Consider the following 61343-nt stretch of genomic DNA (forward strand, 5'->3'; position numbering starts at 1 on the left):
CTGAGGCTGAGTAGATCTTTGAAATGGTTTTTGCAGGCCAACTATTAGTAAATACTTCTGTGTTAACTAGTTACAATTCACACAAAATATGAAAAATCATTGGCTGTAGGCCACATGAGAGCTGAATTCAGTTGTGAATTGTGTTTGCCTTCTGGATCATAGCTTGACTACCGTGATCTACATAGTAGAAAATGTTCAAGCAGAGGATGCCATATTATTCAGCTGTAAGGGTTCATGTAGTAATGATGAAAGCTGAACTGAGCAAATAAATGGACATTCACCATTTAACGGTAGTGTTTCTGTTAGCAAACACTGCTACTGCTGAATGTTCTTATGAACTGTAAATTTTCCTCTTGGTTTTTTGGAGCCACAACTCAAGACAAAAGACTCAGTTTGTTTGGGTTTTTTTTTCCTAACAAGTTGAAATACCCTTTTTTCCTCCTGCCTCATTGAGACAAACTGTACAGCAATGCAACTGCAACAGAAGTATGTTTGCCCTCTTGCCTTGGGTGTATTGCGCATTCACTGCCTAAGAACACTTTCAAAGGTGACCTAATTCTGGGTGGGCTATGAACAAAAATGCCTATTTAGAAAAGGGAAAGAATACCCATGGACTCTTCAAGGCTTCTGTCTATCACCTCTATATTATGAAACTCTTGTATCTGATTCCCACATGTCATTATATGTATATAAACTTACATATTTTATATTTAAAATTGGATGTGTCTATTACCCTGTGGTTTTCTTTGTAGTGCATATGAAGTGTGAGACTTGCTACTGTTTGAACATGCCTCCTATATTTTTTAGATACATCTACTTGTTTTGATACTCTTCTTCAGGGTAAAAAATTCAAATTGGTCCAGCAAACACACAAACCTGGGGGAAAAGTCTAATCATTGGGTAGAATTTGACTGTCATCTTCCCAAGACATTAAGGAGAATAATTAGAATTAAGTTGAAGGAAGCAAAGAGAAAGAGAAGGCAGAAGATGTGTGACTTTTGAGCAGAGATTTCTTCCATAATGCTTTGTAAAACAAACAAAAGCAAAAATCTCTTCATGTGAAGTTAGTCATTTACGACTGACTTTGCAAATCTGAATGGTGTTTGATCAGCACAGTGGTCCAACCACAGAAGTAATCTAGGTACAACTTAATGTTACCTTCTTCTACTATTTCCTGAACAACACACATATTAGTATGGATTATTGTTTGAATGGGTCCATTGGAGAAAATCCATGATGAGATGTTGGTTCAGTTGATAGCAGTTACCATTTGATTTGAAGGTAAGACAGTAACTGCAGAGCACTGGTATGGGATTCAGTGCCCCTACCATCTTCCAGAGCACTTCTTATAAGAGGTTCATAGTTCCATGGCCAAACATAAGTGCATCATGATATTATGTCTACTTAAAGGCCTCCCACACTAATTTCGGCTTTTTAGAGTGTACTTCACTGTGTGTCTAAGCCAGTGTGTGGTCCTGCAGAGATTAAATGACAGTTATGTTCCATTAATATAATGGAACAGTGTTTTGTTTCATTAATATAATGTCCTTTGCCATGGGCAAAGGACACAGTTTTGGAATTTTCAAAATTAAAATGAAGGCAAGTATTACAAATAACCTTAAAACCTGCATTCACTGCATATCTTACCATCATGGAATAAAATGAATTCAAAAACGATAAAGTAGTAGGGTACATCAAGTATGACACTGGCAATGCATTCTTTATTTGGAATGGAGCCAGAGTCCAGGAAGTATAATATAACTAATTTACATAAAAATAATGGCAATAAAGCTTTTCCTGTCTTGCTTTAACTTTTAACAGGAATTCACTCATGTACTAGTAAATTGATTTTTATGAGGCCCACTGGAGTCTCTTATCTGCTGACTTCTATTAAGCCTGCTTAGCAGGAAGCAATAGTGGAACTTCAGTATAACCAGTTAGCTCTGTGCTGAATGCTGCCTTCACAACTGACATCTGTCATGTTGCAATGAAACTTCTTGAGAAACTGCGCAAGTGGTAAGAAATACGAGCTCTTTTGCAAGAATGTGGTTTACATTGCATTTGGGATCTCTGCACGGCCTGGGAAAAATTCAGTCATGATCCAGCTTTGGGCTAAAGCCTGCCATTGGAGTTGACTTGATATACACAGAGTTCTTTTCTACATTCTTCATCAATGGAAGCATATCCTCATCCTTTTCCAAAGGCCCTGTCAAGCAGATGTCTTTTGAATTGTGGCTAAAATATAATATCACACAATTTCCAAGTAGGAGCAGATATCCTGAGTTTCTGAACCCTCACAGAGAATTCTGCCAGTCATGCCTTTTGTTATATCAAGGATATCAAATTGAGGCACATGGACTGCAACTGTGGCCATGTGTTGGCATGTATCTACACAGAGGAAAGAGTAATGAGAGAAGAAGATAAGAGATTATACACCCATTCTATGTAGTACTTGTAGTTCATAACCAACATATGAAAAAAAATTGCTTTGAGTCAAGCAGTTTGGAAGTAGTCCTTGCTGTTCTGGCATAAAGTTCATTTTATTAGGTTTTTAAGGTGCAGCCTTATGCAGAGTACATGACAACAGCCTAATCCAGATGGAGAGCAATTATTAAGGGCTACACAAGGAGCAACTGTTGCATAGGTATAGTAACTTCAGAGTAAAGCTGCTTAAACATGAAGGCATTGCTGGGAGGGGTGAAGGAAAGGTGTAAAGAAGCATTTATGTGGAAAGAGCATGTCTCTCCTAGGCAGTCATTCAAGAAAAGGGTCCTGTGTACTGCTGGTAGGAAAGTGAGAGTGTCACGTTCAAATCAAATGTAAAAATATTAAGTGTGTAATGGCATTATAGCAGATGCAAATTCCACCCTATTAAGGCAATTTTTCTTTGAAGTGTCACTTCCTTTCATTGGCAGGAAGAGGGAGTCGGTAATGACTATATGTCCTGAATGATGTGTTAAACAATATGTATTCAGGTTATACTTGTAATACTATTGTGGGAAACTTGTGATCTCTACAGATATTTGATCATTCTGTGTTGCTATATACTCAGCAAATATTCTGCATTTTCAGATACTTGAGAGAAATTATAGAAAAATATTAACTAAAGGAAGACTGTAGGAAGCCAGAAATGCTAAAAGGGAAGTGTCTGCCTTTGGCCCAAACTTGAAAACTCTGAGGGAGCACAAAGGTGAGGCATGAAAATGAATATATAACAAAGGATCTATGTTTATGTGCATGTAGATATAAATACATATTTGTCTAGAATATGGGTTCGTGTATTTTGGTGAGCTTGCTATCCAAACATTAACGTTACCTTGGTTGAAGTAAGATGTATTTTGATCTAGGAAATAGATTAGGAAGCTGAACTGTTATATTTTGATTCTTTGAAATTTGATGTTGAAGTCATTGAAGTGTTTCAAACAATATGTAAATTAGCTTCTTATATGTCTTTATCCACTAAAGAAATGAAATAAATAGATTCCTGAGCTCTGATTTTCCTTCATGTATAAACAATGCTCTTGAAATGCTCAAAGACAGCAGATCAAATAAACTCCTCAGTGTTTCACTGCCATACTAATCTTTCTTGATATATGCTGAATCACATTAAAAATGAAGGCAGTGACTGAGGCTTTAAGTTTGAGAGCATTCCAGTACACATCCTTTGCCTCAGTATTCCTAAACCATTGTGCAAACCATCGTACCCAATGCCAAGCCAAATTCCCTGTTGAAATGTAACAAAGATTTTTTGTCATCCAGCCTTGATTGTATTGTGGAAAGACAAATGAAGACTGAAGAGTAAATTTTATATTAAATAGCAGCACTTGACAATGAATATTTGTTGCCCAGGAACCAGGAACTGTGGGCCTGACTTGCAGAACTGTTGCCTTAATTATCTCTTTTTCTGAAAAAGACCTAACACTTTTTGTCAGTGATCATATGATTTTTTTTTTCCAGCTGAGACTGTATAATCCTGCCTGCTTAACCCATGTATTACCAGTCCCTTAGGATTCTTCTAAGAAAGGAATGTTTTCTTTTCTACACGAGAGGAAAAAAAGTCTATCTTATGCAGCATATTGTCCATACAGCAATGAAGAAGTTACTCTATGACTCTGAGTGTGTGTATATAGTGGTTTTGTAAATCCCTTTGAGCCTAGTCTTGAGAAAGGCAGCTAATCCTGGTAAAAGGGTATTGCTTCATATGAAATTTTTGCAGGCCTGTGGAATCTATTCCTCCACCTCAGCTGCCCAGGCTGTTTGCATACTGGGGCTTTGGTTGCTGCTGTAGATAAACTGCGCAAATAAATGAAACTGGCTGTTATTTTACACCCACTAGTTCTGTGTATATGCTTGCAACCTCCTCCTCCCCCTGCTGCCCCCAACAGTATAATGTGACTATCTATTATGGAGACTGGTGTTTCTTTGAAGCAACGAAGATGCATCCTCAAATGCATTGTCTGTCTCCTCTACGGCTTTTAGTCCTGTGCGACCAAGTTATAATTCTTAAAGTACGAATCTTTTCCCATTGCGTTTGAGCCTACATCATCCTAATGTGTACTGCAGGTTTCATTCTCAGAAGAGCAAAAGTAACAATAAAGTAACTGATTCCCAATTTTTAATTTTCTATAGTTGTCTATGTGTAAATATTTTCCTCCTTAAAGAAATCCTGAAGGAAACTTGCATTAAAATGCTGTTGATTTTCTGTCCTTTAATTGTTGTGATTACAAAATACTTTCATGCCCATGAGCTGGAGGATTCTGATTAAGTTCCCACAGAATACAATTACTCACGCCTACTCCACCTTACTGCTGTGCTAGTAACAGTATCTTATTAATCATCATTACTATCCACCCAAGCCTTAGAAGCTACTATAATTTGTAACATGTCAGAAAAACTGTAAGAAGTACTTAGTGGTAACCTGAAGCCCCAGTCTTTTATATTTCATTAAATTTTCTTTGCTGTTGCAAAAAAAAAAAAAAATTCTACTACTAGCCCATTTGCAGTATGCAGTGGCAATAAAACAAACGATGGTTTTATATTCTGAACCAGAGGGAAAGGTAAAGGGGGAAATCTGAAACTACAGGAATGATTCATCAGTAAGAAGGTTTCTAATATGAGTGTTCAATGTGCTTTAGGCATTTTTAGGCAGCTTAAGTTTCAGCAGTGAGTTCTGTGCTTTAATTTTTTTATAGTACTGGATGTGTGTGTTTAAAAATTGTTTATATAATTATATTATGTTTTTTTTAAACCAACAAAAACAACAAACACAACAACTTCCTGAAATTCATCGACAGGACTGACAAATATTTTTGTATAATAATTTAAATTACAGATGGACTAGAAAAAGGAGGATGCAAGTGATCTAGCAATTATACCATGATGCTGCCTCAGAGCACTGAGAGGGTTGTTCACATATAATGAATGCTTATCCTACCTGCTGGAACTGCTAGTCAGCCTACCATTACTCTAATACAGCGTGTATATCAGCCCAGAGGGATTTGAGAGGAACCCACCAATTCATTTTCTTCTAGTCGCAAAGCAGCCACCAATGGAAGAGCTGGATTCAAACTGATGAAAGGGTATGAAATGTATTATCAGTATCCTGAGCATCAAATACTTTTGAAAAATCCATCTCATGGTAAATGCTTCCCCAAAGCCTTGTGTGAACTATTTAACAAAAGCACAAAGACAGGTGACATACACTGGCTTTGCCAGCCAGCCAAGATCTTAACCAGCTGTTTATGCTTTTTTGCCTCCAGTTCTCTCTCTGGAGAATAGGAAACTGCTTTTAAGGCTGTGCTGTGCAGGAAGTGCTAAGAACATTCGTAAAGGTGTGGCTTAGCTCCCTAGCAATTCCATGGTAACAGGGGCGTTGTAAACTAGCCTTAAGTAAAACAAACAGGCTTTGTGGAAATCAAAAGTTGAGAATGCAAGCTGTTCACATCTCTCTGATTAAAGCAGCTAATCTTTGATTGAATGTGGTAGGCTCCGCCTTGTTCCCCTACACCCAACAGGTTCACAAGGGTTGGATAGATTAAGTCTTGTGCTTTCCATAGGAATGCAAAGGAATGTTTTTTTAAGTTGTTTTTGCAAGATGTGTTGTGAGAAAAAGAGATTAAATTTACACAATATTTTATCACAAACATAATGTTAAATGAGAGGAAAAGCCCTATGTCATTTATTAAAAAATCTCATCGGCCTGTACAGAATGGCTCATTTTACACTGACAGGTACAGAGCTGATAACACTGAAAAAAATCTCCACCTTTGTTACTGAGTCCTTTTGCCTTGTCTTCCCCAAGGGAAATTATGTGTTCTTACCAGGAGTTGACCGGCACAAGTTCAGCTTTTACACAAGGCAAAGCAGATTGCTGGTGCTTTCATCTGGATAGCAAGAATTTAATTTATAGGCAGTGTTCCCTTCTCCAGGAATCTGCACAGCAAAAGCACACTTTTTTTTTCCTGTAGATACACCCTCAGACAGGGATTCCTGCATAGATAGAAAGTGATTCAGAGATCTGAAGAGACAAGAAGACCTGATCTTCACGGTCTTACAACTTATATCTATACAAAGTAGGTGTAAAATGCCACCCAACATGACTCATCTGTACCCGTGATAGCCAGCCTGGCTGCCTTTAGTGACAGCTTCAGGTGTGCAGTAGTAGCTGGCTATAGAAAAGCTTGATGTGCCCTAAAGCCATGGATTCGTGATACTACCAGGCAGCGGTACCCCACTTGTTTTCCCATTCCCGTGAGTCACTGCCTTGTTTTTGCCAGGATAACTGTTTGTGGGACCAAACTCAGAACCAAATGAGGGAATGAATACAGGTGTGGTGTTCTGTTTGGTTTTAACTGAATCAGATCCAGCTTTCTGAAACTGGATCAATATTTCAAAGCTGATTCACAGTGTAGCCCCAGAAACAGTAGTGCTGAAGAAGGGGAACCATGAACCAGGGGTGGGATGAGAATGAATAGCTGAGGCTGGATGAACAAGGTATGCCTGAAATTTATATTTATGTCAAACATTTCATAATGAAACCTACAGCTTAAGAGCACAGTTTGTCATATGTGGCAGACCCAACCAACACTGAACTATTCCCATTTTTTCAATGGGGGTATGTTTGTTTATAGTGCATACTAGGATTTAATCTAGCTGAAAAATAATGAAGGAGTAGATCGGACTCTGCCTCCCTGCTCACACAAAACAAAGCACTAGAGAATGGAAAGGAGTGGTTGAAAGATGGTAAGTTAAAGTTATGTCCTGGACATCTACTTCACCCAGAGCGTTATCAGTACATTCACTCTACTCACTGTGTAGCCACTCCCAGGATGTGCCAGGCAACTTTCTCTTGTGAATGCCTTAGGACTCTTTTCCTTTTCCTCGCCACCATATATTTCAGTGTAGAAAAGGCAAAATCTTAATGTATGTTAACTCTGTCACACTATGATTGAAATAATTACTTGGGAAAACCAAGGAATGACTGAACAGGAGGTGACATTTCCTGTCAGACAAGGGTGTGCCACGTTAGCAGAGGGCTGTGGAAAGGAGGTGTGGTAGTACTGGCACTTATAAAACAGCTATGTCATGGTACATTATCACAACTCCAATTTATTGAGAAGAGAAAGGGCAGAACTCATTGCACCTGCTTGCCATGTGCTTAGTTATTATCTGTGTTCATAAAGCAATTCTGTGGCTATTAAGTGATAAAATGCACTGAATTGCATCATATGGCATCTTAAATTTAAAATTTCTGCAGTAAGCCGAAGGGAAGAATCTAGGTAGAGCTGTCCTTTTTTTTTTTTTGCTATTTTTGTTTTTTACTTGAATACATTTACTGACTGTGCAATATGTTTCTTTGAGAATGTTTCTTCTCAGGAATTCGTACCACTCTCTAGTATCAGCCAGATATATCAATAAGGACACTACTTCTATCTTACTTCCACTGTATATTCCACAGCATATAAAATCCATCATCAAGCCAAAGAAAGAGGGATATTTGCTCGACCATGCTCAAAGGTTAAAGTGAAGACAGGATTTGTTGAATAGAAACAAGGCAATTTATTTGAGTGAGAATCTGATTACTCTACTGACATAACTGTAACTATATAATACAGTTCAGTGTAAACTAGAGTCTTCCATGCAGCAAATGCATCTAGAGCCGCTGTAGAAAAAAATGAGGTATCTTTGAAAAAACTGTAGTTGTCTTATCAAGTTGCAAATGGTAGAGCAGAAATTAAACACATCTAATCTTCCTAGAAATTGGCATATTAGTTCTGCTAGAGTCTGGTAGTAACGAGTCAGACAAGACTTTTTAAAGACCATATACTTGCAAGACAAAGACAGTAAGAACAAAAATACAAAAGTTGTATCAGAGGCCTGATTCTTTGGGGAAATTGTTCCATCCTTGTAATCGGATAGAATGGGACATGGAGCACATTTGAAATCCCCCTGTCAGATCCTAAGTATGTAATAATTGATGGTAGAGGTGAAGTGGAGCAAAATAAACATAATCAAGATGAAAGAACAGGAAATCATTGAATGATAGGTCTCCTATCATGTCTATTTTGGATGCACATAATTGCATTCATCAGTTTATTATACAAAATACTTCGATGAAATGTTTTTAAAACCTAAGTACTGCAACAGGTGGTTAAGTTTTGCTTAAGTTTTGCATCTATATTTTACTTCTCTTTATACTGTGGTGAGAAAAAGATGTGTATTAGCATATCTGTATGTGGAATAAGTTTAATTAAATTATAATGAAGAAACAGGTTAAATATCAGAGCACTTAAATCAAATGGGAATTGAATATTGTAGGAACACACCCTCATTTTTTATCAGGGTTTTTAAGTCAGATGAGAGCTTGTGGTACAATCTGAATAAAAAGCCAGAGTTTAGTAATCTCTGCCAAGATACTCTCATGAGGCCAGTATCAGCTAGTTGTCAGGAAAGCCTGAGAAAATGTAACTTGCATAAATTCATCATTAATTGTGTAATTCATACAGTTGTTTTTTATTGAGCAATTTGGACTTCCAGTATACAGTCTTTTGTAGTCACTTGATGATCAGTTCTTTCATCACTGCTGTACTGCAGAATTGATTATCAACTCTCAGTAAGTGGGAGTAGTGTATAGCACAAAGATCTTTTGTTGTAGATAGTGACATTTACATTTCTTGTGTTGTCTAATTGTTTTTTATGTTTGCATGCAACGTGACTGGAGTTGGATATCCAAAGTTCCAGATGGCTTTGGCTGTCTCATTTTGAAACATCAATGATTTTGTGTTTCAGTGAACTTCTGAGAACTTTCTAGATCTACAGTGTGAATGCATTTATTTGTGGGAATATGGTGGGCTGAATATCATCAATTCATTGAAGGAGTGAATACAGAAATTTTTTTGTAAAAACTAAAGGACTACAGATTTCCTGTCTTGCTATTCCTATGACTGGAAGTCACTGAGTTGGTCTGTTAAATATAAAGTATAAATTGGCCCAAACTAAATGCTTCACGTAGACATCAGGTCATTCTCGTTTTCTGTTATGAGGAGTTAACAACCTTGATTTTTTCACAAGAGGATATAAAGTTTATCCTGTTGAACTTTAAACGTGAAGTAAATTTAAATTTTATTGTTTATGAAGTTAATAAGATGATTCTATTTAATTGCATTTAAATAGTAGTGAATGAAAGCCAGCATTTTGGCTTTTAGCTATTGCAGGGAATTGTGTTATCAATTTATGTATTTACTGTCTTCGCTAAAGTGTGAGAATGGTAGTAGCAAGGATTGTGGTAGTGGGGATTTTTCCTTTATAGCTGATGTAACAAACAACTCATTATACTAAAACTCATCATTAAAAAGCAAATTTTTTACTGTTGGATATGCAGTCACACTGGCAGACTTATAAACTGCTATATGCTTTCAATGGACAAAGAGAGGATGGGTTAGTAATACAAGTGTTTTAATCTAAGGCTGAACATCAATTTGCTTAAAAACCTGCCAAAAATAATATTTTCCATTGAATTTCCATTTTGATATTATACCTGAGACTAGTAAAAAAGTGACCAATTGCAGTGAAAATTTATTTAGGCAGATTCTAGGGGCAATAAAGTTTCACATAAAGCGAATTTTCAATCACAGGTAAGGTAGATTGAAAGGTTCAGGAAGTACTTGCATATTCATCTCATTAGGTAACAGAAGTTATATCACATGGCTTGTCTAATTTACCACAGCTTAAAGATCCTGTCTCAACTAGTTGCAGTGAATTATTTAAAAATTTAGCAGTGAGATCAGATTGGCCACTAGGAGAAAGTTTCTCATCAGCAATGTAGTGCAGCACTGAAACAGGTCATCCATGGAGGTTCGGAATCTCTGCCCTTGGAGGTTTTCAAGACACGGCTAGACAAAGCATTGACTGGTTCGATTTAGCGTTGGCAGTAGTCCAGCTGTGGGCACAATGTTGGACAAGAGGACTTCCAGAGGTCCTGGCCAGCTAACACTTCATAGATTCTAATTCCAGAAAACTGTTTAGTAAACTGTTTGAAGGAAAGCATTATTTCCGATGAGAGAAAAAATCTGAATTCACTATGTGTTTGTTGTAAACTGTTAACTTTAATGTAAATCTGTAATAATGAAAGACATTACTATGCATGCATGTTTGGTCTGTCCATAAATTTGATAAAAATGTAAATGCTTAGATCTTCAAGAGCCTGTAATTGGTAACCTGTAATCTGGAGAAAGTTGGCTAAACAGCATACACCTATACTCCAGTGGGAGCTGAGCATATATAAAACCTTTGTAGGATTAAGAGACTGGATTGATTGTTGTCCCATAAAGGAGAGAAGCTATGTGAAATAATACGGAAAGTAATTTCATTTTTATTTATCTTGCCTAGTCACCAATTTTATGTTTTAATTTACCTTTGATTCAATAGAAATTAAATTCCAGCTGATACAGGATTGTAAGTGAAAGCTTTCAGTATAGCTTGACGGGGCTAGTACCTGCAGGGTAACAATCCATTGGAAACCACCTTTCTGAAGGGTGCCTATTGCCGAGCTTTTGTGAATATCCCAATGGAAATTATTTCAAGGTGTCTACACTGCATTGTAATCATGACAGACCTACCTGGCAGACCAAAAAATCATATCTCTCCAAACATCTGGACAGCAATCAAAGAACACTGTTAAGCAGTTATTCCCATGCCCTTTCCCACTCATTTACTGTTAAAGGATGCCAGAAAGCTCTTTACATATGGGTTTATGTTTCAGGAGTTACAGTAAGCTCCTCCTTCAGAAAATATTGCTACAGTTGCTTATAATCCCATCCAGGAGCCAAGGATTGAATGGGTATGAAATCTAAATGTCTTTTCACATTTACTTACAGATCACTTGCAGATCTTTTACTTCCCATGCCAGTTCAGTTTGGAGATGCTGAGGCACACAGAGAATTTACTACTATCCCTACTGTGCAGATAAACACCAAGGCTCCATACTGATTTAATTTAGCATCTCTGTTTCTCAGAACCACAGAATAATTTCTGCTAGAAGAGAGCTCTGGAGGTCATTTGGGCCAACCTCCCTGCCCCACCAGCATGGCCAATTTTGAAGTTAGACCCAACTTCAAAGTTAGTTCACTTTTCTCAGGGCATTTCAAACCATTGTACAATGTAAAACATCATCTAAATTGTATTCCTTTTAACTGATGAGTAAAATATTCATAAGGAAGACAAATACTTTCTCAATGTCATACAAGTTTGGAACAGAAGATTGACTTTTAGCTTCCATAAAAGGTAATTGGAGTATTGCTGTAGATCTGAATGTGGCCAGGATATTACTCCAGATTTCACGTCTCCAAGTTTCATACTCCTTTTATTAGGCTATAACTAAAGGACTTCAGTGATCAGGATTTTCAGTCCACGAGGGTTTTTAATAATAATGTACTAAAGGTAGAAGGGGGGGTGGTGTTTTCTATTTTTTTTGTCTTAGTCTTGATTCATGAAACTGTATAGTAAGTATAGGAAGAATGAAATTGTCACTACAGATTTGTCCATTGCAAGCACAGTGCATTTAATGACCTTCTTCAGCATTCTCATGTGATCTAACTGTAAAACCATTCTATTTTCCAGTTTTGTTTTTTTTGAGGAAAAAGAAATAACAATCACAATACTGAACTTGCGACAGTGAATGTCGGTCTTTAAAACTTTTATTCTCCACCTAGTTACATTTATGAGACATTGTCCTTGTATGGAGCCTACAAGCAAGAACCTCTATAAATATGACTGCCAGGATTAAAGCTAAAGGTGAGCAATAACTCTTTATTTCAGCAAGATCTTGGTTACAAATTAACTTTGCTAATGCTCAGTGTACAAGGGCTTGTCCCACATGTTGTTTCAGGAAGTGGGTCCTGTTGCTGTTCTGTGGAGACATGCAATGTCATTCCTTTAAATGTTTTAGATCAATAACATTGCAGAGACTGGTATAATTAAGGGTTGCATGCAGAGAGGTGGAAGGTTGTGGACAGAAGGTGAATGAGGTGAATGGGAAAACAGTTGCATAATCTGATACTTGAAAATGTCTGAAATCCCAGGAAGGCCAGTGTTTATTTAAATTTTTCCTTTAAACATTTTAGAATATGTTTGAAGTCCATTTAGCTTGAATAGTTTTGATAAGTTAGTAACAGTAGAATTATGTGAGTCAAGATAGTCTAAAAGAGGAGAAACCAGATGGGTTTTCTAGGAAGAGATACCACGTTTTATTAGACGAGCTAATATAATAATGAAAAGCATACAAGCTTTGGGCTCACTAGTGTTTGATACCATGCGCAGATTTCAAATAAGTTTTCAAGAGTCTGGCATTGATATGAGTAGGACTTCTTTAATTTGATGTGTTGCTGTAAGTGAATTATGATACTTTTTTCTTTCACATTAGATCCTAAAAGACAATTACATAGGTATTGGCATTCTCTGTGCCAATTCACTGCAGCCTGTGAGCAAGAATATATAATGTGTATCAACTTCTATAGGAATCTGCTAATTATAATCTCATTTTGTATGAAGTAGTTACATATTAGGCCTATGAAATGGCATCCTCATGAAGGCAGCTAGATTGTAGCAGACTGGTACTTTTTTTCTGTGAACGTAGCTACAGGTAAAATCTGTGTTTGCATTTATGTACAGACACTGCCTGCCCCCAAAAACCCCCATGCTATCTGTGTATTTGGGAGGGAAGGAATAGGTTGGGATAAGAGAAACAGTTCTCACACTTGAAGTCAGTGTATTTTTATGGTTCTTATTATGGACTTAAGGGATAAGAATCATCCCATACGCAATGAACAGGCTGTTATGCTGCTTCCTTACCACTATATCCAAAGGATATAACTAACTAAAAGGAGTATTAATGAGTTTTTATTCTACCAAGGACTTCTAGACATGTATTGACAGAGGAGAACGTAGCTGCTGCGTAAATTCAGCAATACCAGAAAATATACTGCTGAAAACATTTTTAATATATAAACATATATATATGTTACAGATTAAAGTTTTCATCTCCGTGTTGGGAGTGTTTGGGAATTTGCCCTTTCTGTAACAATGATGTATCTTCGGGACTGCTTTTCAGGCAGCTGCACATGTGAGCAGCAGAGACAACAGCTGAGAGGCATTTAACAACTATCTTGTAATGTTCAGTGAGATACACCTGTGCACTGCAAAGTTCTCTGCATGGCCTCTGCCAGGTAAATACTTGCAATACATGAATTCTAAGATAATTCACATGAGACAGTAGTACTTGAACTGTAGTTTACTTCCATTGAAATAAATGGAAATAGTCTTGGTGGTGGTGTTAGCGTGTGAATCGGTGTTTGCAGAAGCAGGTCCATAATAACTGTTATAATTAAGCAATTAGAAAATTAGCATGTTAAAAGAAGAAGAGAAAATGTGATGTTAATATTTAAACCCATCAGATATTCACAGTTAAATGTCCAGCTCTGCATTTTCCCGTGACAGACATCAGTAGCTAAATAGCAGCACCATTTTTCATTCAGTGAAAACTGTATTTCAACACAACACTAATACTGAAGTACAAACTCAAGATTTAATTAAGCAAAAGAAAAATTATGACTAGTCTAACTTGCAGCATTTGGCCTTTAAAAATAATTAGTAAGTCATCAGCGGTGGCAATAGGAAAAATAATAACATGGTCAAAACAATTTAGAGGCTTTTTGATTTTAATTTCATAAATTTGAGTTTTACGATATCTCCAAAAATTGTCCCAGCCCCCGATGTTACAAATATTACTGCTGCTTCCATCGAGCAGAAATGCTTAGAGGAGTATGTTTATAGTAACTAAACTAGGTGATGTTTTCCCCTTGTAGAGTCTCACCTGTGAAACAGAAAAGAGGCATAGAGAAAAACTGCTGATCTTGGACTGCAGTTAAAGTCCAGGAGATAGTTCTTTATTAAGCAGTTATAGGATAGAAAATACAGGGCTTTATATTTCTATTTTGCAAAACATCCTAGATATACCCGTTCTCAAAAACAAAAATTATTTTACTAGGACCCACCTTTGCAAACTGTATGCAGCATGGGGCCTAAAATGCAAAGTATTTTCTGCCTGTAATGTCCCTTAAATATTCCTGTATAATACTACACTTTTATTATACATTAACGTTGGCGTCCGCAGCTCAATGCACACACAGCAACGTGCGCGAAAGGCAATTAATGAGAAGCGGGTGAAGACTTTTGTCCATTTCTAAGCTAAGTCATAGATTGTGTTTTAGTAACCCTGCGTGTATATTCTTCAGATTTAAAAAAAAAAAAAAAAGGTGGGGGGGACCCGGTCTGAGTGCACAGACCCTCTATCCCCCCGTACGCCGGGCGAGGGGCCGCGGGCGCGGAGCCGGAGCGCGCATTGCCCGCACCCAGCGCCGGACGGGATCCCGCAAAACTGAAAGCAGGTAGAGGCACTTCCTGCAGGCAGAATTAAAGAGAGAGAAAGGGAGTTTTCCTCTGATCTCCCTCAAAAACCAATCAGGCCAGATCAGCCAGGCGTTGATTCTCTCTCCGTCCCTCCTACACCTTTTCCAAAGGCCCAATGGCCTGGTCCCTCGGGGAGATTGACTAGAGTCACATGAGCTGCACCAAGGGCAGGTAACTCAGGAGAGGGGAAGGGGGAAGGAGGGGGGGGAAAGGCAAAAAAAAAAAAGAAGCCCAAGCCCAGGCTGGGCTTCTGCCATGATGTCAGAGGGAAAGAAACCCGCAGCTTGCTAATTTTGCCTCCCAATCAGCCCCGGGAAGAAGGAGATCACCGGGAACAGGTAGAGATGCAAGTTTTCTCCATTTTTTTTTTGTCTCAAACACCCTACCTCCTAAATAGCTCTTTCTCTCCTCTTGATATTGTGACTCCTCGTTCGCTCCTTTCCCCTTTGATCACTTGGAGGTAGGGGGTGAGCCTTTGTGGGGTTTTTTTGTTCTTTTTTTTTTGTTTCTGTGTGTGTCTTTTTTTTTTTCTTTTTTTTTTCTCTCTTTTTTTTTTTTTGACCTCTGCTTTTGATTGTAGTTGTTTCCCCCTGTGGTCATGACGGCTTCGCACAGTGACTCTTTGGTGGTGTTGTTTGGGGCAACAGCTGGTGCATATGGGGCTAAACTGGGTTCGGATGAGAGGGAACTAATTCTCTTGGTGTGGCAAGTTGTGGATCTACACAGCAAGAAGGTATGGCTTCGACACCCGGTCCGAGGGCGCGTTCCCCGGGCGCAGGGCGAGCAGGCTCGCCCGGCCGCTCGCCGCCTCCCCGGAGCCGTTTGTTCATTTCACAAATGCACCGAGGGGAGGGGAGGGAGCGGGGCCCCCCGTGCCCGGGGGTCATTCACTCCTCGGGTTAGTCACTCAAGAAGGTCCTTTTTGTTTGAAGGGAAGAAGGAACTTTGAAAGAAAGTTTGGCCACTTCCACCCCCCTGCCCCATCCCCCTTAAAACATCTGTAGCTTCAAATTCGAAGACGTCTCCGGACTTTTGAAGCTTTGAAACAAAAAGCTGCCCGCAGTAGGCTCCAAACGTGCATGCTTTCGTGGGAGCTGTCTGGGGGTAACCGTTGGACCCTTTGCGGCCTGCTGCCGGAGACTTTTGTTCTTTTTTTTTTTTTTAACCAGTGTTTGGATAACCTTTAAGAGAATATTGAATTCCTTTTAGGCCAATTGAAAATATACTCAATTTTTGTTTTTTCAAAAGTCCTATCATAAACAAGAACCCCCTAGAGGTGAAGGGCTTTGATAAAACAAACGTGCCTATCAATTTCATTAATAGATTCGGGAAACTGCCTTAACATTATGCGATCTTCCCTTTGCAATTAACAACTCCCGCAAAAATCGGTGCTAACTGCAAAAGGCATCAGATGCGAAGTGGCTCCGATTCCCCGAAGCAGAGAGCGTGGCTCTCCTGGGTGGGAGGGAAAGAAACCGAGGCAAAAGGTTTCGATTTGTGAAATCGACAAATGCTGCTTCTTGTTGCGATTGTTACCGGGAACGTGATACTGCACCTTTCTGGTTTTTCTGCAGTCTGAACGCATTGTTAAAAAGAGCTAATTCTATTGTTCCTCACTTTTGCCCATCATTTCTTAAATGTTTTTAGGTAGGGACACTACACAAATCCCTGGTGAAAGCAGACAATTTGGACTTAAGTGACCAGTGTCGCGAAGTGAGTGGCTTAACACCAGAGGGATTGGGCAAAGCTGAACCACTGGACCGGGTTCTTCAGCAGGTGAGGTGCTGCTCTTGGGAGCGGGGGCTATTCAGGGTGAAGCCTGGGGACAATATGCAATTGATTTGATAAAAGAAATAGGCTTTAATTTTGCCTTTCACTTTGAGATCTCCAGCAAGTTTTTGTGCTTATTTTAAAGCTAACCCAAAAGAGACCTGAACCATTTGAAATGGGAACCCTGTAATTCTGAAACAGTTATGTACAATATCGAAGTATTTGAGCTGATGTTTTAGTCCTTGGAAGGTCTGTCTTCTGATTATTTTGATGGGTCTACTTTTGCTCCAGATTTCTCTTACTCAAGCCTTGAAAGTGTAGGCCGATAAGAGCACTACTTAATTTAGCAGTGCTAATCAAACTTTCGAAATTTAGGTGGTATGTTCTAATCTACAGGTTCACTGCTATAATGTGTATTAAAAAACTTGACCTTTTTGCCCTTGTTATTTTTAAAGTGAGTTGAAATCTTAAAAACTATACTTTCATAAAACATCAGCTGTGCTTGTTGTGTGTCACTCTTTTCCAGATGAGCTTAATTAGATCAGTGGATTATAAAGTGATTGTTTTTTTTTTTTCCCCTAAGATTTCTGTATTTTGCTCTTTGGCTCACTTAATATCACTCTAAGACAGTAAATATGTAGATTTGTATGATTCTTGCAGTTCAAGAGGCCCTAAGTTACCTAAAAAATTTTAATTCAAGTAGTGTATACATCTGCAGCTCCGGAAAGTTTGCTTGCTTTCACTGTCTTTTCTATATACGAAATGTGCTTGAATGGAAAAATACAATAGTGCATTTTTGTGTAACATATAAAACTGGCTTTCCACACCTTGTCTGAATCATTCGTAGGTGTGTTTCAGCAAGAAACTTGTTTAGGCAGTAGAACAGGTTCATGTTGCTGTAACTTCTGGTGACACAGATAACTTGGCAGACTAGGTCCTAACCCTCTTTGATGCTGAATGGTTAACACTTCGCTCTGGAGTATCTTTGAAAATAGAAATGTGTAACTGTTCTGTGTCTTAAAATCTGACATTAGCTTCAGATGGCATTTATTCTACTTGCACTAGTTTTGCCAGAGTCCAAGACCAAGAGGTGATTTTTTTTTACTTTTTTTTTTAGCTTCAAAATAACCCCTGAGAAAATGTGCAGCTGCAGGTTTGATCTTGTCCCAGATCTTGCACTAAAGACATCTGGAACAGCTTAGCCTAGTACACTCTGTTTACCTTTATAACAGACACACTTTAATTATACTCAATACTTTATGAGAGATTGTATCTTATTGCCATAAATTGCACTGTAGGTGGGACTGCTTTAGCAAATAAAAGGAAATGCTACCTTTGTGTGTAGGTGGGTAGAGACTCTTGAAAAACAACTTTTTTTTTTTTTCTTTTTGTTTGACATATCTATGCAACTAAATAATGATTTTGCTGTTAATTGTTGGATGCCAGTTGTGATGTGGCCAGTTCCATCATAGGTCTTCTGGAACGCACTTTACCTAAGCTCATCTCACTTCCCCTCCATGTGTCCTGACTCTGTGGGAGTTAGGAGAGAATTAATTCATCCTCCCACTTGCAATGGTGGCAAAAAGCAAAACTCCATATTCTTTTATAGATCCTTTTCTGCATTTTTGCAGATAAGTCCATTAAATATTTTAATTGCACTGTGTATTTTAAGGATGAGTCAGGTATTTGTCAACACATACAGATTTGGTTTGGTTTTTTTTTTTGCACAGTTAAGTGTTTTGATTAGTAAAAGCACAGGTGGGTGAAGTGGTTATTTGAAAAGGAGGAGGAAAAGGAAGTAGACTTGTACCTTGATTTGAGATAATGTTATAGAGTAGGTGAAATTAGCTTTCCACACCCTGCTTGGATTGTGGTAGAAAATTTGATGATGCAGCTGAAAATCGCTTACTCTAGCACACATCTCAATCACATAAATGGAAGTTTCAGTGCCTGCTTCTGGCTTTTGCCTTGGGTTCCCAGTCTCTGCATGCAGAGGGAAGTGAGAATCACTAAGCACAAATCCGTTGTAACTTTTATCCGTGCTTCAGAGGTCTCTCCCAACCTCAACCATTCTGTGATTTGTAACTGGTAAATGGTAGATCAGCTACTGTGGGTCTGGAGTTTTTCCACTGACCACAGAAAGCCTCCTTCTATTACTATTTAGTTCACTTCCCAGCAATGGCAGGGTCTACCAAAAGCCTGTAATCTGTGGTTGTCTTTACTCTGCTTGTAATGAGACACTACAACAAATGATGCATCATTTCAATTTTACTTTGTATTCTTACAGTGTTACATCTCACGTGACTTACTACTTGGGTTTGTCTTAAGAAATATTCTAAAATAGGGTTCCCCACTGATATATTTTTGCTGTGTAACTTTACAAAGTGAGGTTCTGAAGCACAGTGCCCCCAAATAATCGAGCTGGTTGCTGCAGTGTGTGTTCTATACATTTTGGTGCAAGTTTTTAAATACTGTACTTGTCTGTGGCAACAAGCTTTGGATTCCACAGATGTTAGTGCATTTACGGGATCCGGCTATGCTTCTGATAGGTGATGTGCAATGTTTTGATAGCTACGTTTTGGATGGGAAGATCCTGGTCATGTACAAATATTAGGGAAATAGTTACCTGAAGCCATAAAATGTGTGCCCTTTGGAAGCAGTCTGCTTCATGTGTTTAGTTCAAAATGACATTAATAACTTATCTCTGCTGTTGGACCAATAATGGTGAACTTACAGCTGCTGACTGAGATGTGTTGTTGTAGTTGCAGAATGCTACTGAGTAGAAAAATGTGAGGATTTTTTTTTAACAAAGTAAGTAGGGTGTCTCTTGTTCAAGTGTGTATTTGGAACTGTCTTGAGCCTGTGATGTAAGCCTCTAAACATGCATTACCTACGCCACTTACTACAGGGAACAGCGTCCTATGTTTCTTCCTGTGTTACTGGGACATTCTTGCTAGGTTTCATTGTTCAGATCCTCAAATCACATGACTGACTTATTTAACATGTTATTTATATTTTTCTAAATAACTGCTGGAGCTTTATGGTTTCCCAGTTTCCAAGCTTTTAAGGGAGAAAATTATTTACAGGTTGCTCTCTGAAACCCTGCAGGAATGGGAGCTTGCTTTTAAAAAGCAAAACCAAAATGAACTTTGCCTTTTTCTCAGCATCATTACTCTGTCATCAAAAAGCTATCATCTTCATGTACTTCTCTGATTCTAGCCATGGGGGTTTTAAGTTAAAGATCGAATACTAAGTTGAAAGTGTTGTGGATTTCTTAATCCTTCCCATACAGAAAACCTGGCTGAATCAGCATGACTTGCCTTAAGACATGTTACTTTCCTTTTGCAAGGCAATATTTGCATGTCTCCCTGACAAAGGATAAGTCTAAGAAGAGCTAATAATTTTGGAGAGCTGTCTGCAGTATTTAGCTGTAATTACCATCCTACTTTGAACGATATACATAAAATAAGGGAGGGGTTCTCATGAGAGCTGGGTCTGCTTTTGGACCTATTGAAAGCATCCAAATTTCATCTATGGATTGACATTTAAGTATTACAAAACTGTTTGAAAGACTGTCCTAGTCTTGCTGATCTTTCATCACGTTGTATATTGAATCCAATAAATCAGTGATAGATTTGATTCGTATTCTTAAACACAGAAAGACAAAGCTGGGCCTTTTCCCCCCCACTGTCCTAAACTATGCACAAATTGAAAATACTGAGGGGTTGCCACTTCATCAGGTGATAGCAAATTACCAATTCTCTAAAGCATGTTTGGATGCCTATTGATCATCCAGCTGAGCTGCAGGTACAATTTATTTTCTCACATATCAACAAATTCAACAAGAAACAAGCTGGTTAGATGAGCATTTGAAAACAAATGGGATGGGGGGAGAGGCGGAAGAACCAGTGAATTCCTCTAACCTGATAAACCGGTTACAACTTTTTTTTTTCTTAAGAGAAACTTGTTCTGCAGCCTCTTCTTCACAAAGTGCTAGCAGAAAGTTTTCTTGGCTCGCTTGCCAGCTGTCACACCTTCATTTTGGATAAATGATTTTTTGAATATTTTTTTATTACACCTCCGAACCTGCAAACTGCAGAAAAAAGCCTGAAAATGCAGGTGAACTTTTTTTTTTTTTTTTTTTTTGAGTCTTGTGGTTGGTCTTCCACCTTGAGGTTATTTGGTGACTGCATCACCTCAGTAAAACTCCTAACAGAGTCTGTATTTTGGACTATTTGCTTGGTCTGAGTTCTGAAGTTTTGGAGCAGGTGTTTGGCAAACCTTTGGCAAGTGTTACTGAGCATGCTGTTCTCTCCACAACAAATACGTAGGGTGTAGTTTCACAAGATTTGGCTTCAGCAGTGAAGCCAGCTTCTTTCTTGCCCCTGCACTATACTTTGCCATCTTTTTGTTGTGTCAGTGAAACTCTTTGTGAAGCTGTGCTGTAAACAGGATCACTGAAATGAGCAGGTAGGGTGGGAACTTCGAAGCTGCTTTGCTGTCCAAGCTCACGTCCCATGAAACTACACCCTTTGGTTGTATTTTCATGACCCAACATGTTTGATGGTGATACCAGCTTAAGGTATTTCTGCCCCCGCATCATGTTCTCAAGCTGCAGTTGTATGAAAACGTTTTAGTGGCACCTTTCACTTAGGTAGGTGCTGCTATGTGGAGCTCCTTCACCTGCATTCTGCCAATACAAAAGTTTTTGGGCTTCATATTAAACTGCAGCAGGGCACTCTTCTGAGTTAAAAACAGTTTTGGTTTGGAGAGGTTCTGTCTGATGTACAGTGTGACAGATTAGGTGGTTTTTCTGAGGGCAGCCATAGCACCAAGGTGTGGACAAGCAGTATGGGGGAAAGAAGAGAAAGGTTTCAAGACAGGTTGGCCACCAAGCAATTTGTGTTGTGAAACTATGGCCTTGGTTTGGTATTGGCAGAGAGTGATGAGGGTTTCCTGACAGACACAAGGTGGCCTTCAGGTTGTCAGGGCAGGTAGGTGATAAACTCCTGCTCTTACAGGAGGGCTGAGTGTACTGTGTGCATGTAGCCTTATGCAGGGTTCTTACTATTTATTAGCATCTAATAGCTCCCTATTTCCATTTATAAACTTAGATGAGCATTGGTTAAATCATATTTAATATCTAATATTGGAATATCGTCAGTCTTTGTTGTAGGGAAGTGAGGACATGCTAATGCTTCCTGTAGCTGCAGGCTGTTACAGTGTGGGATTTTTTTTCTCTAGCAATAAAAATGGATGGCTAACTCTTGTTTCAGAACCCTAGTTGTGATTCTGTGGTTGATGGTATAGGTAGACTATTTTTCCCTTCACAATCCTCTGTGCTACCAAGCTCCCACCACATTATTACTGAAACACTCAAATCTGTTCTCTCAAAAACGGAGAAGAGTTAATAGCAGAAACAATTTCTCTGTTACATAGATAATATATATATGTATACATGAGTATACATATGTAGATCATGTGAATGCATTTGTTATTGGCAACATTTATGTTCTGAAAGGTTTTGTGGAAAAGCAATAACCTTAAAGTATAGCAGCCTTCAGAGAAGCTAATCTGAATTCCTCAATTATTCCCTTGAACCTTGCTTTGCTCCTATATTTAGGTGCATTTCACTTCAGGATGAGCAGAGAATTAGATAAAGGAATTTTTCTAAAGCTGCATATTCTTTTCTTTGCAAGCATAAAAATGTGGTAGTCTTGGCTAGCTGGTCCGTCTTCTCTTAAAGTTACAAGTGCCAATATTCATTAGAAGTGAATAATTTGGCACAGTGGTTTGAGTAGACTTTTTTATGATAGCGGTTGCTGCTGCTTGTTGTGGTGAAGTTAATCAGTAACAATAAATCTCTTACCAAGTCTGGGTGGGTTAGCATATATGGAAAAATGAACTTTATTATGACCTGTCCAGAATCGCTTGAAACGCCTGCCTTCACACGGTGTGATGTTGTGCAGTGTTTGAAAACTGTGTGACCAGCACATTTGGATGTTTTCACAGCTATAATATTATATCTGAATGCTTGCATTTCTCTTGAAATTGTACTTGCAGCTTTTTAAAAAGTCATTGGAAGACAGTAAAACACAGGGTAGAAGCCTTTTAATACAAAGCTTGCTGGATTACATCATCCTCAAAAACTTTTAACTGCTTTCCTCTAACTTGCTACTGAAAAAGTCACTGGAAATGTGTTAATGAGCTATTGTCAGGGTTTTCAAAAGTGGCTGAGGAGTAGTAAATGAGGAATAAAGGATTTGTATTCTACCGTTTTGACAAGTATACATGCAGTGCTTCTACCAGTTCTTACGCATTGACATGGAAGCAGTTTAGAAAACTGAGGGGATACTCTGGATTGTCTGCAAACCTCCACTGTTTCCCTCTTCCTCTGATAGCATTTTATCTTGTCACAGCTTTTGAAAGGGTTGCACAGTTCTTGCATCCATGTGTTGGTTTACTTGGATTTTTTTTTCCTTTTTTTTTTAAAAAAAACACCCTTAAGTTAAGGTCTTGGGAAGCTAAGTGCTGCCAAACGAGGGCAACATCTCTGTAGACATGTTGCAGCACTTCTTTGCTGAACAGTTAGGTTTAAGAGTGACGCATAGATGCTGGAATTGATATTGCTACCAAAGCAGTGTTGAGGCCAAATCTAAAAATGCTGATTGGAGGTTTGTTTGGGTTTTTTTTTTTCTTTAGCAACATAATGTCAGCCCTGTTTTATTTTATAATTTCTATGGTTAAAATTGGAACCTTTATGTCTCTTAATCAGAAACATAAACAGTAATTCTCTTCTTCTTCACACTCATGTCTTTGCCATCTCCTGTCTGCTCTGGAAAACCTTTTTTTTTTTCTTCATAATAGTTGCTGCTTTGCATAAAAACTGCAGAGATACCATGTTGTTTTCCTTCATGATCGCTTTCTCTTAGCTATAACCTTATTTCAAGAAAGGATGAAAATATTGATACTCTGAAAGGTAACTTCATGTGTGTGTCCTAAGAAGGTACTGAATCAGAAGTCGTTTGCTCTACAAACCATTTCTTAGTGCTTTGCTCTGATAAATCTGTGTTGATGTTCTTCAAACTGTTCACAACTCACTCCAGTATACTTCTACACAATAGCCTCTGTTCTTGCTTTGCTTATAAACAGCTGCTTTACTAATCTTTCCCTTGTTCATTAAATCCACATGCCATGAAGGTAGATGTGAGTTATAAGATAAATATTATGCAAAAGGTATTGGGAATTGAAATGTAAATCCTCACCACTTGTGATGAGTGGCAAACCAACAACAACAAAAAACCCCAACCCTACCACTTTTCCCAAACTTCCATTTAAAAATACTTTAGTTTTTCTTTCCCCCTCTACCTTCCTTTGTAGAGCTGCAGTGGGCAGAGAAGGGCAAAAAGTGTTGAGAAATGGATATTGTGTTAGCACTAAAATATTGGAAAGAAAGTTATTTTTAAGACTAAGAAACAGTTGTATTCTTTTTTGCAAAAACTTGGCTTCTGTGATGATTTTGGACACCTGTTAGCTTAAACGAAAAGGTTCTGTTATGAGAGCTTTAGGGCAGTCTCTGAACTGTTATCATTCTTACTGAATTGAAATCAAAACTTAATTAGTGATGTTTCCATTCTCTGACTCTAATTCTAGAGAAATTCAAACATGTGCTTTAACATTATAATGAATTGTGTAGACATTGGCAGTGTGTGAAATTAAAGGTCTTTACAGAATTTATGGCAGAATTACCTTCCTCATAAGTAAATGTGTTGCAGTAAAGTAGAGCTACAGTATGCAACTTGGAAAATAAAAGTGTAAAAACCACTGTGGAGCTTTTGCTTTGTAAGTAGATCTTATTGTAGCTGTGTACCTGAAAGCCTGGAAGTTAATTTAGGAGTCCTTTGCAGCTGAAGAGAGACACAAAACAGTGTATAACACATCAAACCTATTGAATCAAATAACTATTGAATTGGAGGAGGATGCATGAGATTGAGAGCTGGAAAATAGATAGTAGTCACAAGAATATGACTGTGACAGAGTTTTGGGGTTTGCTTGGTTGATTACTTGAAAGTATTAGCCAATTTTACTTCTTACAGCAGAATTAAACTTATAATAAGCAGAAGTTCGTCCTGTAGAACATGTAAAATGGCACCATATAAATATAAAGTGTAGGAGAAGGAAACTGCTGCTTTTGTGGAATGCTTAAAGAAACAAAAGAAAATATAAATCAACCCCCTCTTCCTATAATCCTCAGACACTGAGAGCTGATCACAAGAAGGTGTGTGAATTGCTTCATATTCCAGACAACTCATGTCAAGTCTTTTCAGTCATAGTGAGCTCACTTTGGAAAAAGGAAGCTACCCGAAAGAGAGAATGTAGTTCTGTAAGAGGAAGCAACATCTAAGTAATGTCACCATTGTAATGTCACCATTAATGTCCTTGTTCTGTATGGGGCAGGTCTGAATCCTTTGGAAGGCCAAGTGTGAATTCTGGTCTTGCTCAGTTATGAACTTCTAAAATCTTAGAGATAATAATTTCTTACTCTCATTTTTCCTTTTATGAAACTAATCAATTCCTGATGCATGGGGTTGCTGCCCTAATCTGTGACTTTAATATTTCAGAGGTTAAAGGAAAGCTTGACTTAGGGATCTAATTCCACTTCTCCTTTATGTTTTTGTGAAAGCACATTGAACAAGAAAGGGAAAGCTCCCTATTTCTGAAGCAGAGTAGAGCCAGTTTATAAAAGTTTGGGGTTTTTTTTGCTGATATTTGTAAGAGTTTGAGCAAGAATCACTTGGATTCTTACATAAGCGAAGATAATTCATGGATCTCAAGGCTGGTATTCAAGAAAGCCCATGCCTATGACATTCTTACAGTGTAAGTTTAAAGGAGATGCCTCTTGAAGGAAACTGAATTGTGGGTAATAGGTATGTCTTCTTTCTTTTTATGTGTCCTTTTTACTTTCCCTGGATATTACTACAAAAACAACCTGGAAAACAACCCAACAGAAAAAAATGCTTTAATTTTGCAGGTATTGGCTGTTCTCCTACAACTGGTTAAGCTTGCACTACAAACAATGAGGTAGTGTTGAGTAAATAGAGCAGTACCGTGCATTACAGTCAATAGAGCCAGTGCTAAAGATCACATTGCTAACGAAAGTTTGTCCTTGAAACAGAGGTAAGTGGTAGTGGGGGAGGTATAGAACACTGTGAGAGAGACCTTGTGCTTAAATCAAGACTTTAAGAAATACTGCAGTCATGGCATTAATTAAAACCTAGAGTTTGGAAAGTATGTTCAACCTTGTCTTTCAGGCTGTAATGACTTGCTCTGTGAGTTGAGCTGATAGCAAGCAGCCTGTGAGGAGTGTGAGGCACCTTTGTAATCCTGCTTGAAATGTAGGTAAAAGGTTGACAGAGTATTGGTTTTTTTTTTGCATTACTAATATTCAGTTTCCTTTTGCTTGAAGACAGACTCATGAATAATCTGTGCTAACAAATGCTAAGGTGTTCTGCAAGGTATGCATCTTTTTTGCATTATTTTGTTGTTTTTGCAAGCTAGTGGCCTCTTTCATACAGGTTAATGTAAACGTGAAAACTTATTTTATCTCGGTGTTTCCTTATTTAGCAGTTTCCTGACACATAATATAGTAGTAAAATAAGTACAGAAACTGTGAAATTCTTATGTTGCTGGACTGGGGTGCTTTATCTTACACAAGGCTAACTTCAAGTAGCTTATTTGTGGAGTACTCTGCATATTTCAACACTCTCTTATTAAAACAGATTGCGCTTTTGAAGATAAAAGCTGTGACCTGATTGCTGTGACATTTAGATGGCCTGAACCATGGTCTTGCCTTTTATGCTTAATGCATTACCTGAATTAGATGCTGTAGATACCATAGCTGGAAAGCATGCAAATAATCTGGTGTTGCAAACTTTCATCTAAGAAATAATTAATCAAAAATGGTCATAAAATGCTCAAGTGGCATGGCTTGGACAGATCTTTGTCTTGGCAGAAGGTTGGATTTTTGCATTCTTTCCTCTGAAGAATTAAAACTTTTAGTTAGCTATTGTTTACTTTGTCGTGCAAAGACCCAGGCCCAATTAAAATGAGTCAAAGAAAGAAAGAATGTGGAAGTTTCACCCTTAAGACAGTTTAGCACAGTCCTGAGTCACAATGGTCTGTTTTCTATGCTCTACAAGCTGTCACTGGACAGACAAAGCGTGACAACTGTTGCTCCATTTCTGTATTTCATATTTTACCTGTTGCTGAACCATGCTAAACAAACCTATTTTTATGCAGAAAATTAGCTGTAAGCTACCCTCACCCAAGCTTAAAGTTTCCAGTCCCTCTATGTAATTCTGAAGGAGTATGATGAATTTTAAAGTACTTTTCTTTGTTTTGTTGAATGGAAGGATGTGATAAACTTGAAGAGTCCCTTCCTTTTTCTCCCTTGAACTCTTGCAGTCATATAAGAGGTATAGGTAGGCTGTGTGCCATCCTGACTTCAGAACTCTGTGGTGACCTGTGTCACGACAATGAGGAGGAGGACAGGGTGGTATTACTTCCTGGAACTTCAGCTTCCCAACAAAGTAAAAGATAAAAGTGGATGTCTTAAATAGCTTTAAAAATATAATTTTGTATTTTTTAACTACTACTTCTTTTGAAGATTTGTGAAGTTTGCAATTTTATGGCAGAACCCCAAGCATAGGATAGTTGAGACCTCAACCCTTTTACCTTTGTGAACTCATGCCATGGGTGGAAAAGAATTAGTTTCTTTCTATGAGAAAAGCAACAATGTGAGTTTATGTCTATACAGACACCCAGTGTAGGTGAAACTGTTTTGGAACAGCAGCAGAAGCAGCAGGGCGTGCAGTACCTGGCTTACTGTTGTTGGACCTCTATTCAGGAAAGAATACAAAACGACAACAAGATTAGTAGGCGGTAAGAAGCAACATAATTTGAGGAGACAGTCTACACTGCTTGAAGCTCAGTGCCTCATCCTGCATCTCCTTGAGACTGAGGAGAGCAAACCTGCTCTTACACTTGCAAATTCCAAAGCTGGATGGCAACTCTGACTGGTTTTGGGCAGTATGTACATCTCTCTCTTTCTCTCTTGTACATTTATGGTGGCCATTGTGACTGATAACTCATTCAGTTCTTTAATACATTTTATAGTACCTCAAGAGGCATAAGGTGGTATGTAACTTGACTGGTCATATTGAGCACAGTTATATTGTCTGTGGCATGCTGGAAATGAAAACCGTGCTTCTGTCCGAGCTAGTCTTAAGTCACTAAATAATCTCGGACATTAGTGTTCAGTAGAGTAAAAAATCGCTTTCCTCTTAATAGGAGAAATCAAACTGGCAATATGGTTTTTGAACATTTCTAGTGAGTGGACCTGGGCTGCCTCTGTCATCTTCTGCAAGTTTCCCCTGCAAAGAAAACCAAGGCACAATTTCTTTTTCACATTTGTTTCTGAATAGTATTTAAATACAGTAATTTTTCCTATTTTGCTCGAAGGGGAAAAAAAGTTAGCTGCAGCTTGTGGCTGCACTGTGGCTTACACTTTTTTTTTTTCTTCTTTTTCCATACAGCAATTTCAGTACAAGGTCACCATGTATCCATTATCAGCCATGTGGAATAGCAGTTAACAGATGAACAAAGGCAAGGGCTTACTATAGGATTCTCTGTTTAAAAAGTTACCTAGCACAATAAAGGGTTATCATAGTTGTAAATACTGCTGAAATGCAGTCTGTGCACCTCCCAGTAGTATTGACATGCTTTAAATTCCTCCATTGCATGGATAAGGCTGACATTATCACCAGGGTTTGAAGAGTGAAGGAGCAGAAAACTGCCCATGGCGAGTATTGTAAATAAATGTGAAACCCTCATGTGTGTAGGGTCTGAGGCACAAAGTCCGAGTGAAAATATTTCCCAAAGTTGACATGTCACGGCATGTTGAGTGTGTTCGTATGTTGTGTGTGTTCAAGCTTTGTATACCAAACCCATGGCTTTTACTCTTGAGATTTCTCATGCTGTATTAGAGCCCTTAAGTCTTAAGGGAGACTTCAGGGTTGCTGGATGTTTGTTTTTCAGTGGTGCTCCAATCTTGCTTACGTTTTGGTGGCAGAAAAGTTCTGTTAATCAAATTTGGCTGCATCTCACCTCTTGATTTCCTCCCCTTACCCCCCACCCCAGGCAACACTTCCCCAAACACACACCCCCTGGTATGTATACACTGTGGTGACATTGATGTAATGATCTTTAGTGTAGCTGCAGAGCAGGCAAAACAGACTCCAAAGAGATCAGAGAATCACACAATAGCTGGGGTTGGAAGGGACCTACAGATATCATCTAGTTCAGCCCCTGAAAGCAGGGTTGGCTAGAGCAGGCTGCCAAGGACCATGTCCAGTTGGGCCTTGAATATCTCCAAGGATGGAGACCCTGCAACTTCTCTGGACAGCCTGTTTCAGTGTTCAACCACTGGAGATGTCCTTTCAGGAACCGCACCTGCGACTATATAATTGGTTTTGGGTGTTCTCTGGCAATAAATTGTAGAGGACTTTCCGTAAAATCAGGCTTTGAGGCAAGAACTGCAATATCTTTGCCTGCTGAAGCAGAACTTGGAGTAGAGAATCTTCAGAGACACCTTTTTGGAGATTGTAATTTATTTTCCATGCTTCTCTTACCTGACAGAGGGCAGATCGTTGTTACACGCTCTATGCTACAAGCAAAGAGTGACTGACGCCAAAGGCCTAAAAGACGTTTTAAAAGTCTGAATTGTTAGACGTGCAAACATGAAGGTTCAGCTCATCTGATGAGATTTTTAGTATTAGAATTTGTGTCACTGTATATAATTCTATACATAATCATATGCATGTGTACACAGAGATACATATGTATGTATATTAGAGCTGCCTGCCTGTCTGTAATGGTTTCTGTGCTGCCCTCCACCTTTTTTTTCTAATAATTCATTACCGGAGGAAGTATCTTATGTAGGTAAAATAATTTGCAAAAGAGATCTAAAATAGGTCTCTAGCTTCTGCTTGGGAATAAATGCATATCTATCTTAAGCGTGGACTACAGGCTAAGCTGCTTTCTGGATTTTTATGTTATGCTTTAGTGTAACATCCCAGGCCTGGTTAAATTGCAAGGATGCCTTTAATTCTGAAGCCTTGTGAATAATTTTCTATCTTGTCTGGTGCTGTTAGTTGTGATGGGTCAGCAGGGCTAAAAGAAGCAAATCAGAGAAACTTTGTGCATTGCTAAAGCAAAGGATCCCATTTTGAAGACACCCTAGGAGCTGCTGGAGGTCTGATGAGTAAGAATCAGCCAAATTTTCTGTTATTTCTCAGAGGTGAATTAAAGAGAGAATCCCCCAGAGTATCTTGGTGTTTTAGAAGTGGTTCAGTTGACAGCATGGATGCATTCTGCAACTGAATTATCTCAGTATTTTATTACCATGCCAGGCACAGATACAGTGGCCTTTCTCAAGGATGGGAGCTATTTTTAGTTAGGGAAATGGGAATATCCAAATAGCCAGAGGTTTATTTTAGAGCTTCGTGCATCATAACTATAGAAAGAGCTTAATGAGGAATCTTGTTTCTCTAAGATCCACAGCTTTGTTCAGTTATAGTTAAGGCAACACGAAGGGGGCTGTGTCATTTCAGCCACTTGGGATTCATTTGCAGAAAACACAGCAGCTTGTCCTGGCTTTCATCCAGCTTTGCTGCTGGCGAAACATGTCTCTTCGCTCTCTTTGTACTCTCAGCTAAATGACCAAAATCCTGTCTAGCCAGTTTTTCAAACTGGTGCTCAAACTCTGTCCTTCCATCTCACCACCTTTACTCTAAGAACTGTTTTAGGTTTCGTGGAGGTAAACGTACAGAGCAGCTTGTTTGATTCTTCCTTTTCTCTCTGTTCAGTTTTTAATCTCTGTATTGAATTATTGAACATATTCCTTTAAATACAGAATGATTCATCAGAGCTCTACTGGAGAGACTGATCTGGTGGAATAAGTAATAAAGGGAGGAGCGTGATGCCAATACACCGTGGTTCTCACAGTTGAAATGAGGGCTGGTTGCAAGATGCAAACAGTGGTAATTAACACTCTGTATAACTCTGTTGCTATGAAATGAGTAGATTAACAGGGGAGACACAGGGTGTGTGAGCTTGTTGGAGGAAGCCTTAAGGTGGGGCAGCTTTGCATGCTAAAGTAGGGGAGTGCTGTGGAGGGCAGCATGAAGATGAATGACAGGAGGTAAATAACTGAGATGGTTTTTATTAGTAGAGCGAAGGAGCTGTGGATGGAATTTATGAAATGACAGAGTTGTAGACAGGTTGTTCAACATGTGAGACAGAAAAATGTAATGTAAATCTGGCACTGGTCTTAACTTGTCCTTAGCTTGCTGCATTTGGGTGTACGCTCGTTCGAGGGGTTTTTTTGAGATGCTGCCTGAAATTTGTAGTGCAAAAGAGGAGGCTGAAGATGGCTTTTCTGCAGGAACGCTGAATTACTTAACTTATATTTCAATGTGGCTTTATAAACACATCTGCACTGGTTGCTTTAACTCCTGTTGATACATGTGATAGGCTGTGTCTGCTGCCTGAAAGACTTAAGGGTCCAGTGTAATCCATTGTAACGAGAGCTGCTCCACAGCTATGCTTTTCATTCTTAACCTTTCCAGAATTTGGAGACATCTCACATCTGACGTCTCTCTGATTAAAGAAACCAGTTCTGGCTAATCTCAAATATCTGTCGTTCCTCTGTGGCAGTGTTATGCTTGCTGTTCTGCCCCATACTCTTTTCTTAAGTGAATCTTCCCATTCACACTCCACTACCCTATTCTTCTCCTCGGTTAACCCATGCGATAGCTGAGCTGTTTTGGATAGGAGGGATTGCGTATGTCTCCTGACTATTCTTCCCACACTCCTTTTGCCCCCTTCTGGACCAGTACAACCCAAAGTTTGGAAAAGGCTGTTTTTAAAATAGAAGTTTCTAAATAAGCATGCAGCAAGGCCTGCCAGCCTTGTGGCATTTTATCGAAGGCACTTTAGGCTGCTAGCCTCTAGTCAGAAAAGTAGAGAATTGTTTTGACACGTCGATTGTCCCATTGGAAAGGGGTTTGCAATGTTGAATGTTATCACTGACATTTAATACGTATACAGTGCAAATACTTAGGCTCAGTTAAAAATAAAAACAAATGCTGCCTCTCATGCCTTCTTTAAACCTTAGTACACTTGGAGTATTAGGCTTATCGATGTCCTTGTGCAATATTTCACTCTGCTTGATGTCTTCTCACCAGCGGCTTCTGAAGATAGCTGTGTTTTGTATCTGTCTTTTCAGCTGTACGTTGTGTGGGGAACACCATCTGAAAAAAAATTGAGCATTTCAATGCAATAGTCCTGATTTTTACCAACTTGACTTACACCATTTGGCTTGAGCATTTCCTCCCTTGTCCAAACATTTTTCTCCTTTTGTTTTCTAACTTGGTGAAGACTTTTTGAACTATAGTTCTTATGTTTTATTTGGAAAGCAGGAGTCTGCATACACTTGCTGTTTCCCTCAAATTGTGTGTTGGATTTCTGCTTGTGTCTGATCAAAATAGCTCCCTAATTGCACTCTTTATATGGGCTCTTGTGCATCTTCAGAAGCACAGGGTACAAAGTTGAGGGTTTGGGGAGTGTTTTATTACTGTTCATCAGTAAGACTTTGCTTCCTTTTGGCAAGAATCCCTGTACACCTTCTGGAGGCTAATTCCTATCACCATTTCCAATCCCTTTTTACAAATATTTGCTCTTTACTGTGCCCAGAACGTAAACCAGAAAAGAAGGCAATTCTCCTCATGTCTCTCATTGTGGTGAGAGTATTTGTTGCTGGCCTATGACTGTGGCAGTCCCCAGAACTGCATTTCTGAAGTGGTTCCTTTTGAGTCCTCTGGAATCTTCTTCTTTTTCTGGTGTTTACACATCAGCTGAGGTATTTTGAGCACTCTCAGATCTCAATTTTCTGACTTTAAATCATCCTTAAACAATGACTTGCTTTATAGCCTCAGGTTCTTCAAGACTTCAGCTTGTGGTAGGAACACAACCTGAACTAGCAATCAGGAGGAAACTGGCTTTCTGAATCTGCAAGAGTCTGGGTTGGTTGTTTGATTTTTTTTTTTTTTTTTTTTTTTTTTTTTTTGGGGTGGTGGTGTTACTTCTTGTGTGTTTTGGTAGTAAGCAAAGAATTGCATTATAAAGGATTTGGGGAGGGGGGATATTTCATCCTTCTTAATGTTTCAGATGTCTTCTGTTTGATATTAAATAACTTCATTTTGTAGATATGTTTGTTTCTTCATCTGTATGTATGTAGTAGCCACTACTACAGCATTTCTGAACTCCAAATGGTAGGGGAACACTGGTTAGCTGTCCAAGCCTAGAAAAGGGCCTGAATTGGGTTTGAGCAGTTGTTTTGAAATAAAGCCTGGGTAATCATGTCTCTGCTCCTACTAAATCACGCTCAATACATGATTTCTCTGTGGACCCTTACCTTTGGGACGCAGATGCTGCAACATTTGTTCACACAGTGAATACTGTGTAGCTGTGGGATCATCAGATCATTAGGACATAGTCTTTCCTGAGCAGACACTGTAACTATGTAAAATGTCACATGTGTGGATGATAAAACAACCCAACCCTCTTTCCCTTCCCCGTACACAGGTTAAAAGACAGCGTAAAGATATTGTCTGAGTTTCAAGTCAACTTGTAATTTCCTTTTGGGGGTGGTTGTTTTGGAGTTGGAAGCTATTGCTGAGAGCAGTGGGTGGCTACTGCATCATGATGTTAATTATTGCTTTGTTTGTGAGGTGATGCTTTCCTGGGAGGGAGTAGCATCAAGAGGGAAGCTTAGAATAATTATATTTGTCCCCTTGAAAGTTAGGTAACAAGCTACTATTTACTGATTTGATACAAGTAGGTACTATAATACATTAGTTGACTATTATGAGCAAGGAATTTAACACTGGTATGGAGTAATAAAAGGCTAGAAACTGTTGTATGAGGATGGAAAATAACATTGAACAAGACAGATGGAGCCCTTTCCTCTTGAGAATTAACCTGTTGGGGGTTATCCATCCTGCAGGTAGGGAATAATTTTGTTTTAGCTAGTGTTTGTAACACTGTATCTCTACCAAGATCTTTCATTGGCTTGCATCTGACTTGCTTATAATTTCACTTTTGAAGGTATTAGACCACAATTTGTTTGGCTTTTCTTAGCATATAGCTTTTGAAACATTAGTAAATCCTGATGGGTAGCTTTTTTCTTTTTGAAGTTCAAATAATTAAAAAAAAATTAATAAGGACATAACCGAAGTCAAAGGTGCCATAGGTGAAGAAAGACTATTGCAAAATCAGTATTGTGATTGATCTTGAAAGGGTTTTTTTTCTTCCAAATTTTTCATAGCTTTTATTATAATTAGTTCAGATTTTTAACATTACCATTATAATACCACAACCTTTCATATGAACTCCTAATTCTGCCATGTTGTCCTAATTGTTCTTTTTACTATGCTGATGCTGTTCTTATTTTCTGTTCTGCAAATGCATATAGTTTATTTGACTGCCTTTATCAGGAGCCCATGTCTGTTCTCCATCAGTTCTTTTCAAAAGCTATTACAAAGTGCTGAATTCTTTTATCTTCTTTAAAAAAAAGTGTTGTAATAATGGTGAGTGATTGTTTTATGGAATTATCTGTATTGGTCAGTAGAATTAAATTTATCACTTTATTTTTCAGTTCAGTCAGCTGGTATCCAGTGATTTGAAAGTACTTGGAAGGAGCTCTTACACACTCTGCAGTGATGGCCAGTTACTCATTCGACAAGTCCTCCACCCAGAAACATCTAAGAAGGTATGAGATCAGAACTGATGCAGAAGGGCAGCACTGTGTTGTAAGGACATCAAAGAAAACAGCTTATGCGAGTTTGAGATGAGCAACACAATTCAACCTTGGGAACCATAGTGTTCCAAGAATATTTAAGATGATCCCCTCCCTGTCTCAACCCTGAGTAGCAGAGTATTAGTTCTTGTTGCTTGCTCTTGGAAGTCAGCTACAGTACTTGAGGACTCTCAGATGAGCGTAATGAAGAGGAAAATTAGGAAAGACAGGATAGAAACAGGAACAATACAAGTACTTTGAATTCTCTGTCTCAAGAAATGGAAGCAGAGGTACAGGTCTAACCTCAGGAGAGGTGATGGAGAACTATTGCTTTGTTTAGGCTTGAGTTAAACCACAGGTTCTGTGGGGAGCCATGGGTTTCTACCAAGATCTGAAATTGGTAGGAGCCATGTGTCAATGTCCTGTAGAGACTAAACACGCAGGCAGTGACTTGCCCTGGAGAATGGCAGTGGTTCCCCATCTGCATTTATTCAGTAGGAAGTAGTGCTACAGCTTATTTGCTACTCCCACATGAAGCAGCAGTTTCCACTCCAAGTTCCTGCAAGGGCTTAGAGCAGGCTGTCTTGCACAGGGAGAAGAATCTTGCCTTTGTGCAGGGTGGTGGCTCTTGAGTTAGCCTGCCTGGCAGGGTCTGCAGGAACCCCGCAGGAATGGGAGCTGCTGACATGGAAGAAGCTGACTGATCAGTTGTATTTTTTTTCTCTATATAAGGGTATTGGCTCTTGCTGAGTTTCTACAAACATTCGTTTGGCATTTGTGTTATATTAAAACATAACACTGACTTTTTATGAAAAGCGTGTGTTTATGTAGGGATGAAGCAAGTAAAGAAACAGGAGTGATACTGAACATTCAAACATGATAGTACTTTTTGTGGGTAATTCCTTGTACTTCCCTCTTGAAACAAATGGACTAAAACAAAACAAATGGACTAAACTAAAACAAATGCTGTAAGGCTGTGGAAGAAATAATTCTCCATACCAGATCAAGGAATGGATCTGATCGAGTGTTGAGTCTCTCAATACTGCATTTCTTTATCTTTTTTCTTTTTTCTCCTTCAATACTTTTTCATTTGCAAAAGTTAATTTCTCCCTGCACGTTAAATGTTAGTAAGCCTCAGACCTTAGCTCTCACTATTCCTGCCATTCTAAGAAGCATTACCTTGTGACGTTTCTTAATTCTTTAGGTAGAAAGGTCGGTGCTGTTTGGCTAGACCAGAGTCAAACTTTTATATACTAAAGCAGTTGGAGAGTGTGAGAGAGAAAGTAGTGCATTAGACCAGAATTATTTGGTTTGTGCCTTGAAAAAATAAGCTACTGTCTGAGTGAAAGGCTGCTTAAACGTTTGTTTAATGTTTTATAATTAAAGTTCTTATCCAATACACAACAGTAATGAATAAACCTCTTTAAGTTCCTGGAAGATATTTTGTACACGGTAACAATATTTATTTAAACTTTGTTATCATGTTTTGGTACAATATTGCTTTTCAGTGTAGCCACAAAGGAGAAGATGCAGTGTCCTAAATGGGAGTATTTATAAAACAGCAAAACCTAGATTTTTTTTTTTTTTTTAATGTTTTTTTCTTTCTTCCCCAGCCATCTTCTCTAGCTGTTTTGCACAGGTCTGCCTCTCGGAAGCTGTTTGGGTTTGCTCATCTAGAGTTCTAATTCTGTAAGGCTATGGAATTTGAACTGTGTTACAAAGGAACTAAACTGGTCTATCATAGACAAGCTGATGACATGCAACTATGTGATTTTTGAGACTGCCTCATTCAGTCCAAAAATATTAATCAGAATTTAAAGGAATGCTGTGTACAAAACAAACTTTTTGCCTTCCTTGTAGAACTTCCTGCTGTCAGACTGCTTCTATTCCTTTTATGATCTGCGCAAAGAATTTCATGCTTGCTACCCTAGTTCAGCCGCCGTGAAAGATCAGACTATCAAGACCATGGCAGAATGTATCCTTTTGCTGCAGCTTTTACACCCAGTTTGCGTCCTTAGGTTTTAATCTCTGTAATCATTACAGGTTTTATTTTTCTAAACTAAGACAGGGGTTTTAAAAACTCACAGGTAAAATGGAAGGAATGTTTGCTTAAATGTGTGTTGGGGGGAGTGGCTCTGCTTGTAATTTTTTTTTTTCATTTTGAGTCTAACACTGAGTTCTAAACCATATTTAGTAAATCCACTAAAGAAAACCATCACTTGCTTTGATCTTAAAGGAAAGGCTTAGCTGTCAGTGGGCCTTTTCAGCACCAGTTGGCCTGCAAGCTTCTACTGTTTGCAGATAGTAATAGTTCTCTTGTATGATCCTGACTGAACTGAGTTTAAACCAACCAACCAAAAAAAACCAAAAAAAAACCCCAAAAACCAAACAAACAAAAAACCAAAACCAAAAAAAACCCCAACACCCTACATCTAAATTTTAGGAGGATTGTTGTGGCCCAGCTGAATGCTATTGAAGTTCAGTTGTGTTTGAAGTGATAAGAACTTATTCAGCTTTTATTTTTTAACTGTTAACGCTGAAATGATGTAAGCTATCAATAGTTTTCAGACTGTTGACTGTTACAGTGAATATTAACCAGTTTGAACAGAGTAACAAGTATCTAATGGTCATGTGTCCCTGCCAAGACCAGTAAATTTGATTACCAGTTCTGTGTTAGTATCAGGAAAGCCTTATGACTTGTTTACAAAGAATTGTGCAAGTCTGTTATTTTCTGTAATTGCCTATTTAGATCTAGGCTTAGGGACGGATGAATCGGAGGAGGACTTTGGCGTGTGGCAAGTGAAAACCATGGTGGCTATCATTTTCAGCATGCTCTCTGAAAGTTGTAGTAAGTGAACTATTTATACAGAATGCTGAAATCTCTTTTTTCTGTAAGAATTGGCAGTGGTACTGTCATTCTTAAGTAATCTCTGACCCTGGTTATAGTTAAACTTCCTGTTTTGTTGCAGATCACGTATTTACTGAGCCTGAAACTGTGAAATACAAGTATGAAACAGGTCCTTGGTAAGTGCCCTTGTCATGGTTGTTTACAACCAAAGATGAGTCTTGTCTACAGCAAGGAAAGCTTGTGAATATTTCCCCACGGTCACTGTGAAAGTAGTTTGGCTCCTGAGAACAGTAACAGTGTATTCAGTAGTCCAGTGTAGACAGACTACAGCTGGTATGTTGAATGCTGCACTTTAGTCCATCCCTTTAAAGTCACTGCAAGTTAAACGCTCTTTGTTCTCTAGCTTCTGTTTTGCATGGCAGCAAAGCTGACTTATCTTACCCAGTGGTGAAGAAATATTTGCGAACTTTCCCTAAGTCAACAGGGGTAATGGCTAGTGCACCCTGTGTGCGGCTGAACTACGTGGTGTTTCTGAAGAGTGGTCTAATATGCTGTATTGCATATTGGGTTTAGGGAGAGAAGAAACAGAATGGTTCTTTGTTTTCAAATCCATTGTGGCAACTGTAGAATGAAACATCTTAAGCATAGGTAAATCGTATTCATATTTAGGACTGCCTTGTAACCATCTATGTTGGATTGTTAGATCTTTCAAATAAAATTAATACAGTTCCTTATTACTTTGAGAGTCTTCCTATTTTTTTTGTTTTTAAGGAACTGCAGTGTGGTGACAACATAGTGCATCTTAGGCATTGTCTATATAAAAATATTATCCTGGTTATCTTTCCTTTCTTTATTGAAATGAGTAACAGAATTAGAAGAGTCTCAACAGCAAATATACTCCTGATTTACATGTTAAATTAGTTGCAAACTGAAATTTGTTAAGATAATGGAAAACCTAGATTAAAGCTTACTTTGGCTTCTTTTTTTTTTTTTTTTTTTTTTCTTGCTGTGCAGTAGTAAATCTGAAACAGTGGACAGTGAGACAGTAATACGTGCAAGAGGTTTGCCATGGCAGTCTTCAGACCAAGATATTGCTCGATTTTTCAAAGGACTCAACATTGCCAAGTAAGATAATAAGAATTTGTCTTGCTTTATCACTTTGTCTTTAATAGCAAGTTCTTTTAACATTTGTTTAACGCACATCTCCAACGCCCCCCACTAGAGTCCTCGCTTCTACTGTCTTTCCCCACCTTGGCCCCTTCCTACCCCACGGTCATAGCTGAACAGATTTAGCAGCCTTAGGTGTGCAAGAAAGAATTTTGAAGCGTGTGAAGAAGAAGAGAGACTTATCAATTGAAAATCAACATAAGTTCATTTATTGCTAATGCCTAAAGGGAGAAACTCCTACTGCATTAATCAAGGCAGAGTCCAAGATGTAATAGGAACTTTAATTTTGTACCAACTCTTCAGCATTCTGCTATACCTCCTAAACAGGCCAGATTCAGAAACCTCCAAGTGCTGTTTGGAAGAAATTTTCATATGACTGATGTGTGTACACCTCTGTGTATATATATAGAGCGAGTTTAATTTAGCATGGCTGTCACTTAATATATATTCCAGATTCTCAACACTGAGAAAATGTTTTTTTTTATTTAGAGATATGAGGAAATTCAAAAATTTGCATCCCAAAGATGATAGGAAGGGCTTGCAAATTTATGTCTGCATGGAAGTTGAGAAAGTGGTAAACAGCATGAGATCCAAGATCTCACTGGTGTAGATTCTGCAGTATAATTGTGTTACATTAAAAATGAAATTAAATTGTGGATAGCAGCACTTTCTTTTTCAGTGTGTAAACTCTGTGTTAAAGTCTGATTTCTCTACTATTCTTACACAATTGTTTATTAAATGCGTTAAAGATTCAAACTAAGTTTATTTTTGTTGGTTTTACCCTCCAGAGGTGGTGTGGCTCTTTGTCTGAATGCTCAAGGAAGAAGAAATGGGGAGGCATTAGTTCGGTTTGTCAATTCTGAACAGAGAGATCTCGCACTGGAAAGACATAAGCATCACATGGGTAGCAGATACATTGAGGTAAAAAGTAGTCACTTGAAACAAATCTCTGGAGAGCAACCTGAATATTTTAGTCTACAGTTTTAGATGAGAACAAACTTCACTTCTGTTTTTGCCAAATACTTCACCAAAATACAATTCTCTCATATGTGAAAGAGTGTATGTGTTTTAGAGTTGAATGTTGTAATTTTCATGTGCGGTGGTTTTTTTTTTTCTTTTCAAGGTTTACAAAGCAACTGGGGAAGAATTCTTAAAAATTGCAGGAGGTAAGTGATGCTGGAGGTTAGTGTAATTACTAAAGTTCCTAGGAGTGTTGTTCTAGTTCTTTTTTTTTTTTTTTTTTTTTTTTTTTTTTTTTGCTGAGGACACAAATGGGTAATGAAGTAGCTTTTCCTGTTTTGCCTTCCAAGAATACTTGACCCTGTCAAGTTCTGGTTTCATGTGGTTGAATTTGAGCTGTGAGCGTTTGGGCTGTTGCGTTCACAGACAGGTCATGCTGTTTGGGAGGAAGATGAGCCTTTGCAGTGGAAGTATTGTGTACCTTGTATAAATTCACACTAATCTCATCTTTGTTCCAATTTCATTAAAATATGAAACACTTTCAGGGTAAGGGATTTTCACTTCAAAATAGATTGCTGGGAGTTAGTAGTGTCTCAGGTCTTCTGTGGGTTTGTTGCTAGCTACTTACCTCCTGTATTGCTCCTTAATGCTTTGCAGCTCCTGTATCCTGTGGAACTGACTGACCAGCATGACCATATGTTGTTGGCTGATCATATGCTGTTATCTTTCTACCAGGCACCTCCAACGAAGTGGCCCAGTTCCTGTCTAAGGAGAATCAAGTTATCATCCGCATGAGAGGCCTTCCATTCACTGCTACTCAGGAGGATGTTTTGGGGTTCCTGGGGCCAGAGTGCCCAGTCACAGGAGGGAAAGAGGGACTTCTTTTTGTCAAGTACCCAGATGGCAGGCCCACAGGAGATGCATTTGTGTTATTTTCCTGTGAAGAATATGCACAGAATGCACTTAAAAAGCACAAAGAAATACTTGGAAAACGTTACATTGAACTCTTCAGGAGCACAGCAGCAGAAGTCCAACAGGTTGTAACTATTGGCTGTGAGACTCAAAACTTAAACAGTTTTGAACAGTTTAAGTTAAAGAACAGTTAAAACAATTCTTCTAACACTTGCACGCAAATATGTTGTAGACAACCACGAAAGTCTATTATGTTAAAGATGTCAAGTTCTAGAAAGGGCAATATGTGCTTCCTGATTGGCATGGAAAATTGCACAGTTTTTTTTTTTTTTCTTTTTTTACTGCCGCTGTTGTTTGGTTTTTTTTTTTAACATCCCCCAGATTGTAAAGTAAACATCATAGGATAATTTTCTTCTACTTCTTAAAGGTTGACTGAAATCACAAAAATAATTCTAAAAATATACTAGATTGATAGTATTGTAGTAATGCTTCTTGAAAATCTGCGGTATTGTCTTTAAATTCTGGTCTCCGTGTACAGAATTTCTAACATTAAGTCTGAATCTGGATGCATTGAATCAGCGTTTCCTACAACTGCTTTGTTGGAAAATAAGAATTACCAGGATGTATCTGATTTTTGGTGAAAGGAAGTGAAATAGTTATTTTCCTAAGATAATATATTTCACTTCTTAACCTATCCTTCACCAGTTCCTATCATCACCTTCTTAAACTGGTACAACCATTTTATTTTGGCACCAGCAACTCAAGCCTGTGAAAAACACCACGTATTGCATTTTTCTGTCTGATACAGAATATTTCTAGACTGGTAATGCCAAAGGGAACCATTATGAGATTTGATCTGGTCTTTGCGTAACCACTGGCTATAAAAACTTAATACAGTTACTGTTTCAAACTGTGACATTAGAAGCCTTTTCCATAGAAGGGATGGGGCAAGAGAAAGAATATCCATGCTTGTAGGCCTGCCATTTCCCCTTAGTACTGTGATACAGAGATTAGAACAGCCAAGAATCTGATATGTGTGTTGTGAAGACTAAGTGAAATGGCATGGTGAGATTCCCCCTGCCAAGAGAATGAGGCTAAATTCTCTAAGGAACAAAAACAGTGTTGCAGAGACCAAGTCTTTGCTCTCACTTTTGTTAGGGAGACCTGGATAAAACTTACATTCTACCAATATGTCATTACTTCTTCCTCTATGACAGCTGTCTAGGGTAACACCCTAATTTTTTTGCTGCTTGAGCAAGAGATGACTTTTTAGAGAATTATAGACTGCTTGTTTGAGTAATTACAAGGGGTAAAGCCAGCTCTCCTCTACTTAGTGTTAATACAAAGTAATTGCAATATTCTATACACAACTGAGAGAGATTTCTGGCCTGAAATGTGCTACAAGTAGATTCTTGAAAAAAGGCTTTTGTTGAGACAAACTCCCTAGGCTGAATCATTATTGACAAAACTAAAGCTTTATAACTTCTCTTTTGGTACCTCTTTCAGTGGAATGTGTTTCTTTATTTCTGATAATCATCGCTAAATATGTTTTTCAGCAGTAGGCCCCAACAGCAAGTTATGTTCCCTTTGTCATTTGGGAATGAATCAAGAGAAAATAAAATGTTGAGATCAAGGTCTCCTATAGTTCTTACCTTTTTTTTTAAAAAAGAAAAATTAATTTTTTATTTTTCTTTTTTCTCCACACCCCTCCCCCCCCACCCCCCCCCCCCCCCGCCCCCCCCCCCCCAAAACCCTGTACTTCGAGATGAGCACTCAGGTTAAAAAAACAAGCACCCTCACTTAACTGATCAGGTTTTATGAATGAATCTAAGCTAGTGTTTTTACTTATTAGTTATTTCAGGTCTCAGTTCTTTTACAATGACTGTTTTTAATTTACCCTAATTTAAGGAAGAACTCTATGTGACAATACTGGTTTATTAGCACAAATATGGTTTTCAGGTACTCCCTTTTGGGATATTCTAAAATGAACTGTAATCTGCTTTTAACTTTTTTATAATGAGATTAGAAAGGTCTGATTTTAGGGTCTAGCAAATTAAATTTGTTAGACTTCCCCTCTCCCCTTCTGAGTCTGAATCTTTCAAATTCCCAACAGGAAACTATTCACAATAATTTGGTTTAAGAAGATTTTTTTTCTCTTGATGTTGGAAGTGGATTTATTTAAATGTGTGAAATAGTATTGTGAGAATTCATTTGTATTCAGCCAGATCATGTGTAAATCTCTTATCAATGTGCCTTTTTGCCAACAGGTACTTAATCGATATATGTCAACACCTCTTATTCCCACTCTTCCAACTCCCATCATTCCTGTCATACCCCCACCATATACCATTGCCACGGGTAGCATACGTGACTGTGTCCGCCTCAGAGGCCTTCCTTACACTGCTGGCATTGATGACATCCTGGATTTTATGGGAGACGCCACAGGTGATATCAAGCCCCATGGAGTTCACATGGTCCTTAACCAACAGGTAACAGCGTTTTGCATGGGAGGGCTGACTTTCCAGTTATTGAACAGGGTTAGAAGTCAGGGTAGCTTACCTGTTCTTGGCTGTGCTTTAGGTCTTCCATAACCTTGAGAAAATATTATGTTCTGTTTGTCTGTCTTTTTCTCATTTCTCTTCCCCTTTTACATACACACTTGCTTTTCTTTCTTTTCTTTTCTTTCCGTATATGTATGCCTAAGACTGGGGAGGATGAAGCTTGTTCTTTTAATGATAGCTTTATCCTGGAGGCTATCTGAAATACACAAGACAGAAATATCTCATGTTAGATGGCATAGCTGCTCTGTCAGCTTCAGGGTTTCTGCTCAATGGTAGCTGGGTTGTTTGAGTGGTATTTGTGGAAAAATTAGGTTTCTCTAACTTCTATCTTGTTTAGAGACTTCTCAGGCTTTAAAGGAAGTTTGTAATTAAAAATTGTGGTTTGAATATATTTTAGTGACATAATCATAGGGATATTTTACCCCTGTTGTTTTGTGTTAAAAATAAACTCTATTAGCCAAAGAAATATTGAGGTATTAAAGAAAACAAATGAGAGAGATCCATTATATTTGTTTTGCTTTTTTATTAAGTTTCTAATATTTTATATATACAGCAATGTCTGTCGGGTTGCAGGAAATCAAACCTGGAAATCAATTTCTAGTGTAGCTATGGACTTTACTAAAGCATGTCTGGAGCTTTATACTGTTATACTATTACCTAAAAAGTAGTTATAGGGAAGGCAAAGCCAGACTCTTCCTAGAGCTTCACAGCAAAAGAGTAAGAGACAGTGTTAATAAACTGCATCAAGGAAAATTCCAATTGGGTGAAAAGGAAAAAAAAAAAAAATCACAATGAGAAATTAATTAAACGCCTGAACAAGTTCCCAGAGATGCTGTGGAATCTCCACCCCTGGAGATGCTCAGATTTCAAGTGGAGAAGGCCATGAGTGGCCTGGTATAACGTGAAAGTTAGCCCCACTTTGAACAACATTTGGATTAGAGGCCTCCAGACTTTGTTTCCATGCTAAATTATTCTCTATTTCTTTCTGCAGAAGATGGAAGTCATGTTGTGTTAAACTGGGTGCTGCTTACATGAGTCTTTGCCTTTCTGCTCCTAAAAATAATTGTTGAGTTATTAGTCATTGGTGCCAGATGAGGAAGAACAATACAGACTTTCAGTAAACATTTGATCGTAGAACTTTCTGCATTTCTTGTGCTCTGGGTGTTTTAATAACAGATTGATTTATGATTATTTCCCCCCCTCCCCTAGGGACGACCATCAGGTGATGCTTTTATCCAAATGAAATCTGCTGAAAAAGCCTTTATGGTGGCTCAAAAATGTCACAAAAAAATGATGAAGGACCGTTATGTGGAAGTATTCCAGTGTTCGGGAGAGGAAATGAACTTTGTTTTAATGGGTGGCACTTTAAATCGTAGTGGCTTATCCCCACCGCCATGTAAGTTACCATGTAAGTCTCCAATTCTTCTGCTCTCTGCTGCTAAAGGCTGATATGTGGTAGGTGCTGAAGCTTTGTGGCCTTTCACCTTTTGACTTGGGTTTTGCCGTGATCAATAATCATCCATCTGTACACATGCTGAGATTGGAATTGTTCCCTTTGGGCAATAATGGGACTGATCAGAGGCATTTTTTTTGTATTTTCGGTGGTGAGTAGAGGGCAGCAGTGAAATTGTTGCACACTTTGCTTTTTATGGGTGTACTGTTCTTCTGAGCTCTGCGGTAGACTTGCCTGTAGTGAAGCCTACTTGGAATTAGAGGGATTTTTAAAAGGGGGAGAAATTCTATATTCTAGCTGCCAATGAGTGCTCTTGCTATCTTGCCTTAGAGCATTGAGAAGGTACTCTATGGGCTTATTTCTGAAGGAAAACACCCACTGGGATGATATGCTAACGGACCCTGGAGTGGTGAAGTTGAATGGAATTTTTATTTTTTTTTTTTATTTAAGATTACAGTGAACCTTATTGTGGAAATATAATGGAACTTTACTGTACCATTCTAATTAGTCTCACTACAAAATCACAAAGCAGATATCGATGTGTATTTGCAAAATAGTAAAAAGCTGCAAAAATATAGTATATAAAAGCAATTTGACTGCACACCAAGCCAAGCTTAATGGTCCTATGTAAATCAGGTATTTGTTCATCAAAATGCATCAGACTAGTGATCTAGTGGGGTATTCTTTTTTCCATTTGCTATATCCTAAAGATGCTTTTTGAAGTTGCGGGAGGCTTATACATGAAGACTCATGGTCAGCAGTTGTGGATGCTCATGTGTAGCTAATGTTATGATACCTTTGTCCCACAGAGTACAACTTCTGTAGAAAGACCAGAGGGTGTGTTGGTGTGCACGCCTGCTTTCTCTATGCACATGGCTTTATGCTTTCTTTGAATAACTCTGAAGTTCCCTGCTTTCCATTTACATATGGACAAGGCTGCTCAGCTCTAGGAGTTGTGAACTCTTTGGATTGCTCATTTTGAATGCCCCAGTTGTCATTCATGGTGAGGTAGCAGGGGTCTCCAGGGGAGAGGCTAGAGAGCATTCTTTGCACAAGTCTTCATTAGTCATGCCCAGATGGTATTAATCACATTGGCATGAACAATTCCTTTCGTATGCAGAGATCTCCATTCTGATTGGGTTTTGTTGCTGTGTCCTGGTTTGTTTTTAGGTCTTTCTCCACCAGCTTATGCTGCTTTCCAAACAGCAGCTGTGATCCCAGCAGAGGCAGCGCTTTACCAGCCACAAGCCCTCTTGCCAACCACCAGGACTCCCCAGGCCTCCGCGACTGCTCCTCCAGCTGTTACCTACTACCCAGCTCAGGCTGCTCAGCTTTATATGAATTACACAGCTTACTATCCCAGGTAACCCCTAGACTTAGCTGCTTCTCTTGACATTTCATCTCAGTGGAGCAGGCAACTGTGTGGTCACCTGTGAACAGCTCTTAAATTTGTACTTCTGGTGTAGATAATCCTGGGAACTTGATGTTCATCAGCAGAGGCAGTAGCCATTTTGACTGATTCTCTGTGGTCTTGTAATGAAGTTTGGCTTTTCTGTAGGTTCTGTTTGAATCTTGTGATACTGTTGGTCTAATATTTAACAGTGGTTTTGGCACTGGGGCAATGTCATCAAGGCGGTTCTATTTCTTGGCCAAATGAGAAGCAGTGTCAATACATGCCTCTACCCTCATCCCTTAGTTTGTTCTTCTGCTTACAATACTGTTCTTTCCATACTGAAAGACTCATCATAGGTGTGAACTACATTTGATTGCTTATATCAGTGAGGCCAAAGAACACTTTACATGTGTAAGCAAAGCAGATCCCCACCTTTTCCCTTCCCACAGGTGGTATCAACATGGCTCACTGAAGTCTCTGGTACTTGGGTCCATGGGGAAATAGCTTGTTCATTGATAGTTCCTAGGCTTGTGACATGAGTATCTGGTAAATTGCTAGATGGGCCCTGACCAGAGGTGCTACTTTACTCACTGTTTTGTGGCTCAGAAGTACCAGACTTGGGCCCTTACATGCTTTTCATACTATGATTCTCCCCCTTTTTTTTCTTTATGGTTTTATTAACAATCTTAGAACCTAAGTCATCTGTAGCTACTATTTTTCTCCTTGCCTGTGAAATAACAAATGCCATTCTTTGTCTTCAACTACAAATGTTAGCTATTTTCCTTTTCCTCCCTTCTCTAAAATTAAATTATCAGATTCTGAAGAGAAATTAAAAAAAGTCCACAAAGTAGTCCACATCAGGGCTGCTTGTTTTTCTGTGGTTTTGGGGCTTATTCTCAAATTTAAATTTTCAGTTTCATCTTTGCCTATTCTGAGTACTAAAACCAGTTATTTTTTTTTATAACAATTTTGCCCCTCTTTCTCTTTCAGTCCTCCAGTATCCCCTACCACAGTGGGGTATATTGCAGCTCCTCCTGGAGCTGTAGCCGCTGCTGCCACTGCCACCCACACTCCGATTCTGCCCCAGCCTGGAGCATTAGTCCGTATGCAGGGCTTGCCATATAACACAGGAATGAAGGAGATACTCAGTTTCTTCCAGGGGTACCAGGTTAGTATGCAGTCCTTCTCCTTGGTATTGTATTTGGATCTCCGAGTAATGATCAGTGGGGATGAAACTGAGCAAGCGAGTGCTTTTGGAAATTGCTGAATAAGTATGCAAGCTCAATGTTGTCTGTTTCACTGGCAGACTGAAGTATAATATACAATTTGCCTTATTTCTTACGTAATAAGCATATCCTAATTTGAAAGCAGTGATTTAGTATCTAGGGTTAGGGTTTCAGTTTGGAGAGACAGAAAATGCAGAGCCCCAGTGTGAGAGGGGCTGCCAGAGGAAGACGGGGGCTGCAGAAAGCTTTCAGTCCTGGCCACTTTTTGGTGGGAGCTGTAGGTAGGATCAGTGTTTGACCTTCAAGACTTAAGTGTTAAAGTCTGCTGAGAGCAAATTTCTAGGACAAAAGACTGTGACCTAGGTGTGGTGGCTTGCTTGCAAAATGAGAGAGACAGATGCCTCTGTCAGACGCTCTTTCAAGGACTAATTATTTTGGTTACAGGCAGGAACACTTACCATTAAAACTGCATTACATTGCAACCTAAAGGAAAACTGTATTTTCCTAACCATTTTATACTGTTAGCAAATATTCTATAGGTAACTTCTGTTAGTATGTACTGATTCAATGCTCTATCAGTGAGCAAACATGTAGAAACTTACCTTCTTGAGGAACATTAAAAAAAAAGCACCATGTACAAATGTTTTTTTCCAGCAGCACTTACTTGAATTCATGGAATGGGTCTTTTCATGTCTTCTGCCTTTCATCTCAGGATATTGTATCTATATCCATGTTTTGTCATCACATTTTTACTAAAAGGAAAGATGATTGAATATGGTATATTCTGGTGAGTATTTAACTTCTGTGGATAACAACACTTACACAAATACCAAATCTGCCCTTTTGGTACTACTCAGAAGCCCTGACTTAAAATCGTCTTGGTGGGTCTCAAACCACTGTACAAGTGATATGTGTGAAAAGAAGACAATTTTTGCATGTTTGTCCTTCGGAATTCTGTAAGTTGGATAGCAGTGGTATTGCTAAAGGGTAAGATGTGGATGGATTCTTTTTAATGCGTAGCAGCAGTTAATATGAAACATTCAGGCATGGTATGTTTTCTTTTTTTTTTCTTTTTTTTTTTTTTTCTTTTAAGATTCTTAAAGGACAATGGGCTTTAATTTGTAGAGCCAGATGTCTCCTATGTAAATGAAAGTAGACTGAGAACAGATGCTTAAATGTATATGTTCCAAGTTTTGAGTATTTGGAAGATACAGTGCTCTACCTGTTGTGGCTTCTTTTCAAATATGACATTTATGTTTGAAAGTAGTTTCGCATATTTGGTTTTTCAGTGGAAAAATTCAAAGATTAGCTTATAAAAAATGTGATGAATTTTGATAAACATTAAAAAGAAACTAAATGTTGCATTTTAGGGCTTTTTCTTCAACAGATATTTCCAGAGTTCAAACCAAATTCCATTACTTGTGGCTTTCATGATTTCCAGACAAACAGTAGTAATCATTCATCTGTCCTTAGCCACTGATATTTTACCTTTTTTTTTTTTTTTTTTCTTCCCGCCCTCAACTGACTGGGGTTTTTGGTGGATGGATGGTGGGTGTATTAAAACCTTCTGTGAGGAAGCCTATTTTCTTAATTGAAATTGAGCTGGAAGTGTAAGTGCACCATTGAAAAATGTGACCTGAACCTGTCTGTGCATGGAACAGGTCAGTGACAATGTCTAGTAGCTCTGTCTTCCACTAAATCTTCAGTTTAGTGAATCTGGACTTTGGGTCTGGTACTGAATGTGCACTTTTCCTTGTTTCTGCATTTGGAGAGCAGTTCATAGTGTTTGTATTGCACAATTAAATGTTTCAAATGAATAGAAATTTTGCCACAAGGTGAAAATTATATTCTGCTGCAACCTCCTGTCATCATCAGTTACTGTTATTAAATTGGTCACCTCTTTGATTTCTTTAGAAGATGTTGTCCAAATGAGATCGGGTTCAATATCTTATAAAGGAGCCAAGGAATTATTTTGAATTGTTCTTGGAATCCCGCATGTGGTAATGCTAGTTTTATACTCGCTCATTCCTTTAGGGGAAAAAAGAGGTGGTGACTTACTGTCTTGGGACAATATTATGTCTCTGGAGCAATAACTAATCTTTTTTTTTTCTTTTTCCCTCCCCTTTCCTCTCTCTTCATGTTATTTTTTTCATTTTCTGCTGCTGCCCAAGGATTTATTGCACGATGCTTCTGCTTGTTTATAAAGTGAGCCCCTAATAATCGTCAGTGGTTTGGGCATGGTTTTAATCTTTGTGTAACTAATTGATATCGGTATTCAGTGGGCTTCAATGTTGGTATTCTGGGAACCAGATCGGAGATGCTGAGATTGAAGGGTGATTTTTTTCTTTGTATGTCCTTGTCTGAAAGGAACAGGTTTTAAGTTCTAGTTCTTGCTTTATTCTCTTCTGGTTTCTTCCTTCAGTCTTCATGGGCTCTGTATATTGCATGTATGCACATGTTGCTACTTAAGTGAAAGCATCTTTCATACCAGACCTGCCTCTTAAGAGAGAGACTTTGCTCATCATGGGCTTCAACAAGCTGGTCTCAACATCAGTACATGCTTCTAATAATAAATAATGTAAAAATCTGCAGATCAGTATTTTCATTTAATTTTACCAGCACTAGCCTCTTGTTTAGTGGTTCAGCAGCTTGATTTCTTCTTGTAGTTCTGCTTTCTTGTTTTTGTTGTTGAAAATTCCTTCCAGCTTGCATGTGTTTAATGTATCTTGCATTAAACAATCTTGAAAACTCTGTGAGGAATTTTAATAGTAAATCTTGGATATGGTAATTTTCCCCATCACCTTTCCGTATAATATTGTAGTGTACTGTAACCTTCAAAAGAGCTAGTATTAGTACTCTCTGATTCAGTAAGTAATTCATGTTAAACTGCTTTTTAGTTGTACTGTAATGTAAGAGGGCCATCGATTTGACTCCAGTCATATACTGGGTACATAGCTACTTAACCAAAACCACAGCAACAAACCCCACTGTACAATTCCGATAGGATAATGGAATGACAGTAGTTGCCTTTGACAGGTGCTAAAACACCAGCTGCTCAGCACATGCTGGTCTTTGGGCATGATGTTGAAGTAAGTGATCTATAGATGTTTACAGGAAACTTCCCTTATAATTTTAAAAATATGTGATTGTGAAGAGACCCTTCTAGAATTAAGAAAAATAATTCATATTTCAGATCTTATGGGGAAAAGTTTGAGGAAGAAGTAGTGCAAAAATAGTAATTTGATGCAACAGACTTCTCAGTGTTACTTTAGGCCATCACTGTACAGTTGCAGAAGCAGTGAGAGAAATCAAGTAAATAAGGAAGCAACAGGTGTAGTAGTTGGGTGATGGACTTATGTGAAGTTGTATGTGCATGTCAGAACAAAATTTTTCAATAGAAAGTGTTTTTCTTTATTTACTGGCTAAATCCTCTATGGATTTTACTCTTTAGCCACTAAATTAATCAATGAGAAATATTTCTAGTCTCCAAATAATGACCTTTTTATTTGCTTCTTACAAGAATGCAGATTTATTGCTAACATTGACAGAGTTGGTATTCTGACAAGAACTCTGTTGGGTTTGTGTACAAGTAGATGCAATTTAACTGTGCCCATGGTCTTAGCTGACCAAAAGCTAATTCATAACTGTTGTCTTAGTTAGGATTCAGCATGCGTTCAGTAGTAGTTGCCCAGTTTCTTGGAGATTGGCATGAATGTAAAGTGAACTTGTCTGCCTGAAAAAGACCACGTGGATTAGTTCTTAGAAAGCGGACTTGCTATTTAGGTAAGCTGTGTGTAAGTATAGTAGGATGCTTCATTCAGAACTAGTGAAAAAATAAACTTGGAGAAGACTAAGATTTAGGGGCCATGATCACTACCTGAGCTTTATTTAAAGCTTCCTGAATCTGCTGGAAAAGGCTGGGATGGAAATGTAGGGACTTCTTTGTGTATATATTTTTATGTAGGAGAAGCTTAAAATGAATACTATTCTTTAAACCAGTACTGGGCTTAGGTGCCTTTTATCTGCAGCTAAAAAGAGCTTTTGCAGTATATTAATCCTCTAAGTCTTCCGAGACCCAGAATTCAAGGCTCATTGTTGGGGAGGAGGAGGGTGGCTTGTGCTTATAACAGTAATAAGGAAGTGAAGGGAAGTGGATGGATGGCTAAATTCCAAGGGCATTAACAACATTTCTCTCTCGTACCAGGACAGCAGGCTTCATTGTTGCTGACTTCTTAGGGATTAGGGTTTTTTTCCTCTGAAATGCATGCTTGAACAAAGAAGTATTCTCTATTTCCTATGGGTTCCTTTTGAAATCTGATGCTTCATAGTCTGAGAGGGATACCCCGTTGTCTGTGTGCCAATTGTAGGCATAGCACCTTCTGACTAGGGAAGGGAAAGGGGATGTGGTAGAGGAAGAATTCCCACTTACTGGGACTTGAAGTCATCTGGCAATACAGATGTTATTATATGCTCGCCTCATGCCCTCAGAATATAGTACGCTGTTTGTTTTGCTTCCTTCCTAAATTTGTCTTCCACCTGGAAATGTTGCCTGTGTGGAGACAGTGTCTTTGAGACTGGGTCTAGTAAATCAGTGGTTACTGTTTCTGTCTGTTGCCTCCCATGCTTGAAGCAAGAGACTAAAAGTGGCACCATCTTCAAGCTGTATTTTTGGGAACAGACAGTACGTATTTCACTATCTGTTCCACAAAGCATTCAGGTGGTGTCTGTTCCACAGAGCATTCGGGTGGTTGCTGGTGCTTGTGTCGGCACTCATAAGGTACAATCAATATACTTTAGTGGCAAAGCTGGTTTAGGGTATTTCTCCCAACTCATGTGCCAAAGGTTACAGTTATCTAGTCGTTAAATCAGATTCTACGTTCCAGACTTACTATATCTAGACTTTTTTCCAAAGTTTGAGAGGTGGATTTCCTCCCTCTGGGAGCTGTTCTATGATGGAGTGTATCAGTAGTTTAGGCAAGAATTGCAGCTGCAATCCTGAAGAGGCCATTTTGCCTATGATGTTTTCCTTTCCCAGTGGGAACTATTTCTATCTTTCATTTCCCCTTGTTTTTCTCCCGGTTGGGGCATGTCTAAATATACTTTCCAATTTTAATTTTGTTTTTAGCAATGGATTTTTTTTCCCCTAGATTGCTTTGCATATGCTGTTTTAGACTGATCTTTGAATGTCCACTGCAGGAACTGCAAAAATTAAATGGAAATCAATGTCCCACTGGTTAGTGACCTGGTTAAATCTATGTGAGGGGACAAGGACAGTCCCATAATTCCCTTCAATGTAGCAGGTATTTCTGAAAGAAAAAAACTAGCTTGAAGAAAAAAAAAATGCATGTACAAGGAGAGAGTGTAGTATACTACCTCTTTATTAACCAGTCAGTCTCTGATTCCTATCATCTTAAAAAGCTTTCCACTGCTGTAAGCATAGCAGATAGTCTGTCTGGGAGATGCTACCATACTGGAGGTAACTATTGGTCAGAAATGGTCATTTCCTTTAGGAGAGAAGAGTTAGTGTTATTTAATATATATCTGTAATTTATTATTATTATATAGTCTATTGTAATATGTTATTTAATATGATAATAAGTGTTATTATTATACATGAGTTGAAATATCTCTGCCATTTCAAATGTTAATACCTAGAAAGATATTTACCTTACACTTGTAAGGTAAACTGCTGATTCTGTAAAGAAGCAACATGTCCTTCAGGTAACATCATTTTGCCATTATTAAGAGACATGGCTTAAGCTATAAACATCCGCACTGTCAAGTTGGAAGATAACAACAAGAAGAATGTAGGGAACAGGAAACACCATTCTTCACTATTCAATGCAATCTCTGTTCCAGTCAGTTGTGGGGTTTTGTTTAGTCTATGTGCATATTCTCTTGCCATCTTGCAGCCTGCTGTAGAGCTAATTCTTGACCCCAGAATCTTGTTTAGTAACCACTTGCAAAGGTTTTATTTTGCTTCCTTCTCCTAGGTTAAGTTCTAAATGTAAACCTTATCCCATACCTAGTTTCCATATTTAGTTTCCATCTTTCTTGATCCTAGCTCCCATCGCTGATCACTGGAAGAAGTCAGTATAGCACCAGAGTGTTTGCTGAGAACCATATCTTGATGTCCTTAACATCTGAGGCTGACTTTTCTAATGGAGCTCTTCATTTAACAATGGTATTCAATCTTCTTTACTAGACTAAGCTAGACTTCTTGATGGCTGCTTCAAGGGGAAAAGTGAAATTGCTTTATTGTCTGAATTTTTCTGCATTCTCCTTCAGTCATTCTAGGAAATGGGTCTCCCCTGTTCATCATCTATGAGCATGTGAGAGTATCCAATTTAATAGGATGAGAGGAAGGAAAGCTTTGATAGAGATTATATTTCATAGATTAAGTAATGGCTTAAAAAGCAAGATTTGCTACTGCATCATTCCAGTAGACCACTATATTTTAATGCTACTGTTGACATACTGAGAGTAAGTGGAAGCCCCTGGGTGAGAAAGAATGACAGAATCTTTTAGGTTGGAAGAGAAGTCCAGCCCCCCAAGAGCTGTGAGCTCAAAGGGAGGAGGAGACAAGGCAGCAGCTCTGAGGAAAGAGGCTGTGTTTCATTTCAGAGAAGCAAGGAGGGTGGGAATGAGGTGATAGTGGGGTAAGAGGAAGATAGTGGAGGCACTAATAGTGAAGTCTGCTTTTAATTGTATTTCACTGAAATTTAAGGGGAACTATTGCAATATTTGGTAACTTCTTACCAGTTACTTGTGTGTTAAGTGTAGGTATTTGAAAATACAACATGAAGTGTGGTATCGTCTCAGTACTGTCGTACTGTCTCAGGTCTCAATAACATTTATACAGGAAACAAACTGCTAGAATCTAGCTCAGTGAACTTGCAACTGGTTATACCGAGGGGTTAAATCACTAGGTGGTATTTTTCAATCTAAATGGAAGCAGAATTTGGCCTACTGCATTGCAGATGAAGCTAGCAAAACTGTTTCTATTTTGAGCGATGAGTTTATAGGTTTACCTTTGGCTTTACACTGTTTATCCTGTGTGGTTGGATGCATTTGTTTTGTTTTTATGGGTTTCTGAAATGCAGACAGAATCGGAAGTATTCATGATCATGTACTTCCTCAGGCAAGTTGGGTTAGTTTCCATTTCATTCACAGGGAATAAGAGTTCCCCACTTTATTTCCTAGCTCAGTTTGCAGTACCACTTTTTAAAATCTGTAAGTTTGAAGAATTCACTGTTCCACAACTTCTGTTTTGATTAACTGTAGTCTCTTACCTATCTTTCTTGTGATTAGAAGTTGCTTCTATTGCTAGGTGTTTTGAATTTTTTTTACTTTCTTTTTTTTCTTTTTCTTTCTCTCTTTCTTTCTTTAGGCCTAGGCCTAAGCTCTGACAACTTTGGCATTTCTGTGCAGGGTAGTTTTCCCACCTTCATGTTTTTCTCATTGTTTATGCATTTCAAACGTAACCTTTTAAACACTGTCCCTTGCAGAGACTATAGACCTTTACCTACTGTACATCTACTGATAATCTAAAGTATGTACTATCTTGAGACATTCCTTCCAAAGAGTAAACTTACATTTTGTAGATTTGTTTCAAGGGCAGGTCTGGGAACTGATAAATCTAATATTTGCTCGGCCTGGTTGCCCTGGCAGAGACTATCTAGAAAATAGTTCTTGTGTTTGTCTTTTACTTAATGGCATGGGTCTAGATGTGAAGGTGGCTAGAATTCGGCAGTAAAAATTCTGGCAGGTTCTTTTCTTTTACATTCTCTGGGCTCTTGGTTATTGTTCTCTATGGAAGGTGTATACTGTGATGGTAATTTTTTTTTCTTTTCAACTTCACTTTGGATGGATACAACATGTCTTGTATGCCCAAAATAATACCTTTTTCTCCCTAAGCTGGCAGGAGACTTTTTGTATTATAGAAATGTCAAAGGAAGGTGGCATAGTATGTCTACATTGTGTGCATTTGTCGGTCCTCTAAAATGTTAGTGCAAAACAGCCATTTTAGGGGGAGACAGGAAACTCTTCTTGCCACAGAAAGCATATTTGATGACTTGGGTTATGCTAAAAATTTTGTTTTATGGATTACAGGAGCCACTCCAGTAGTCTTCGTAGCATGTGCAAGTATGCTCAGTCCCTTTCCAGGATATGTAATTTCGGAAAGATTATGAGATGGATACAAAGCAATCTTTCATATTCCCCAAGATCTTTTTACTGACTATAGATTTTGTATTTATATCAGGCCCTCCAACAGTATGCATGATTACTGTTCAGATTCAGGATCTCAAATATTTCTTAGATCTGATCCACATGTGGGGTTTTTGTTTTAATTTATTGGTGTGGCTGTACTGTACAGTCACTATTTTTATTTTAATATTCTTCTGCTACAAACTATCATGATGCAGTTACACTGGATAGTTTATTTCTTTTTCCTATATGGAAATATAGTAGTATAAATGCTGTTTTATCTTCTAAGTGCATTCATGCCAGGACATTGTTTTTCTTTAACTACACTGGTGTGTAGTCTATGTGTAATAAACACTTCAGCTGCATATAATAGTTGTATCAGTCTACCCTAGAGAAGCTGCAGTTTATTTCCATGACTGCATAAAAGATCTGAATAAGATCTGTATACTTCTTCTAATCCCCCACTTCAGTATGCGTGCTGGAAGATGCTCAGCTGGCCCTGTTAGAGTCATTACTGAAAGCACGATTATGCAAACTTAAGAGTTTTGTTACTTGATGCTGCTGTCTCAGAATAGGAGGAAAAAAAGAGCACTTCATAGTCTGAACTATTTCCCTTCCTTGATAAGGAACAGTTCAAATACACAGTTTAGAATATTTCCCACATGCGTTTAATTCTATAACCAGTAATTCAGTTAACTTTTTTTTATCTTGCATAAAAATAGTATCTGTCAAATTCACTGTCTCCTGCCAGTTATTATAGCTGATGCTCTTAATTACGGTTGCAAATCATCATCTGTGTGGCTTGCTGTACCAGAACTGTTCCTTCTCTTGCTGATTATCATATATCACACTTGTACTGTAGTATGCACCTGATGACTACAATGGCCTTATTCAGCTGAGCGATCAAGCAAGGAGTGTGTTACAAGCACCGAAAGAGTGGGTCTGTTTGTAACTCTTTGTAACTTCTGAAGAAGGTAAGATGCGACTGGCAGAAACTGGGTTTCCAGTGGTGAATGGGAAGGGAAAGAAGGGCTTGGTGATACGGAGTTTTTTGCTTGTGGCTTTTTCCCCTTCTTAGCTTGCATCGGGATACTTGCTTTAACCTTTCTGCTTTTGTCCTATTAAAAAAAATCAACTAACCGAAAGAAATAGGCCAATTGTGATCTGTAGTTGATGGGATAGCAGTGGTGGAGGTAGTGTGATTGCCTGGTTCTGCTCCGATGGTGTGTTAAACTTCTAGAGGGGTTTATTAGTGTTTGTTTCTCAAGTGAAGCTTTTAGTCCAATATTTTATTTTTAGTATAGCAGTAGAAGATGATTTTTTTTTTTTCCTTGATATGGCTACAAAGCGCACACAAATGTATGTGCAAAAAACCTCCAAACCTCTAGCTTTATCTTTTCTGTATCACATAGCTGTCTGGAGATTAATTTCTCTGTTTCTTGATCTCCCTAATGCAATGTGAACTATTAAATTTTTTTTTAAAGAGATTTCTTTGGTATAGTGGCTTTCTAATGCAGCTAACTAAATTTGCTAATGGCAAACTTCCCCACATTTTTGGCATTAACACATAATTCTTAAAGAAATTTTGTTGTGACCTATGTCACTAAGTCATGGCTTCCCAATACTATTGTATTCCATTCAGAATGCTACTGATTAGTTACTACATTTTTTCTCTAATTAAAAAGAACACACAAAACTTTCAATACAAAAAATGGCAATCAAATACTGTGCCTTGATAGAAGTACCTTCATACATAAAGCTACCTTCACATAATCACCATCAACTCAGTTGTTTTCAAATTAGTTGGTTTCTCATGATACTGTTAGATCTGCTGAGGAGAAGATAGATTAGAAACTGCATGGTCTAATGGTGTCCAGAAGAACACCCGTTATTATTCTGAGCATTTTGATATTTATGTGACCTTGGACAACCTGTTTAGCTCTCTTGTTTTACCCAGATTAACTGGAAAAACAGATCAGCAATAGGGTTCTACTATGTATGAGTTGGAAACAGTCTTTGACTAGAAAATAATTCATGGAGTAGCTCATCCTGAACTGTGAGCAGTCCAAAGTGGTATCGTACAGATACCACTCTTTTTAGAACAAAACGTCCAGATAAAAGATGTATATGGATTTGAATCTGTATTTTAAAAAATATACGTACATAAAGAAAAAATGTATTCCAATTTACAAATCTGTATAAATAAGAACCTAAAACTAGCGTGTCTTAAAATGAAACTGAAGGGTTTTATTTAACCCTTTTAATTATGTTGCTTGCAGAACGTGTAGACTTCTCTGCTAACTTTCTATGCAACTCTTATAATGTGTATTTCCAGATCCTTACCCTGGTATTATACCAAGGCTGCTATTTAAACTACTTTTTAAAGCTCTCCTCTGTGCTCAGACGTCTAACTGTGCTTCATGTGTGTTTTCAGCTGACTCTGAACTGCAGTGTTAAACTTACATTCAGGACTGATGTGTAAATGACTTGATCCCGTATGGATTAAAAGCAAAGAGCTGGTTTAGAGCAGATCATCTTTTCGCTCAGATTTGTGGCTCAACCCAAACTGTGTACAACTTTCTCTTTGAGCACACTGTTACTCTGAAATAAACCAGGATTACTTCCAAACCTGAACTGGGCTTCAGACATGATGTTTTATTTGTCTTTTGAATTTCTTTCTGCATGCTATTTCTTTACTAACTTTAGTTCTGTGAGGAAAAAATGATATGAAGTCTGTGCTAACTGTCTTATACATGCTTTTAGTTTCTAAAGTGTATTGTTGCTTGTATCTCAAAATACTTTTACTGCCTGCTAAGTGTTTGGGTGAGTGAAGCTCTGGCATGTACTTGCTTTATTTTCATATGCTTGAATGTAAAGCTGATCAGAAACTGCTGCTGGTATTAACTGAGAAGTCTGATATTTCTTGCAGTATACCAGGCACGCATAAATTCTACAAAAAAGTGAAACCCTTAAATATTTTAACCTTTTATAAAATCATGAGGACGTACTTCAGATGAACTTAACTTGAATTGGGTTGATACTCATAACTGGTTGGTTTTCCAGATAGGCCATATGTTTTGCCTGGCACTGATTTCTCCAACAAACTAATCTTGTATGCTGAGCTTCTGATCCTTCAGCCTTTGGTTTTGAAACTTCACTGAGATCCATTTCTATCTGACAGATAGGGCTTCCAAACTTAGCTTGGGAGAACTTCCAGCCTCTTGTGAGAAACGGCTGGGGTACCATACCATAGGGCAGACAGACGTCTGCTTTAAACTCAGCATTTTGAAACCATCTTTTAAGAATTCACAAGGGCAAATGCACTGCAAAGTAAATCAACTCCAATGACTAAAGAATCTCATTTGCTATCCTGCTTTTTTTCCTTAGCCTTGTTAAAATTACAATAACAGTTTCTTTAATTCATTTGGACTGCACCAAATTTTACTTTGTTTTACTGAACAATTTTTCTTGCACCGTATACCTGTGTTAAGTTCACCTCATCCTCCCAACACAGAACTCTCATACAGCTCTATCTGTTTTTTTTTTTAAACTTTGCATGTGAGTATTCACATGCCTTTAGCCTTTGTCACTTGGCCACTAGTCTGCGTAGTACAAGAATTATTCACTGAACGCCTGGACTTCCTTGCTCCATTTACCCTTTGTTACCATCTCAGTCTTTCCTTTCTTGTCAACCTTTAATCTGAATTTCTTTTCTAGCAAAATCTTTGCATGGAATTATGTCTACATCATTTTGTTCAGCACAACAGCAGAATAAGAGCTGCTGCTGTTCTCCAGGCCAAGCTTTTAATCTTTGGTCCCTTCTCCTCCTTCCTGTTCTCATATCCAGAATCTTTTTGCCACAGACACAGGAGTGGAGTGAACCAGATGCACAGCATTAAAAACTGCATTTCCAGGTGTGGTCTCTGGGCTTAATAGCTCTTTTTTCTTTTGTCATCTTATACCATTGCAGCTCCATGCAGATTCCATCCTCGTGCTTTACAACTTCAGTGGCCAGCCCAGTGGAGAGGCATTGGTGACTTTTCCAAGCCTGGATCTAGCCAAGAAAGCAGTGGCTGAGAAAAACGGACAGCTCCTGGGAAGCCGCTATGTAGAACTGTACCTGGTCTAACTAAACACTCTTTGGGGGATGGGGAAAGAATGCCGCACTAAACACCGTGCCTTTGGCAAAATAAGACGTCTTCCCTTGCCACCCAGGCAGCAGCAAATGTGCCTTTTCAGCATAACGTGTTGGAATATAGAGTGGTACATGTCATGCATTTAATTTGAAAAATGGCGTATCCTATGCCAAAGATAAAGTGAAACCAAAAATTATGCAGTTAATTTACTTAATTTCTAATGTACTTGTTTAAAAATAAGCAGACCCGCTCCTGGCATCTAGTTAATTCTGAAGACAACCTAATAGCACTTCAGCTATCGCAGCCATGGGAGAAACCTGTTCGGTAGCATTTGAAGTGGGAAGCGAAGCTTGAGTCATTCAGATTCTTCTGTGTTTAGTTTTTAAGAGTTTACACTTGACGAAGTGTCTGGGTTTTGTAGAGTTTAAATGTCTTTAGAAAGGTCTTTTGGAATGCATAGCTTTCCCAGTTCAAAGTGTAGATCATATTGATTTGTTTTGTTTTGTTCTTGACTGGAAAATACCAGGATGCTGGACCCCAAATGCAATTGTACTTTCTCATGCTTTCATTATATATTGTTTTGCAGAAGCCGTATTTGTCTTTCTTACCAATGTACTGCTGCCAACATGTAAAGCAAAAGAATAAAAACAATGGCAAACCCAGGAAAATCCTCCCTGCCCACCCATAACTCCCTGCCCCCAGCCCCAAACTTTTAATCTCTACAGGACAAAAATGGCACATAAACCTGAGTACTAATAAGTTATATTTTTTTATTTAAGCATAATAGCTTTCAGATACTGTATTAAAGATTTTGCTCTAGTTTATGTGCATGCAATTTTGTTTACATCTTTAAACTACTTTATTTGTATATTATGAAACGAGATACGTTGAAATCTAAATCCTCTAGTGCATGCTTTTTTCTTTTTCCTTGTGTGTGTATATACATAAGCTAGAAGAAGTACTTTTACGTCATGTAGCATGTGTTTAAAAAGAGACATCTGCTGTAGAAGCACTAAATGACTTTGTTTTTACTGTGCCTTACTTCAAAACCATTCCAAGTGCAATACCAGCAGAGCAAAATGTAATGAATCCTGTTGTGACACGTTCATGGATGTCTGAATTGATCTTTTTTGTTAGTGTACAATTTGAGTTGTGCTTAAAAGAACTGAATGATGTATGCTTCTTTATATTACAACAAATAAAAGAGATGCTTACCATGCGTGTTGGCTTTTGAAAGTAACTTATGTTTTGTTTTAATGTATTTTCATGAGGCATCATTCTCTGATAAATAACCTTTTACTCGTTTTTCCCTTTCTCCTAGATTTAGGTAAGCATACGTACCTTGTGAGAGTGGTGTGATTTTTCTTTGTTTTCTTTTTGCATGTGCTGGTAAGCCAGAAAGACGCATTATATATGTTTCTCTTGTAGTGGAACACTTTTTAGGCCATGTCATGTAACTGTTTACCTGCTTAGTTCTGTCCTTCTGGTCCCAGAGGAAACAAAGTATTAAATTTGAAATTGTGTTTCTGTTTGGATTTAATTGGCCTAATAGGTCACTCCCTTTTCTGTGCAATGCAAAATGCTATGTTATGGAGCCAGACAACCTTTATGTAGTAAAAATGGAGAGGTGACAAAAATCATATTAAAATAGTGTTTGTTTCTCTATAGACAGAAGCATCCCCTCCCAGATGCCATTTCATCATTAAAACCTCCCATCTGAAGTTTTATCACAAACACGTGGGACTGGAGAGAAAGCTTTTTCATTATTTTAAAGTGGGACAGTTGAAATTAATCTGTTGCCAAGATTTGTCTTGGTGAAGTCTACCAA

General features: G+C 38.3%; 1 protein-coding gene across 3 annotated transcripts; it reads left to right on the plus strand.

Annotated features, from left to right (window-relative positions):
- Positions 1-15562: 15562 nt before the first annotated feature.
- Positions 15563-59508, plus strand: ESRP2 (epithelial splicing regulatory protein 2). Of its 3 annotated transcripts, none has more exons than XM_068411412.1 (15): positions 15563-15697; positions 16612-16740; positions 34511-34624; positions 36512-36626; positions 37401-37499; positions 37621-37675; positions 38514-38624; positions 39455-39587; positions 39790-39832; positions 40362-40663; positions 42806-43027; positions 44309-44507; positions 45723-45915; positions 46936-47113; positions 59350-59508. In XM_068411412.1, exons 1-15 carry the CDS (start codon positions 15563-15565, stop codon positions 59506-59508), a joined length of 2187 nt encoding a protein of 728 aa, XP_068267513.1. The 3 variants fall into 3 exon arrangements, with proteins under 3 accessions (XP_068267513.1, XP_068267514.1, XP_068267515.1); XM_068411413.1 differs by lacking the exon at positions 59350-59508 and adding an exon at positions 56242-56331; XM_068411414.1 differs by lacking the exon at positions 59350-59508 and adding an exon at positions 56242-56331 and having other exon boundaries at positions 44309-44495.
- Positions 59509-61343: the final 1835 nt, after the last annotated feature.

This window comes from Nyctibius grandis, chromosome 12 (assembly GCF_013368605.1).
Source record: "Nyctibius grandis isolate bNycGra1 chromosome 12, bNycGra1.pri, whole genome shotgun sequence".
Taxonomy (NCBI): domain Eukaryota; kingdom Metazoa; phylum Chordata; class Aves; order Nyctibiiformes; family Nyctibiidae; genus Nyctibius; species Nyctibius grandis.

Bases quoted from the DNA above. Each gene is read 5' to 3' on its own strand.
- ESRP2 (XM_068411412.1), top strand. From the start codon at position 15,563: ATGACGGCTTCGCACAGTGACTCTTTGGTGGTGTTGTTTGGGGCAACA. The intron at 40,664-42,805 runs GTTGTAACTATT...TTTTGCCAACAG, and splicing joins CAGCAGCAGAAGTCCAACAG to GTACTTAATCGATATATGTC. The intron at 45,916-46,935 runs GTAACCCCTAGA...TTTCTCTTTCAG, and splicing joins TACACAGCTTACTATCCCAG to TCCTCCAGTATCCCCTACCA.